Here is a 72089-nt window from a genome sequence, read left to right as displayed (position 1 = left end):
CGAGTACGTTTTATGACAGTTCTAGTAAGGTTCTAGAGTTATAGAACTCGATCGAGTTTGTGTCTTACTTGATCGAGTGACCCCTACTCGATCGAGTTGGTGTGGTTACTCGATCGAGTATGTTTTGCGCGGGTCATATTTGCTTTGAGTCGTAGGCTATGTGCTTATGTTTATCTCCCGTTTATAGCTCAAATATATGCCGCCAAAGAGATCAGCGTTTTACGTTAGGGCTCAGGAGATGAGTGTTGAGGAGATCGCCATGATGCTTGAGCATCAGGACGCACTTACTGAAACCCTCAAGAAGATGGGGAAAGATAAGGAGGCCAGGGTAGATTTTGCCAAGATGAGCATTACGATATCTCGCTTCGACTCCACTATCTATGTGGGCACAGGTGCGCTGATTTTGCTCGACAACTGGCATCGGTAGATGGACAATATCTTAGGAGTGGTACACTGTCCGGAAGAGTTCAAGGTGGAACATGTTGCGTTCTACCTGAGAGAGTCAGCTGGGGAATAGTGGGTCAAGGTAAAGGATAGCGCCTTTGTCATCTATAGGAAGTAGGGTAAGACTGCAATCCCGTGGTCTAAGTTCAAGAGGGCTATGAGGGTAGACCTATTGTGTGCTTCAACACTGTCTACAAAGTCTTGGCCAAAGTTTTATGCAACAGATTAAGTAAAATACTCCCTGCCATTGTGTGTGAAAGTCAAGGGGGGTTCATTAAGAATAGGAACATAGTGGAGAATGTTCTTATCTGCCAGGACTTAGTGAGATTATATAATAGGAAAGCAGCCTCCCATCGATGCTTAATCAAGATTGACCTCAGGAAGGCTTATGATTCAGTGGAGTGGAATTTTTTACATCAAATGCTTATTGCTCTTAAATTTCCCCAGAAGTTCATTGATCTCCATATGGCTTGTGTCACTAGTCCCTCTTATTCTTTATCTGACAATGGTAATAAATTTTGTTTCTTCAAAGGCAAGAGAGGTCTAAGGCAAGGTGATCCATTATCTCCACTTCTTTTTACCTTGTGTATGGAATACTTATCTCGTATTCTTGATGTGGTAGCCCAGCAAGCTGATTTTAGATTTCAACCTCTCTGTGGTCATATTAGGTTGAATCATTTGCTTTTTGCTGATGATTTGTTACTTTTTTGCAAAGGCAATGACTTATCCATTATGTGGCTTCTGAGGGCTTTTGCCACATTTTCTGATGCTTCTTGTCTTTGCTTGAATAGAGACAAATCTAATATCTACTTTAATGGGGTTGCCTCTGCTACTGTGGATGCCATTCTTCAAGTTTCTGGTTTTCAGAGGGGTTCTCTCCCATTTAAATACTTAGGAGTACCCATCTCCTCTAAGAGGTTAACTAAGAATGAAGGCCAAAAGCTCCTTGATAGGATTGTGGCTAGAATTAGAGGATGGGGGGCCAAATATTTGTCATATGCTGGTAGGTTGGTGCTGGTTAATGATGTCCTTACTAACCTGCATTCTTATTGGGCCACTATCTTTCTGATTCCTAGTGGGATTATGAACAGAATTAATGCTATTTATAGAAACTACCTTTGGAGAGGTAAGTCTGATTATCAAAGCCCCCCTAACATCAGCTGGGATACTTGTTGCTTACCAAAAGAAGAGGAAGGCCTTGGGATTAAGGATGCCAAAACTTGGAACAAGGCTTTACTTGGGAAGTACGTTTGGTGGCTTGCTAATAAAAAGGACCATCTTTGGGTTCGCTGGATCAATCATGTTTATATGAAAGGTAAAGATTGGACTAACTACAAGGCCCCTTCTGATTGTAGTTGGTCCTGGAAGAAGATCACTCATATTATGTCCCTTTTTAAGCAAGCCTATACTAACAATAGGTGGTTGCAGTCTTCTAAGGAGTACACTGTAGTTACAGGTTATGATTGGTTGAGAATGCATAAGCCAAAGGTTGACTGCCGTTTTATCTGCTGGAACTCCCTCAACTTACCTAAGAGTTCTTTTATTTTCTGGGTGTTCATGCATCAGAGGTGGGCTACTAGAGACAGATTGGCTAGAATGGGACTGGTTGTAGATCCTGTTTGCCCTATCTGTTGTCTTTTACCTGAAAGTCACTCTCATCTGGTATATGAGTGTAGCTATGCTAGAACTTGCTTTCGTCTGTTACAAGAAAAGCTTGGATTCACAGTCAATCCCCTGCATTTGGTTTCTTGGTTCTCTGCTAGCAGAGTGACAAAATTGCAGCGGAGGATTATAGGTGCCTGCTGTGTTGCATTGATTTACTGGATTTGGCGCATCAGAAATGAAACTAGGGTGGATGGTAGCATTTGGAGACCTGAGTTTGTGATTCTGAGGATTGTTGCTGATATCAAATCACGATTTTTGAAACACAATAGTCAGCCATTAAGGAGTAGAGATAGAGCGTGGATTCACAAATACTTTTAGCTTTGCTTTATCTTTTCCTTGATGTTTTTTTTTATAAGTGATACACTCTTGATGTAAATTCTCATTTTTTGATTATAATATACACTTAACCGTCCCCAAAAAAAAAAAAAAAAAAAAAAAAAAATTAAACATGTTTTTGGATTTTGATTTTTCATATTTGTAGGGATTTTTTTTATATTTTATGAAATTAAAGAACATGTTTTTGAAATTTTTGAAATATATTTTCATATCCTCACACTAGCATGGACATTGTCCTCAATGGACAAAGCGAAAGGAAAATAGATGTATGTGCAATGCATGAAGCAATTCGTAGTGCAAATCCATGAACTAATGCATGAACAATGATTGATGGCAGAAGCGAGGTGTTGTTCACTCCATCAAACACATTTTTATTTCTCAACAAACAACTAGTAAGTGGTTAAGTCGAGGTCGATCCACGGGACGGTGTGCTTTGGGTTCTAAGTCTATCTATCCCAATTTATTCTAGTGTCACAATCTATTTGGGTTTGTAGTTGTGTTTTAGACTAATGCAAGCAATCAAGTAAAACAAGCAATAAATTAAGAGATGTAATCAATTGATAACAAGTAATAAAGGATACTAGGATGTCATGGGTTCATAGGGGATTCATGGGAGTTTGATCATACAAACATGTTCTCAATTATATAGCAAGCACTTATTATTGTGATGGGATCGAGTTGGTGTATAAGCTTACAATCCCTAAGAAGGTTTGAGTCCCGGAGCCGAATTGATTAGATTGTACAACACCTACAAGTTGACTTATTCCTTCTTATTCAACTGTATGCATGGTCTAATGAGGCTCGATTTGGTGTATAAGCTTACAAGCCCCATTGAAAAGATAGGTGATGGGTAAAAAATGCAAGGATTCATAGGCTCGCATTTCATCAAACATAACATGCGCATAAGTTGAAATCACAACAACCAAGTGATTTAATTACGAAAACATATTAGATTATGCATAGATTAATCCCCATGTTTGTTTCCCCTAATTCCCCATTAATCCTAGCCAAAGAACTACTCACTCATTATCATGGGAAATATGTCATTACTGGTGTCAATCATCACAACAAGTATAAACATGATAGGAGAATGAGGAAATAAACAATAAAGTGTAAAGAGTAAAGTGATTATACCAAACTTAAGATGAATAAATGGAGAGGAAAAGAATAATAGAAGAGAACTTGATTGATTCATGAAGAGTTGTCAATTCTCTAATAATAACCCAATAATCTTCAATTACCCAATAATAATAAACTTGAACAATAATTAAGGAAAGATTAATGCGGAATGATTGAGATTAATCTATTCTAATCTACTCCTAATCTAATCTAAGAGGATTTTATTTTATGAGAACCTCTCCTCTTGATTATTACAAATGGAGTATATATAGTAGTACATCATTAGGTTAAGCAAGGGTGGATTAGTAAATAACAATGCTAAGTTTTAAATATGGAATTGCAAGTCCCAAGGGAGATGCGCATTTTAGACTGCTACTCATAACACGGTCCGCTCGGATCAGCTTGAAGCACGGTTGGTTCTGCCAAGGGATCCGCCCATCTTGATAGGGAGACGCTCGGATCAAAGGTCCTGGATCCGCTCATCTCGTGCTCGGGCCGCTCGGATCTGGACAAGGCAATCCGCCCTTCTTGTGCTTAGGACGTACGGATCTTCATACAGTTTTCCACCTCTTGCTTTAGAAACCTATGATCTACGTATACTCTTTATTCTTGCTTCATTGGTCATCGTTCTTGCCTCCTCTTCATACTAGTCCATCTAAGATCGTCAACAAGCTTCCAAATATGCACGGGAGACGGGAATTCCGCCTCATTATCTCCTTTCCTATAAGACATATGAAATGCACTAGGAAAGCAAAATAAGAAGGAATTGACGGATAAAATGGTCGTGAAATGCTATATTAGTATGCAAAATAGGTTCAATTAGGGGACTAAATGTGCGCAATTAAGAGTCACATCAAACATCCCCAAACCGAACTTTTACTCGTCCCGAGTAAAGAGGTGACTAGAACTAGACCTTTATTTAAACTATCCTAATAATATAACCGATATGAGACAATTAGCGGGTCTCACTCCGTTCCTTCAACTCACAATAAGACATATATGAGGTAAGATGTCTTCTTGCAAGGCAAGGTGGGGCTTGCCAAAATGGTGATACATCCAAGCATTAAGCACACAAAATAAGTAATGGATGCTTATAGAACAGAATAGCAACTTTCCTCATCTAAGTGGCGGAAATCATCTAAAGGGGAAGAAATTTAAGGGTACACACTCCATGATAGATATTATTTCTCCAAGTGATACGTGCATTTTATATAGTCTTTATAAGCTTTTTATGCACGTATTTCAATGCGATTCTCGTATTTTTATGCTACGAAATGCCCCGAATATTCTACTTTGGTTTGTTTTACTTTATTTGCAGGAATAGACCTGAAAGTAGCGGAATCAAGCCTTTTATTATCCTTTTTGCTTGCATTTGGAGGATAAGTGGATTTGGAGCGGAACTGTCTTGGGATGCGTGAAGGAGTCCTGGAAGCTAACCAAGTGAAGAACACGAGCTGGTGCAGTGGCAAATCCTCGATCGAATGGTATTATGATCGATCGAGTGGTTTTAAGAGAAAAAGATCTCGATCGAATGGATTTTCTGTTCGATCGAGATGTGCATATTTGGAGTTCCTCGATCGAGTGGTCTGTTTACTCGATCGAGAGGTTTTCCCATGAATTTGTTCGATCGAGCAGTTCTAAACTGTTCGATCGAGTAACTCGCTAATGGGCTCGAGCTTTTTAGTTTAATTTCGCATTCGATGTTTAATAATTGTCTTTCCTATAAATGGGAAAGACGACATGAGGTTTTATCATCACTTCATAATTTACTTTTCCCTTTCTTACTATTGAACACTGCTTTTCTTTATTTTACGGATCTTAATAAGTAATTCTCTCTTTACTCTTTTTAATTTGTGATGTGTATTATTTCTTTATTTTTCGCTCTTGCCTTATTTACTAGTATGTTTAGCTAATTCACCTGCTAGGATTTAGGGGATTCAATGAATTATTGTTAGTTGCTAATTAGGTTTACAGATCTTTTGTTGCTATCATGTCTTTGTTGTTAATCACTGCATTAACTGTAATTAGTGTTGGAATATGTGTCCTCCGACAATAATGCGATCACAACTGTCGATCATGATGATCACATGTTTAAGTCTCATTCTAAATAATACAATTCGGAAGTAATATTTTACTGTCAACTGGTCCACACATATCGGTAATGATTGGCTGACTAGAGTTTGACATTATTGTCGTGCGACGGTGGTGACCAGTTGATCCCCTTAGGTCATACCTAAAGGGTAACACTCTTAATTGATCATTTAATTGATCGTATGACGATACGGATTAATTAAATTACTTAAAATTGACGGACGATTTTGGAAGTAATATTTACGTGTCTCATTGTAATTTGATTAAATAAGATACGGTCTAAGTAATCGAATTGTTTTATTACTTAGATGAAATTATTGTTTAAGAAAACAATTGCATTTGAATGAATAAATTATTATAAATACAAGACGTTGTGATTTATAATTGGTAAAATATTTTGGTACAAGTAATTATGAATTACTAAGTCAATTTTTTATATGACGTATTTTTATTAATGCGTTGATTTTTAATATGTTAAAAATACATAACAATTTTACATGACATGTTACATGTGACAAATTGACAAAATAATGTGTAAAATGGATTTTCCATTTGACACTATATGGACCGAAATTAGGGGTGATATTAGGAAAATATTATGTTGATTAAGTAAGTGGTAAACATAATCATTTGCCTAAAACCTAGCCATGCAAACCTAGTGGTTATTGTGAAGAGCACTTTGATCATGCATTAGGCATCACCACCTCCCCCTTCTACCCGGTTTTGTGAGAGGAAAAACCATGGGTTTATCCTTCTAATTTTTACCTAATATGCACTACCAAAAAGATTAGTGTATGATTCATTCACACATCTAAAAATAAGAGTTTTTAGAAAGATAAATTCTTCCTCTTTCTCCCTTTCTCTTAACCAGAAATATTGAGAGAACAAAATTATATTTTGGTCAATTTTATACAAAATTAATATTTGTTCTAGTAATAATAATATTAATTTTATTAAGTTGTTACTTTGGGTATTAATTCTTGGGAGGGATTCTCTACTTGAATCCTTGTTCATCCATTTAAGGAAGCTCAAGAACAAGTGAGTAGGAGAACTCACTTGTGCCCAAATAATCCGAAATCTTCAATGTAAGATGATGATTTCTTCCTTATTCTTTTTTTATTGTTTGCATGCATAAGATCAATATTTAATTTTATGACTAAATTAAAACTAAAACATATATGAATATGTTAAGTAAAGAGATATAGATTTCTAACAAGCGGTATCAAGAGCCTAAGGTTGTTTGCATTCAAATCGGTTATAATTTTTCCGAGTTATACGATTAACATATAAAACTCATAAATTTGTGTTATTATGATATATCACGAAATAAATTATGCATGTTAAAGTTTCTGATCCTAAAATGTATTTAGGATATTTTGGTTAATTTATGGATTTTTATTGTTCATCCTATATAATAATGGCATTAAAAATGTGATTTTATTATTAAAATGTCATTTTTTAAATGTCATTTTTGGACTAAAATTAGCTAAACTTCGAATTTTCCAGTGGTTTTTGGATATGTTATCACATGTTTTATTTTTAGATTACCTGTAAATTTTCAGAATTTTTGGAGTTCTATTGCTCGAAAATGAATTTTTCATGATAAAAATCGAATTTAAATGAAAAATAGGTTAATATGATAAATATTTCGAATCTGGTCATATAAATTTAGTATGTTGTCACATGCAATTTTACAATTTGTGTGTAAAATAATAGGCTATTATAAAGTCTTTATGCATGATTTATGAATTTTTGATAAAAAATAGCATAAATAGTGACTTTAATTAGTGAATAATTGCTAAAACATACTTCATGACTAAGGAAAAACGTCACATATTGCATTTTATTACCTATTTCAGATCTAAAATTGAAAAGTTGATAAATATAATTTTTCTCATGTTTTTTATGATTATATTTGATAAATCCGATAAACCGCAACATTGTTTTTCCCGATAAATTCGAAATCTTTAACCTAAGTTTTTGAACATTATTAGTGTCATGGTATTTTTCCAGAATGTTCATGAGTTTAAATTTCAAATTTTGAGTTTGTTTGAAACTTTTGTGATTTATTTGAAGTTTATAGCATTTTATTGTAATTTTGAGTCCACTAATGAACAATTTTAAGAAATATAAGTTAATTATAGTGAATATGTTAGTGGAGACAAATTTTGAGTCCTAAGTTGGTTAGGGTAATTAACCTACGCATAAATATGATTTCATGTAATTTATTGTGATTTTAAAAGGTTGAATCACGCAAATCCGTAAAAACCGTTTAATATACGATATTGGCTCCTTAAAGGCGATTTAGCATAAAATTGGGCATGTTCATACATATTATAATGCTGCATTTTATTTATGATTGTCATAATTTTATTTTATGTAATTTTTTGAATTATGTAATTTTTACTTAGTATGGCCTTAGTTTTTAATTGGTATTACCCGAAATGTATGGGAATATCGATTCGGTTGTAATTTATTGTGATCTCGTATCACCGTTTTGTAATTTAATAGATTTATTTTATTTTAATTACAAATGTACAATAGGAAATTATGTAATTTGTTATGTAATTTATTTATTCCGGAGTTCCTTGAAGACGGTGTCACTCAAGAAGGCGATACATAAAGACGGTGTTACCTCGAGATGCGTGCCAAAACCGAAGTTCAAGGGACCAATGGAGTTGGTTTCCGAATATGTAATAGTCAATTAGATTTTCTATTTTAGGAAGGCCATACTAGGATTTATTTTATGCTTTACATTTTATTTATATGTTGCATGCATCGCTAAATCGCCATAACTAAAACATGCATCATCTTTTAATCGAGTTTATCGACCGTGTCAATTATAATTATCGTAGTTCACCGCTTTAGTTCACTTAAAACGTGATAGATAATAAATTGACATGACCTCTCGCTAAAATAATCAATTGAGACATAGCCTTACCAAAAAGTAGAAACCATGAAAACCTATTTCGCGAGGGAGTGCACTCGGCCCTACCGGGGTACAAACCTTGTTACCTAGAGGAAGTGGGAGATAAATGTCTATCCACCGAATTTATATTAATGAGGGGTATTTCGGCACACCGTGCCCTAAGTTGATATGAGTTTGGATCATGGACACATTTATTCGAAATTTGGGTTGAACTCAACGAAAGTATTCACGACGATTTCCGGATGTGTTTCGGGCTAGAGATAAATATTAATGTAATTTTATCGATCAAGAGTTCTAAAAGTAGAATCGATTAAGAGGTTAATCCACCAAGTTATGTTAATAAAGGGTATTTCGGCACACCGTGCCCTAAGTTGATTTGAATTTGGGTCTTGGAATCATTTATCAAGTTGGGTAGAGATCACTAGATAAATGCAATAAAACTTGTTTAAATTTAAATTGAATTTTACGAGTATTATTATTTTGAAAACGACATATGTTTTATTCCTTCTATATTTTGTTTTGTAGACCGCTCTTATTTCTCATAACAAATGGCAACTCCAAACACCAACGCCACACCTCTCACTAATACTTCATGGCTCCGATCCTTCATGGATCGTTGTAAACTTGAAAAGAATGGGTCAAATTTCTCCGATTGGGATGCCCAACTCAAATTAGCCGCCCAAGGTGACGACAAGCTTCGTTACCTTACCGAGGCCTCTCCACCCGAACCTAATACTAGGTCGACCGCCGCTACTAGGGAAGCATATGACGCTTACCACAAGGAGTCTTCCGCAATGAAAAATGTGTTGATTTTTGCGATGGAGGCGGATCTCCAAAGGACAGCCTTTAAGATGGGCACCGCTAATGAAATTTATTCCAAACTTGTGACAATGTTTTCACAAACTCGGCGGATCGTCTAATATGAGGCGGCCGCGGCATTCTTTGATCTCGACTTCAAAGAGGGCCAAAAGGTTAGCCCTCACGTGCTCAAATTGATGGAGCTAGTCGAGACCTTGAAAATTCAAAAGGTTGAACTCCCCAAGGAACTCATTGTAGATAGGATTCTACACTCCTTATCCAAAGTCAAAGCGTATGTTCAATTCTGGGTGAATTTTAACATGCAAGACAAGAACGTGTCTCTTGAAGAATTGCACAAGTTACTTGTGCAAGCCGAAAGAGACATGGGGTTAAATGTTAACCCATTAAGGATGTGCTTTACATAAGCACCAAAAGCAAGGGGAAGTTCAAGAAGAATGGGAAGAAGGGTAAAAAGCAAGCTCCCACTTTCACTAAAGCTAAGACTTATGAAGCTAGCACTTCCAAAATCAAGAAGGGTCCTCTTGATAAATGCCATTATTGTAATGGTGTTGGACATTGGAAAAGAAATCGTTCCAAATACCTTGGTGATATTAAAGCTGGAAAGATCACTCCAGTAGGTAAATGACTATCCTTTCTTTTATGTTTCTAATTCAACTATGGTATTGTGATACAAAGTTGTGATAATGTATCCCCTTTTTATTGTAAATAAGGCCTCCATCAAGCAAGGACAAAGGAAAAGAAAAGCAAGCTTGAGAAACCATCAAGAAGCTAGGAGTAGCTTCCATGAAGCTTGGCTTTTTATTGTATTATTTTAATTTATGTTTCGGATTTTAGAACCTTTTGATTTCCGTGTTCGACATGGAAATGTATTTTGGATAATGGTTGTATTTTGGATAATGGTGGCTTGGTTTGCAACCCAGGTCACCCGTTTTATCGTATTTTATCCTTGTTCTAAAATTCGTCTTTATCCGCTTGCTCATAGAAACATATGATCATTTAAAGTGATCTACTAAACAACTATAATGATGGGATTCATTATATGTCCACAAGCTTAAGGCTTGTGTATGATCAATAATAAAGTGATATTGAGTTGATGAACTCTCTTAAAGGAATGTCAATCACCAAGTACAATCGTCAAATTTAAAACAATTAGTCAACCTATGAGATAATCCTCCTTATACTTCAAAATCAATATTTGTGTCTTATAAGCTATCTTTGAATCTCTAGTGTATTCATTCTAATGATAGAGTGGGAGAAAATGAAGACACAAAGAACATAAAGCAAAATTTGTGTACTTGTGTAAATGAGATCTACGCAAGAATGAATGATTTGTATACCTATACAGATAGTATACTCTAATAGATAAGATCTATGGTCTCGAATAGATGATATCTACATGAGAAAAGAGACCAAGTGAAGTAATCAAAAGAATATGTTCTCAAGATAACTACACGAGGAGACCAAAAGAAAGTTTTGGAATGAGAATGACTAATTTAAAGTCTTAACAATAAGTTTTGACTAAGTTTATGAACAACATTTGACCAATAGTTTCAATATTGATATTTACTTAAGAGCCTATATGAATTAAAGTTGCATCCTAGAAAATAAATGAGATTTATGACTAGAAGTTGCAAAGATTGATATGCCGATATCCACAAGAGCTAAGTTAAGTATTAACCACGCTAATGTCATTACTTAACCTCATTATGAAAATGATATGGTTAAACCTCCTTCCGAAAACGGTATTTTGAGAAGGACGTATATTAGATATTATTCATATTTAAACAATGACATTACTACGCATCATTATAAAATGAATGAGTTAGAGATTAGAATCTCTTTCCATAAGGTTAAGATGAAATCTCTTCAAAATAGGTATTTCGAAAGGATATGATGGGAACATATATGGTTTTATATTAATAACTTAGCAAAGCAATATATATTTCAATTCTCGAAATGTTTCGATTGAGTAGTCAATTGCGAAACATGTGAAATTAAGTGGGAGTTGGAAATTATCATGTGAAGACATGGAATTTAGTGGGAGCAATCATCTTGTAAAAGTTTATAACTCATTACTTATCGAGAATGACGAGCTAATACTTTCTTTCACAAAGAAGTATTTGAGTTTTCAATTCTGGATGAAAATGGACTATGATGAATCCAATCACATCATGAGATGTTGGATAGGTATTGAGACATACACATCGAATCAATGAGAAACGTAGGTTATTCATGTCAATGAAAATGGAATTGCCATTAGCAGTCATAGTCGTTCATTGAACCTAGGAATGGTTGATCACATGATTATTAGTTACTAATGTTTTCGCCATTAGAATAATCATGCACATGTCCAATAATGAATCATATGTATAAGAGCATGATGAATCATTGGCAAGCCATAGAATAATCGTCATGAATTCTCGAGGAGAATCCGATGAACGATTTCAGTAATTGGACAAAACACTCTGTTATGTGTCAAGAGGTTGCACATATTAAAGTTCGAACACATTTAAGGATTTATGAAAATCCTAAGCTTTTCAAGCTAAAAGGAGAAATAAGTAGTTTGGAACGGTACTTAGTTGAAGTAAGAAATTACTCAAAACTAAAATTTCCTAATATGCTAGGACTTGTGAGAAGTGCTAGACTAATCATCTTGAAAATTGTTACAAGACTCTACAAAACATTTACCTAGTGCATTGTGAGTGGGTGGAGTACTTGATCAGTGCAAATTATATCATTCACCACAAATTCATTGGTTATGTGATAATCGACAGGGAAGTTCTTTCAAGATAAAGAACCCAAACTGAGGTTGGGAACCTATATGTGTACTTGGTGAGGTTCATGCTATGAGAGATAACATGAACGTAAAGGAAAATGCGATAAAAGAAGTTTGAACACATGGACACATGGTATGTTAAACTTCCATTTCAATCGTCTGGTGTTTACACACTTACGATATGCATCACAAGGTTGTAATATGGTATTGACTACCCGAATGTGATGTCGACATTTGTCGTTTGAGTTATTATTAACTCACCTTATACTTTGTTACATCCAAACGGGTTGTAGAGACAATTGAACCCCGTTAAAATGAACACGGATTAGCATTTTATTCACCCATAGTTACTTACATAAGGTGACGTCTCGAAGTGACTAGAGTGTGATGCGATTGATGGCAAGTTCAAGCGCCATGGAGTCATATGAGAATGACTAGTCGATCACATAGGCAGACTGTTAGGAACACGTTGTCGGGCCTTATGACCGCTATAGAGTTCTGGCAAATTTATATAGCCTGGTCGTGGCGAGAGCTACTATAGTATTCTAATGAGTTGATTCTTTTGACTAAAGCTTGTTCGCCTAAGATGGCACAGTTTCAGATTAACTTTGATTTATGTTACTACGACCTTCGTAAATGGGGTCAAATGGGCATATTTTGGGTTATGATGGCTGTGGCTAGTCGAAGGGAATGAGTGCGATAGGAATTGTCCACCCCTAGTCAGGGTTATAACAATATCTCAGGGCCACTCGAGGAGTAATGAACTGGAAATGCGTGGCCACGTTCGGAAGATATCTATGGTGATAAATCCGGTCAATCAGTTATTCTCCAGATGGAGGAAACCACTCTCGATATGATCACTTGCAAGTACGACCTGAAAGACACCATGCATTGAGTGGGAGATAGTAATAGGACAAGAGAATTGGTGACGCACACTTGTCGAGGACAAGTGGGAGATTGTTGGAATATGTGTCGTCCGAAAATAATGCGATCACAATTGTCGATCATGATGATTACATGTTTAAGTCTCATTCTAAAGAATACAATTGGGAAGTAATATTTTACTGTCAACTGGTCCACACATATCGGTAATGATTGGCTGATTAGAGTTTGACATTAATGTCGTGCGATGGTGGTGACCATTTGATCCCCTTAGGTCATACCTAAAGGGTAACATTCTTAATTGATCGTATGACGATTTTGGAAGTAATATTTACGTGTCTCATTGTAATTTGATTAAATAAGATACGGTCTAAGTAATCGAATTGTTTTATTATTTAGATGAAATTATTGTTTATGGAAACAATTACATTTGAATGAATATATTATTATAAATACAAGACGTTGTGATTTATAATTGGTAAATATTTTGGTACAAGTAATTATGAATTACTAAGTCAATTTTGTATATGACGTATTTTTATTAATGCGTTGATTTTTAATATGTTAAAAATACATAACAATTTTACATGACATGTTACATGTGACAAATTGACAAAATAATGTGTAAAATGGATTTTCCATTTTACACTATATGGACCGAAATTAGGGGTGATATTAGGAAAATAATATGTTGATTAAGTAAGTGGTAAACATAATCATTTGCCTAAAACCTAGCCATGCAAATCTAGAGGTTATTGTGAAGAGCACTTTGATCATGCATTAGGTATCACCACCTCCCCCTTCTACCCGGTTTTGTGAGAGGAAAAACCATGGGTTTTTCCTTCTAATTTTTACCTAATATGCACTACCAAAAACATTAGTGTATCATTCATTCACACATCTAAAAATAAGAGTTTTTAGAAAGATAAATTCTTCCTCTTTCTCCCTTTCTCTTAACCGAAATATTGAGAGAATAAAATTATATTTTGGTCAATTTTATACAAAATTAATATTGTTCTAGTAATAATAATTTAATTTTATTAAGTTGTTACTTTGAGTATTAATCCTTGGGAGGGATTCTCTACTTGAATCCTTGTTCATCCATTTAAGGAAACTCAAGAACAAGTGAGTAGGAGAACTCACTTGCGCCCAAATAATCCAAAATCTTAAATGTAGGATGATGATTTCTTCCTTATTCTTTTTTTATTGTTTGCATGCATAAGATCAATATTTAATTTTATGACTAAATTAAAACTAAAACATATATGAATATGTTAAGTAAAGAGATATAGATTTCTAACAAATAGCTGCTTTAGTCGACGCATTTAGCTAATTTATTTGGTAAGTCTTGACCTAGACCGGAAGGTTGGAAGGGGTGAGACATGCAGTGGACATTAGGATGCTTTAGTGAGAGTGGAAGCTAAGCTAATAGTGTTTTAGGGTGAATTGAGACCGGAAGGAGATATTCGCTGCCCCTGAGACCGATACAAGCACCCGATCTATGACCTTAGCTGCATATATCTGATATTCATTGATGATCGGACAATCCTAGTTCTCTCTCTCTCTCTCTTTTTAATCCCTCTTTTTCTTTTCTCTTACTTTAATCTCTTGAAGTTTAGTTTAAACAACTCAAACCCCCAAATTGTGACCGTAGACAGATTGAATTGACAAGTAGATAGTGACCGCCTCCTTGTGGAGATCGACCCTACTTATCACTAACTTCTGTTAGTAGTACTTAGGTATTTAATTTTGGTACTGAAACGACGGTATCAAATTTTGGTGCCGTTGCCGGGGAGGAACCTATTTTATTTACTTTTTTATTTTTATTTGTCTTTAGCCTCAAGGAATTTATTCCTTGAGGAAGTTCTCATTTTTTTCTCTAGTGTTGTTTTGATAGGCCCTACAACTCCTACCTAGACAGTTCTAGGTTAAAGATCATCAAAGGGAAGGGTTGAGTACCTTTGATCTTCCCCCTATGTTCCATCCTATGGCGCAACAGGTGGTTTGTTGTGAGAGATGTGGTGCTGTTGGGCACCATGCCATTATTTGTTTGACGGGGAACGACGAATTCTATGCGTTTAGGCAACGTGGACAAGCTAGTCAACCCTTTGAAATTGTGCCGCCACATTCGTTTCAAGAACGAGGCTATCAAAAGCCTCCATTCGTTTGGCCACCGCAACAACAAGATCCTCCTCTTGATAAAAAGAAAGAAAAGATTGCTGAACTGAAATCTTTGATTAAGACACTTGCACTCCAATTACAAGAAGATGATAGATATAAGGAAGCTCAATTCAATGATCTTGAGTCTCAAATAGCTCAGTTAGCTGCTGAGATGAACTTTAGGCACACAGAGAAGGTATACGTTACCTACACCGATAGTGGTCTTTCCCATGAAGGACCCGAGTTGCCAATTGGTACTGATTATTTGTATGACTCGGAGTACGAAGATCTATCTGAAAACGACGCATTACTTGAAGATTTCTGCACTGTACAACAACAAACACTCGATCGAACTTGATATAGTGTTTGATCGAGTGAAATATTTGAGGAAGTGTTCGAACGAACAGATTTATCCACTCGATCGAACTGTCTTTATGAGGAAGACCTCGATCGAGCAGATCATGATGTTCGATCGACTAATAGTCATGAGGAGAGTCTTGGATCGAGTACATTATTTGCTCGAACGAACATATTGACCACGGAGAGCATTGATATGTCATCTTCGTTCATTTTGGATGACGATTTTGATGAAGAAAATGGTTATGGTGAATCTCTCATTTAGAAAACGGGGCTGGATGCTTATGAAGCTACGATATATGGGACAGAACCCACCAAGGAAGGGAATGAGAAGGTAGATGAGTCAGTGGCTATTCCTAGCGCGAAAGAGGTAATATATTCTTTTGTCAATGATTCTGACGTTAGGAGCGACCAACCTGAGATAATTAACGATCATTTTATTATTATTGGTATAAATCGTATACTACCTCATATGACCTATGCTTTATATTTCAATACTCTACCCCCTCCCGGTTGGGCGAAAAAGTTAACAATTTTTCACCATACTTGTCATCAGAAATTCGTTAAGCTAAGACGGTACCTTAGATTTCTTTTAAATGCTCCTAAGCTTTCTTATTATCCACCGACGGTTAATTTGAGCTTTTATATTCCGCCCGTAGCTGGAGAGCAGAATTATTTTGTGGATAAATTTTGGAGCTGTCATAGAAAATTCGTTAGGCTTAAACGGATGCATATTTCAATTTCCTATAGTATTATTCTATTATGGTGCTACTTACATTTTTGCGTAGGAAATGCGCAGTTATTCGATCGGCTGCTGCGTGCTTTGAGCTGTTTTGACTGGGCTCAATTGGAAAGGCTGGCGGAAGAAAAGATGGTCGAGCTGGGACATGTCTGAAACTAGCGCTTTCCGGGAGGCAACCCGGAGTTTAAATTTTTAGTTGATTTAATTTTAAGTTTATATTGCGTATGTAATAATTGGTTTTTAAACCATAGACTGGAACAGTTAGCGTGTCTTGTTGGCTCCACGGGCTGTTTATTATATCTTTGCAGGAATCTAACGAGGATGGCTCGATCGAGTACTTTTTATACTCGATCGAACCCTTTTGCTGCTGATTTCACTCGATCGAACATCTGCTCCTTTCGATCGAGTGCCTGCAAAAGTCGATCTTTCGATCAAGAGCCCTACTTTCTCGATCAAACTGCTTAGGTGCCGAGGTCACTCGATCGATCATTGGGTCCTTTCGATCGAGTACTTCCGTTTTGATTCGCAGCCAGTGACGCTGTTCTGGAGCTGGCTGTGACCTCCCATGTTGCTGGCTGGTTTGGGGATGTCCCTACTTCGCGTATTCTTGTGAGTTTTCCGCATCTCCACTCTCTCCTTTTTAGTTTCCATTTCCTTTCCCTATTTTTGGGTACAATGAGGGCATTGTACGGTTTGGTTTGGGGAGGTTGTGCATCCATATCTGTGTCTGCATTTATGTTTTTATTGCATTTCTGTTATCATGTTTAATTTCTATATGCATTGTTGTTCATTTTCATAAAATTCAAAAATCTCATAAAAATTAAATTTTTTTATTAAATTCAAAAATATTCACATTTACTTTTGCATATAGGTTAAGTCAGAACGGTAGGTTTCAATGATGAAATTGCACCGCAATTGTCCTTTTGCTTAAGCCTTGCATAAATTAATATCTTTAGCATTGTCTTTTTGCATATCTACGAGTTTATGTTAAAATTTAGCTGAACGAATAGACTTGACCTGAAAATTTTGGCAAGCTACTTATAATTTCTAAGATTTAGAGTCGTATAAACTGGTGTCATTTGTGACCAGTTTCATGTAGGATTGTGAGTAGTTACTCCTTGCATAACATATTCACTAATTTGCACGTATATGAAATTCAATTGCTTTTTGCCTGCATACATTCGGGTTAGTGGTTGGTGTCACAAGCAGGGATGTGCTTACATTTCCCCTTTCTTTCATTTTTACCCATTTAACTCCACATTAGCCAAATTTGCCTCTTTGACCCTTAACTACATCCAAATTTAGCCTGTCTTGTCAAGCTAGTTAGTGTATGTTTTGCGGTATATAATTTATTGTGCCAAGTTTGGTTTATATTGCATTACTTGGAGTTGGTAATTTATGAAATAAAGAAGGAGGATGAGTAAAAAAAGAACTTGAAAAAGTAGAAAAAATAAATAACGAGAAAAAAAATAAACCGAGAAAAAAGAAGAAAAAAAAAGGTTTGATTGTTGACGGTTTCACTCCTATGCTTTATTTATATCTATTGAGGAGTTTTTGATTTGGTTAGTTAGTATTTGTGCCAATTCAAGGGCACTTGTGCTTAATTTTGAGATGATTAAGAATCGGATATTGTTTGGTTTGGTTTTATTAGGTTGCTAGCTTGGCTTATACCTCCACATTCCCAAAAACTTTTTGCCTTTTTTTTACCCATTGCCTCACTTTACCATATTTTTTGTAAGCCCTCGGCTGTGATAGACCTTGTTTGGTTGGAATGTATGTATGGTAGTTAGAATCGTCTATCATATTAGTTGCATGCATGTCTATGTCGGTCGTAGTTTACGTGAGCGACTATTTTCTTCTTCTCTTACACTCATATGCTTACCATTTGCTTCATAAGAGAAGAGTGACCCGTGAGAGTCCATCATTAAAGGTCATGCAAGGTTGACGGTTCTGCTTTATTATAAACATCTTACAACTCGTTTGCATTTGACAGTTTTTGCTATAAGTGTTAGTTTGCTGCATTAAATTTGTTTAAGTGGCCAATTTGTAGCTAGCTCTGAGTTTTCTTTTTTGTTCCATTTGTTTTGCATATAGTTTTTTTGGAGACAAGCAAAGGTTTGGTTTGGGGAGATGTGATACGTGCATTTTATATAGTCTTTATAAGACTTTTATGGACATATTTCTATGCGATTATCGTAGTTTTATGCTACGAAATGCCCCGAATATTCTACTATGGTTTGTTTTGCTTTATTTGCAGGAATGGACCTTAAAGTAGCGGAATCGACCCTTTTATTGTCCTTTTTGCTTGCATTTGGAGGATGAGTGGATTTGGAGCGGAGATTCTACTGTCTTGGGATGCGTGAAGGAATCTCGAAAGCTAACTAAGTGAAGAACACGAGCTGGTGCAGTGGCAAATCCTCGATCGAATGGTATTCTGATCGATCGAGTGGTTTTAAGAGAAAGAGATCTTGATCTAATGGATTTTCTGTTCGATCGAGATGTGCATATTTGGAGTTCCTCGATCGAGTGGTCTGTTTACTCGATCGAGAGGTTTTGCCATGAATGTGTTCGATCGAGCAGTTCTAAATTGTTTGATCGAGTAACTCGCAAATGGGCTCGGGTTTTTTAGTTTAATTTGGTATTCTAGGTTTAATAATTGTCTTTCCTATAAATAGGAAAGACGACATGAGGTTTTATCATCACTTCATAATTTACTTTTCCCTTTCTTACTGTTGAACACTGCTTTTCTCTCTTTTCCGGATCTTAATAAGTAATTCTCTCTTTACTCTATTTAATTTGCGATGTTTATTATTTCTTTATCCTTCACTCTTGCCTTATTTACTAGTATGTTTAGCTAATTCACCTGCTAGGATTTAGGGGATTCAATGAGTTATTGTTAGTTGCTAATTAGGTTTACAGATCTTTTGTTTCTATCATGTCTTTGTTGTTAATCACTGCAATTAACTGTAATTAGATGCTTGAGTCGACGCATTTAGCGAATTGATTTGGTAAGCCTTGACCTAGACCGGAAGGTTGGAAGGGGTGAGTCCTGCAGTGAACATTAGGATGCTTTAGTGAGGGCGGAAGTTAAGCTAATAGTGTTTTAGGGTGAATTGAGACCGGAAGGAGATATTCGCTGCCCCTTAGACTGATACAAGCAACCGATCTATGACCTTAGCTGCAATTGTGTGATATTCATTGATGATCCTACAACCCTAGTTCTCTCTCTTTTTTGTTAATCCCTCTTTTTCTTTTCTCTTACTTTAATCTCTTATAGTTTAGTTTAAACAACTCAAACCCCCAAATTGTGACCGTAGACAGATTGAATTGACAAGTAGATAGTGACCGCCTCCTTGTGGAGATCGACCCTAGTTACCGCTGACTTCTGTTAGTAGTACTTAGGTATTTATTTTTGGTACTAAAACGACAGTATCACCAAGCTACTAAGTCTAAAAGGATACCAACACTTCACCTCCAAGTTGTGTCAAACTAGGGTACTTTTATCCTTAATCGCTAAATGCTTTTGTCAAGAGAGTGCTCCCTATGGCGTTAGAAATACTGTAGGATCGCGGAATTCCCCCTCTTGCCTAGACAAGAAGAAGGATCGTCCCCTTTACACCATGCAACAAAAATGGGTTCAAATGGAAAAAGGGATCAATGTACTTTGTGTTTCACAATGGTAGTTTGTTTTTGATTTGTTTTTCCCCCCAATTTCTTGTGGTATTTGACTTTTTTAGAACAATTCTTGCCATTTCTTTAAATTTGGCATTTTGATACTTGGCAATTTCTTTCAATCTTTGCATTTTTGAATATTTTTCAAAGTAACCTCATTTTGTGGCTAGCAAGGGTACTTTTATTGAACCATAGGAGTCTATTTTTGCTCCTCTTTTCATTGATGCAATTTTTTGCAAACCTTTTTTACTTTTATTTTGGTACATGAACTCAATTTTGAGATTTTTGTGCCCATTCCCTTTTTGTTAACAAAATATGATGATAGAAGTGAAAGAACGGTTGCATGGTTTCAAAGGTCACCTTGGAATAAACGGTAGCCAAGGAGTTATCACTCCACAAAAGGTACTCTTGACTAGGCCGTAGTCCATGGGTCAAAAGATACTAGTATGACACATCCTAGGGTGTCTTGAGGGTATTCTAGGAAACAAAGTCTCAAGGAGAAAAATTATCTACAAGGGCCTTATATACACTTGTCAAGCTTCCCAAATAGGCATTTTAACAAAAAAAAATTTCTAACCATGCAACTACAGGCCATGATGCAACTAACATATTTACAACTATAATGCATATGCTTCTATCAACTATTATGCCATATTAACTAAATGCAACTCCTAACAAAACATAGATACACAAACCGCAACAACAAAATACACCACATCCTCCTTGACATGTAAGCCCATCCTCCTCATATGAATAATGAAAATAAATGGAAGGGAAATATAGATTAGAGCGATCATGCCAAGCTATCTTCACATTCCCTTGACAATGCCTCAAATGTAGTGTTGTATCTATGTGAGAAGAGAACAAAAACACAAGTATATACAATTCTATACTACTAAATTAAAGAACATGGTTTTGGTTTTTGAAATTTTTCAATTTTTTTATGTATTTTGGAATATAAATTCCCATTCCCCATTTTATTTTGGACATTGTCCTCAATGTACATGTAGGAGTAGGAATGAAAAAGAAATACATGTTTTTGGATTTTTGATTTTATGGAAATGAAGTACAAATGAAATGATATGATATGAATGAATGCATGCTCTAACTAAATGCAATTCTATATGACATATATAACAAATGAATGCAATCTAAACTATACTATATGATGCATGTTTTCTAGTAAACTATGGTCACCTATGATCAAACCTCCCCAAACCGGTTTAAGCACTATTTCTAGTGTAGAAATGAATAGGTTTGGTCATTCGTGAATGCGACTAACTATATGAAATATATCACAATGCAAACTAATCTACTTATGTTACAATGAAACTATACTATATCGAGTAACTAATGCAAATGCGATATGGAATATAATACAAATGCAACTAAATGCAAGATAATTGGAAGTGCAATACAACTATACATGAGGGAAAGGAAAAGAAAGAGTATCATACAATTGGAGGTGGTGTGGTAGACACCTCTTGCCATCTCAATCGTCATCATCATCATCATTGCGGTATCCACGTCCGCTAGAACCTCCTTGGTCATATCCCCCTCCTTGGCCAAAGAATCCTCTACCTTGGCCACCAAAGTTCCCTCCTTGGTTCCCTTGATTAGGGAATAAAAGGTGTGGTTGAGCCCAAGATGGGTAAGGGCCTCTAGGGTCGATGTACCCTTGTTGAGCCATGTTGTAGTAGGAGGGGTATTGAGCCAATTAGTTGTCAACCCTCCCATCGTATACTTCAAGATCGACATGTTGCATGAGCTTCATTAAATCATTCATGTTTGGAGCTCTTGGATCTTGGGGAGCAAATGGCACATGTTGTGTGGGGTAGGGTGGAATGGGCACATAGGATGGTGGTGAATTTCCCCGTTCCGGCAACTCACGAGGTTGATGAGGTTGACGAGGTGCTTCTTCGCTTTGTGGTGGGTTGGGGTGAATCTCAATGGGGAGAAGGTAGTTCGGTGTAGGTGAGTACCGAATCAACCGTGGCTCGGTAGGTGGTACGTTCCACCCCATGAGGACAAGTGAAGAGCATCCTTTTGTGAACCACTCCACACTTCCGGCTTGATTGTAAGTACACCACTGGTGGTGGTTGAAGATAGCATCTTCGTCAATCAAAGTGCTCCCTTGGAGCTTTTTATAGGCCCCATGAAGGTTAAACCCGGGGTAAAGTTCATTGGCCAATATTGTGATTAGGCCTCCCATCACAAAGGTCTTAATGTTAGAATTCCTTTGAGCATAATCAAAGAGCCTTGTAAGCATCTTAAGGGGCATGTTCAAATTGTAAGCCCTCGTCCCTTGAAAATTCAAGTAGGACTCTAAGAAGGCCAAGTCAAGAAGGGTGCACCTATCTTCTTCTAGCCTCCCATTGACGGTTCCGGCTATAAAGCGTTGGGTGATCCGAATCACCGGATGTTGGATGGCAAAGGTGTAGCATTGTTTGAAGGAATGGAGTTCCCTCCCAGAAATGGCTCTCCAAATGTGGTTAATGGTGAAATCAGAGGGCTTATCGGTGTTTTCCCTCGGCACTTCGATAAAAAAACGTTTGCAAATTGATCTAAGGTTAACCTATGGTCTTGATTACAAAGTCAGAACTCCAAACAAACATTTCTCCGTGTATTAGTGACAATGCGGAGACTACACAAAAACTCGAGGGTAAGACTTAGGTAGGTATCCTCATGAGCATAGAATAACTTCCCAAGACCCAAACCAACGAAGAACATTTCGGTTTGATACCTTATGCCTAAAACTTCTAAAACATCAGTATCAATAAATTGAGTAGGCTCGTAATGCTTACCTAGCAAATGTTCAAATCTTTGGCGGTGTTCATCGCTAGTGAAGATTACCTCGGGAAAGTGTTCGAGTTGTGTAACACCTTGTATCACCACATTTTGATGGCCCCTTGTCTCCCTTGGGGTGGATGAAGAAGTACCCTTGCGCCTTTTTGGTGCGGTATTGGCGGATTTCTTGCCCTTGCCTCTTAGGTTCATCATTTTTTATTGAAGTGTTAGGGTTTTGGGTTTGTTTTTGTGATGGGGATTGTTGTGAATGATGATGTGATATTTTTAGAATATAAGATAAGGAAAATGAGGGATGGTGGGGGTGTTTATAACAAGGAAACGGGTGGGAGACGAGCGGTCCAGGGCCAGGCTCGGGCGGATAATTCGAGAATCTAGACAAAAAGTTGTGCAAATCCGAGTGTCCTCATACCCGTCGTTGTGAGTACCAAAGATAAAATTTATAATCTCCTATTAAGACTAACCTAGGCTAGTGGTAACAGGGTCGAACCACAAGGAGGCAGTTGTAAATTTTAGTTGATTTATGTTCAGTCTGAGGTAACTATTGTGGGGGTTGAATTGAATTGGTCTACAGCTAAAGGTGAACAAAGATAATAAACTAAATAAACGATTTAAACAGATAAAAGAAGGGTACTAGGATGGTCGGTTCATTATAGCTTCGGCGGCAGCAAACTAAGTCGGTCTGAATCAAATACAGGTAAGGCGGGAAATAAAGAGGTCCTCTCGGTCCACTCTTAACAAATAGCATCTTTCGATCTCGCTATAGGTCCCTAATGTCACTAATACTAACTTTCGTCCTGAAAAGTGACTAACGGTCTAAACTATACTTATCACTCGATCTTAGCACAGTCTAGTCGATTTAATTGATGGTCTAATAACTTCCCCTATCTTTCGATCTAATGGGTCGGTCACAAAATAGGTATCTAACTGGTCGCATGCATTCGATTCGTTAAATACAAGATTAAATTCAATTAAAACGAAGGAAACCCTACGAGGTCAGTCGATCGACCGACTATGTCAGTCGATCGACCAACACGCGAGACAGTCCGTATCTAATTTGATGTCGCCTATGCCATAAATCGCCTACATCCTAGCACTATAGAATTAGCTACTCATGCTAAGGGTAAAAACAACAATAAAACTAATAACGATTACTGAATTCATGCTTAAAGTAGATAACAAATAGCGATAATACGATAATTGGCTTTAGGGGTACTAACTAGCAAATCTATACTAATAACGAAAGTAAAACAATAAACGGAAATTAGGGCAGAAAGAATACCGAGATTTCAGAGGAAAGATTAAGAACAAGAGCAGAAATCCAATGCTAAAACGATGTTCCAAACCCTAATTACTTGAATGAATAAAACTGAAAGTTACTGTATGAAATTGTGATAAAACTTGGATCTAAAACTGAGATAAAAGCTTCATTCTAAACTGAATGTTTCATGTTACGTTATATAGCAAATAACGTAACATCTTATTTCCTAAACCTAGCATCATGGGCTTGCGCTTTCTCGGTCTTCTAATTCTCGTCTAGAATAGAAATCTGGTCGATCGACTGACAAGGCTGGTCGATCGACTGCTCCTCAGCAAACAGTAGCTTCTGGAACCCGAACATTGGTCGATCGACTGAGGGTGATGGTCGATCGACCAATGGAGCTGCTACTTGACTTCTCAAAACACGTGGACTTGTCTTTTGGGCCTTGGATTGCGCACCAAGCTCGTTCCTTAAGCAATTCCTTTACGTCATTTGCAAAGCAGATTACTCGGGGACGGATTTAGCTTGATTTCCCGTTGAATTCTCCACATTTCTGCAATAATGTACAAAATACGGAAGTAGACGGAAATAGGGAGAAATGTAGCATAAACTACAAGAATGAGCTCTGAAATGCGTGTAAAAAGGGATGTAAAACATCATATAAAAGACACGCATCAAACTTCCCCAAACCAAACCCTTGCTTGTCCCCAAGCAAGAACTAGACTCGATCTAATGACCTAATGGAACGAGTTCAATCTCAGAGCGAAATGCAAACTGTTAAACCTAAACAAATTTAATGCAAAACCAACAATCAATTAGTAATGCGAATCATGCAAACGAATTATAAAGTCGTTAAAGATTGCTGAACCGTCAACTGTAAAGACTTATCAAATTGGACTCTCTCGGGTCGCTCAAATCACTCAAATAAGCACAGGTGAATAATGTATAAGATAGAAAGAAGTAATTTTGTAGTGACTCTCACCTAACTACGACCTATGAAAACATGCCAGCAATAAAATATGAAAATGACCTCTACGACCGTACATACGCATTCCAACCAAACAGATGACCAATGACACATGCCGAAGTATATATGGGATATATGAGGTATGGGTAAGAAGAGGCAAAATATTTTATGGTAAAGTGGAGGTACAGGTGATCAAGCTAGTACCAAAACGGAACCAAGTGGCAACATCCAGCTTCTTGCTCATAAACAAGCGAAACGGTGCTATAGCAAGCACAAAACTCACAATCTCCAAACTATCAAATCAATAAACTCCTCATAGGATATAAATGAAACATGGGAGCAAAAATCGCCAAAAGATAACGATTAAATTATGCGAATTGATTTCTTTTCTCTAATCTCAGTCGATCGACCATAGGTGGCAGTCGATCGACTCATTTGAACAGTACATAACCTCTTTTTTTTCATTTCTTTTCCGAATCATTTTTTTTCATTTTTTTTTCTTTTGTTTCTTTCTTTCCTTTTTTCATTTCGTTTCCCAGCCATCGTCTCAACAGAGCATATGCCACCAAAAATGAGTAACAATCCCGAAAACACAGACTACTAGCTTGACAAGGGACAGCTAAATGTAGGATGTAGTAATGGGACAAAAAGGGGTATTTTTGGCAGTGTGAAGCTTATGGGTAAAATGAGAAAAGGAAACCTCTACCACATGTGTCAACAAACCACAAACCGAATGCATACAGGTATTAAGTAGATCAAATTCATATTCATGCAAATTAAGGAAACATGTCTCATAAGGAGTACTACTCACATTTCTAAATAAACCGGTGATAGATGACACCAGTTATAAAGCTCTAAACCTCAGAAATATGATGTAGGTTGCCAATTTTCAAAGTCAAGTCTAAAGTTCAGCAAATAATTTAACGAAAACTCGTGGATATGCATATATGATTCTACTAATAACATGTCAATTAGCAAGGCTTAGGCAAAGCAGATGCAAATGCAGTGTCATCATGGAAATACTACCGTTCCGAATCAACCTATATGCTAAAGTAAACGTGCAAATATTTTTGTAAATTTTCAAATTTTTAAAATTTTTTTTGTGAATTTTTGTGTATATATAAAGAAATAAACAACAATGCAAGACTGAAATGTAAACGTGAATGCAAGCAGATGATATGCGGCGCAAAAACCCTTCCCCAAACCAAATCGCACAATGTCCCCATTGTGCAAAATCATATAGTGACGAAAAGAGAAATGAGAATTTGCGAGAAAATAATTAAGCAAGACACAAAGGAAAGATATGGAACTCACAAGACTTTAAGCGCAGCAAAGGAAACCTCCCCAAACCAGCGTGAGCTAGGAGGTTTCAGCAGCCAGCAGTGCTACCAATAAGAGTGCCTGAAAGACAGAAAATACCACGCATAAGACTGAGAAAACAATTTTGAAACGGTAAAATTGTGCACAAATAAGAGAACTTGAAGAAAGAAGTAATATGACGGAAAATAAAGCGGAGTAGAAAACTCCCTTAGGTCCGCATATCGACCAAACACAGCAGGGGAGAGGTCGTGAACGAATATAGCAGCAGCAGTGGTCGATCGACCACTGAGATCAGTCGATCGACCAGGTGGGCGTGAACAGTATCTCCTGTAAACCTGCAAATCAGTCGATCGACCATAAAGACCAGTCGATCGACTGAAAACACTGTTGCAACCTCCAATTTCTTCGTATTAGCTAAATAATTTGAGCTAACAAGCTCTAAATACCTGCAAGTACACAATAAAACGCGCCCAAAAATTGCGCAAAACCCGGAATAAAACCTAAAGTACTTAAAAATCCTAAGCAAATAAAATAAAAGCGAAGTTTTCGCGCACACAAAAAGCAATAAAATTGTCTTAACAAAGCAAATAAAAACGAAGTTTATAACGAGATCGATCAACTAATAGTTGATCAAGAAGGACCACAAAGATGGCCCACTTCGTCGGCCGCCTACTAGAGGTAGCCTCAATGGTGCTCATCTTATCGGTTGCACCCTTCTTAGCTTCAACAGTCGGAGAGCTCAATGGATCAACTTCGTCATCCCCCAAATCAAAGGCTTCCTTGGGTTCAACGGAATCCAAGTCAGACCGTCTCACCTTGGTTGGCTCATCTTCCACGTCCTCATCGGTCCCATAGCTTAGGCATCCAAGGCCTCCTCTTTGAATGATAGACTTCGTCGTGGCTGGAGTGACCTGCAGCTCATCCTTCCCCAAACCAGCTCCTGCATTATCTAAAACAGCAGATTCTTCCTCCATTTTGCTCCCAATCTGGGGCGGAGGGGTTAACACAGCAGTAGTAATAGGGACAGGCAATTCGGGAAGCACAAAGTACGATTTCTTTTCAGAAACCGTGTTACAAGTAACTGGCCACATGGGATCCTTCTTTTTAGCAGGTTGGGCAAAAATGATAGAATATTTCCCAACTTTGAAGGTCAAAGTTCCAGAGCCTACGTCAATAACTGCACCAGCAGTGTGCAGAAATGGCCTTCCTAGGATGATAGGTATATGGGCATCCTCAGGCATGTCAAGAACAACAAAGTCAACAGGGAAGAAAAACTTCCCTATTTGGACGGGTATGTCCTCTAGGACTCCTATAGGCTCGACCGCAGATCGGTCAGCCATCTGAACTGTCATGTCTGTGATAGCAAACCGGGTGAACTTGAGTTTCCTAGCTAAACTCAAGGGCATGACACTTATACTAGCCCCTAGGTCACATAATGCCTTCTCAATTGAGAAGGTACCTATTTTGCAAGGAACAGAAAAGCTACCCGGGTCCTCTAACTTATGGGGCGCAGTGTGAGACAGATAAGAACAAGACTCCATAGTAAGTGCGACAGTGTGCACTGTTTCAAGTGACCGCTTTTTGGACAACAGTTGTTTCATAAATTTAGTATAAGCGGGCACTTGGTTAACTAACTCAAGGAAGGGTACCTGAACATTCAGACTACGGATAACTTTCTCAAACTTACTGAAAGATACCTGTTCCTTGGTCGGCACGAGTCTCTCCGGATATGGGGCTGTGAGGAGTACCTTAGCCCTCTCCTCCAATTCACGCGCGCCGGCGTCCTTGGACTTAGGCTGGAAGTCCGTCACCTTCTCCTTGTTGAAGCTAGAACCCTCTTCAGATCGTCTCAAATGAGAACCATTAACCGTCATTGGGTCGAACTTTGGGGCCGGGACTGACCCATCAGCACTCGGGTCTGGTCCTAACACCTTCGAGACTGTGGTACCTCGAAATAAGTGGTCTCGTAGGTTATTTGGCATTAAAGGACGAAATTCTTCAGCATCAACAGCGATCTCAGTCGATCGACCACTCTCCTCAGTCGATCGACTGAGATGTACAGTTCCAGAAGCTCCTGTAACCCGTGCTTCAGTCGATCGACTAGGTATATCAGTCGATCGACTGAAATACCTGGCAGACGTCTTTTTCTTTGATTTGTTCGTTGAAGCTTTCTCTTGACTTGTTTCTGGCTCATCTTTTTCAACAGCGTTCTCGACCATGGCAGGACCATCAAGAGTGGACCCACTCCTCAAAGTGATGGCATTTAGGGTCTCTTTTTGTTCAGGTTGAGTGGGTAAGTGTCCGGGAGCTCGAGTGTTACTTTTACTGGCCAGTTGAGCAATTTGGCTCTCTAGTAACTTCATCCCGGCTTCTCTTGCTTGGGACTCCTTCAGCAACAGATTCTTAAGCTCAGAAAATTCAGAATTCTGCGATTGTTGCTGCTGCGGCACATAAGGAGGTTTCTGATATTGCTGTTGCTTTTGATGAGGTGGTATATAGGGTTGTTGCTGCGGTGGAGCTTGAGTTGGGTTTAGGATATTTTGGCTCCTCCAACTCAAGTTCGGATGGGTGTTCGGCTCATAGTAGGTGTTGGTATGCCTATAGTGTTGAAAGGCAGCACAAGATATAAAGGGACTAGGGCAGTTTTTCGAGACATGGCCCTCACCTCCACACCTTTCACAGACGAAAGGACTGTCTGACACAGCATTGACTTGGTACATCCCACCTTTAGAGACTCCTCCTAGCTCATACTTGTCAAATCTCACAGTGAGAGCCTCAAGTGCAGCAACAGAGGAGGATTCAGAAGCTCTCCTCTGGTTCCCTCTCGAATTCCCATACTCGGCCTTGTGGGTAGCTAGATCGTTAATGATCTTCCACCCCTTGGTTGCTCCCAAATTTTCAGCGAATCTTCCATTGGCTGCAGCATCCAAAATGGCCCTCTGATCGTCGTACAACCCATTGTAGAAATGGTTGCACAAGCTCCACTTTTCGAACCCATGGTGCGATATGGTTCGCACCAACTTCTTGAATCGGACCCATGCCTCGTGGAAATTCTCATCTGGCCCTTGTTTAAAGCCCGTGATTTGAGCTCTAATCGCAATCCTCCTTGAAGCAGAAAAGTACTTCTTGTAGAATGCCAGTGCCAATGTATTCCAATCAGTGATCCCTTGGATAGCTCGGTCCAGATCTCTATACCACTCCCTTGCAGCATCACGAAGGGAGAAGATGAACATGGTCTCCTTGATTTGATCCTGGGTCACGCCCGTGGTGGGGGTATGGAACAGCAGAGTCAATAAAGGTCACCTTGTGCTTGGTCGCATCTTCATTTGCAGCCCCAAACTGGTTTCTCTCGACCATAGTAATGTAGGCAGGCTTTGGTTCGAATTTCCCGGCATCTCCCGGTTATTCGAACCCTTGTATAAATTGTCGCATTTGTCGGCTCAGAATAACTAGCTATACTTGCCTCCTCGGCCATGACTGGAATTTCCGGAGAAGTAACTGTCTCGGCTGAAGAAGTGGAAACGGGCGAAGATGGTGGATTATCTTCGAACAGTTCGTTCTCGTAGTAGCTTGACAGAGTACTCAACTCTTCCTCTGTCGGTAATACTCTTTGTGTTCACCTCAACTCGCGCAGGGATCTTTCAAGCTCAGTGTTCAACGGTACTAATTCTCCACCCTGTGACCTGCGCATAAGAAGAAACTACAAAAAGAATATAAGAAAAGTTTAAGGAACAGATGTCCCTTAAACTAAGAAAGACTAAAAATAAAAACAACTAAAATCAGGACTAATGCCTCCCCGGCAACGGCGCCAAAATTTGATACCCGTCGTTGTGAGTACCAAAGATAAAATTTATAATCTCCTATGAAGACTAACCTAGGCTAGTGGTAACAGGGTCGAACCACAAGGAGGCAGTTGTAAATTTTAGTTGATTTATGTTCAGTCTGAGGTAACTATTGTGGGGGTTGAATTGAATTGGTCTACAGCTAAAGGTGAACAAAGATAATAAACTAAATAAACGATTTAAACAGATAAAAGAAGGGTACTAGGATGGTCGGTTCATTATAGCTTCGGCGGCAGCAAACTAAGTCGGTCTGAATCAAATACAGGTAAGGCGGGAAATAAAGAGGTCCTCTCGGTCCACTCTTAACAAATAGCATCTTTCGATCTCCCTATAGGTCCCTAATGTCACTAATACTAACTTTCGTCCTGAAAAGTGACTAACGGTCTAAACTATACTTATCTCTCGATCTTAGCACAGTCTAGTCGATTTAATTGATGGTCTAATAACTTCCCCTATCTTTCGATCTAATGGGTCGGTCACAAAATAGGTATCTAACTGGTCGCATGCATTCGATTCGTTAAATACAAGATTAAATTCAATTAAAACGAAGGAAACCCTACGAGGTCAGTCGATCGACCGACTATGTCAGTCGATCGACCAACACGCGAGACAGTCCGTGTCTAATTTGATGTCGCCTATGCCATAAATCGCCTACATCCTAGCACTATAGAATTAGCTACTCATGCTAAGGGTAAAAACAACAATAAAACTAATAACGATTACTGAATTCATGCTTAAAGTAGATAACAAATAGCGATAATACGATAATTGGCTTTAGGGGTACTAACTAGCAAATCTATACTAATAACGAAAGTAAAACAATAAACGGAAATTAGGGCAGAAAGAATACCGAGATTTCAGAGGAAAGATAAAGAACAAGAGCAGAAATCCAATGCTAAAACGATGTTCCAAACCCTAATTACTTGAATGAATAAACCGAAAGTTCTTCGTATGAAATTGTGATAAAACTTGGATCTAAAAAATCGAGATAAAAGCTTCATTCTAAATCTGAATGTTTCATGTTACGTTATATAGCAAATAACGTAACATCTTATTTCCTAAACCTAGCATCATGGGCTTGCGCTTTCTCGGTCTTCTAATTCTCGTCTGGAATAGAAATCTGGTCGATCGACTGACAAGGCTGGTCGATCGACTGCTCCTCAGCAAACAGTAGCTTCTGGAACCCGAACATTGGTCGATCGACTGAGGGTGATGGTCGATCGACCAATGGAGCTGCTACTTGACTTCTCAAAACACGTGGACTTGTCTTTTGGGCCTTGGATTGCGCACCAAGCTCGTTCCTTAAGCAATTCCTTTACGTCATTTGCAAAGCAGATTACTCGGGGACGGATTTAGCTTGATTTCCCGTTGAATTCTCCACATTTCTGCAATAATGTACAAAATACGGAAGTAGACGGAAATAGGGAGAAATGTAGCATAAACTACAAGAATGAGCTCTGAAATGCGTGTAAAAAGGGATGTAAAACATCATATAAAAGACACGCATCACGTCCCGTGTGTGATCCGGGCGTCTTGAAGTTGTAGTCCGAGCGTCTTATGGTGGAGACGCACAGATTCTTAGTCAGTGAGCTTTCGTGTTTTATCACTCAGTTGGGGACAAGCGGATTGTGGAGCAGATGAGCGTCTCTAATGGGACAAGCGGATTGTTGATAATCCGAGTGGATTCACATCCAATGCAAAAAGTTTCTTTGGACGTTGCCCAGGACGAGCGTCAGAAGGCCAGTCCGAGCGGATCCTTGTCAGGACGAGCGTCTTCTTTTCAATCCGGTCGGATTTTTAGACAGTGCTGATTTGTGCTCGTAGCAAGGCTCAAGATGAGCGTCTCACTACCAGGACGAGCGTCTCACTATCGTTCTTCGTCAATTCCTCGTTTATTTCATTTAAATTATTTCCCTTGCACCCTTTTGTAATTCCTTCTTATCGTTTTCTGAAAATATGCTCAATGAATGGGTAAGCAACCCTCTCTCACTACTCTCATGTAAGAAAATGCAAGAAAAATAAAGGTATATACAATATTATACAATACAAATGGTGGTTTTAGATAGGACTCCACCAAACTAATTTGAATTGTCGAAATTCTTTGTCCATAGAGCTCAAGGCTCTTAGAAGAAGGTCAAAGGCTTGTGAGCAAGCCCCAAATAAGCATAAGTACAGTTTGCTCCAATTCAAAATAAAGCTTGGCCAAGGAAGCTTGTCATTCATTCTTTCTTTTACCTTGCCCTTGGCACTTGAATATTTGCAATGCTTCAAACTAACATGCCCATGATTCTTAGCTTGTCAACACAAGGTATGAAGTATGGCTCATTTTCATCCGGAGATTTCCACTTACCACCTCCTTTTCTAATTTTGGTGATGACGATAGCACTTGGATTTGTCAATTCTTCCAAAGTAGAAGGAGAATTCTCATAACTTTGATGACTGGATACTTTAGGAGTTGAAATTGTGGGTGCCAAACCTCCATAAGTAAGTTCATTTGAAAGTTTGTTCTTGAGCTTTTCTACCAAGTACTCTTTATATGATGATTTGACTTTTTGGAGAAGGTCCACCATATCATCTCCAACAATTATAGGTTCCATGGTGGGTGTGAAATGGTCTTCATAGGGAGAGGAATTCATTTTCTTCATGATATTATATCTCAAATTTCTCAAGGATGGGCTCCTCAAGTAAGGTGATTTCACAAGTCCATTCTTCTTCCCTATTCCAAAGGTCCTTGCAAGAGACATATTCTTCATGAGCTTCTTTCACGATCTTGTCATCATGGCTATCCTCATATGAATCATAAATGGGGGCTTCATCTTTCTTCAATAGTTCATCCTCCACCATCCCAATATTCAGATCAAAGGACACACCTTCATACTCACAAAGGCTAAGAGTATTTGGCGTACTTAACCTAATATCTTCTTCATCAAACACAACAATTTCATACTCACAAGAGCTCAATGAGATTGGCTCTTCCCACTTCTCATCTTCCACATCAAAGGTTACTCCTTCAAACTCGCATTTATGATCAATGTCTAGAGAATGGTGAGGAGTAGTTAATTGGGATTCCTTCATTTGGGCAATTTGAATTGTCAACGCCTCACCTTGGGTAACAATGCCTTGAAGAACGTTGTCCCTATTTTGGGTCTCCTCTAGCACTTGTTTGAAGAAGTTTTGTTGACCCCCATCATTTTGAGGACCATACTTTGAATGTCAAATTCGTGCTCAATTTATTTTTGTGGGTGTGTGTGAAAGTGGTTGTATTGTGGCATTTGAAATTCATTGTGAAGTGGGTATTTGGATGGGTGGTTGTGGTGGATATTGGATGTGGCGATTTTGGTGGGAGAAGTTGGGGTAGTAGTTAGGATTTTCATTGTATGAGTTGTAAGGTAGGTTTTTGTTGACTTGCTCTTCAAACTCCCCATACCCATTGTAGTCATACTCAAAAAAGCTGCCACATACTCCATGTGTGAAGTCTTGAGCCATCATAGCTAAGAAAAGGAAACAAGTACAAGCATGGAAACTACAAAAAAATGGTAAGAACAAACCTTGAGGAACAAGTTCCTCAAGGTTAAATCATAATTAATATAGACAAACAAGTAAGAACTTAATCACATAACACCATCCCCGGCAACGGCGCCATTTTGATGGCAGAAGCGAGTCATTGTTCACTCCATCAAACACATTTATATTTCTCAACAAACAACTAGTTAGTGGTTAAGTAGAGGTCGATCCAAGGGACGGTGTGCTTTGGGTTCTAAGTCTATCTATCTCAATTTATGCTAGTGTCACAATCGATTTGGGTTTTTAGTTGTGTTCTAGACTAATGCAAGCAATAAAGTAAAACAAGCAATGAATTAAGAGATGTAATCAATTGATAACAAGTAATAAAGGATATAAGGATGTCATGGGTTCATATGGGATTCATGGGAGTTTGATCATACAAACATGTTCTCAATTATATAGCAAGCACTTATTATTGTGATGGGATCGAGTTGCTGTATAAGCTTACAATCCCTAAGAAGGTTTGGGTCCCGGAGCCGAATCGATTAGATTGTACAACACTTACAAGTCGACTTAATCCTTCTTATTCAACTATATGCATGGTCTAATGAGGCTCGAGTTGGTGTATAAGCTTACAAGCCCCATTGAAAAGATAGGTGATGGGTAAAAAATTCAAGGATTCATAGGCTCTCATTTCATCAAACATAACATGTGCATAAGTTGAAATCACAACAAGCAAGCGATTTAATTACGAAAACATATTAGATTATGCATAGATTAATCCCCATGTTTGTTTGCCCTGATTCCCCATTAATCCTAGCCAAAGAACTACTCACTCATTATCATGGGAAACATGTCATTAATGGTGTCAATCATCACAACAAGTATAAATATGATAAGAGAATGAGGAAATAAACAATAAAGAGTGAAGAGTAAAGTGATTATACCAAACTTAAGATGAATAAATGGAGAGGAAAACAATAATAGAAGAGAACTTGATTGATTCATGAAGAGTTGTCAATTCTCCAATAATAACCCAATAATCTTCAATTACCCAATAATAATAAACTTGAACAATAACTAAGGAAAGATTAATGTGGAATGATTGAGATTAATCTATTCTAATCTACTCCTAATCTAATATAAGAGGATTTTCTCTTATGGGAACCTCTCCTCTTGATTATTACAAATGGAGTATATATAGTAGTACATCATTAGGTTAAGCAAGGGTTGATTAGTAAATAACAATGCTAAGTTTTAAATATGGAATTGCAAGTCCCAAGGGAGATGCGCATTTTAGACTGCTACTCATAACACGGTCCGCTCGGATCAGCTTGAAGCACGGTTGGTTCTGCCAAGGGATCCGCCCATCTTGATAGGGAGACGCTCGGATCAAAGGTCCTAGATTCGCTCGTCTCGTGCTCGGGTCGCTCGGATCTGGACAAGGCAATCCGCCCATCTTGTGCTTAGGACGCACAGATCTTCATACAGTTTTCTACCTCTTGCTTTAGAAACCTATGATCTACGTATACTCTTTATTCTTTCTTCATTGGTCATCTAAGATCATCAACAAGCTTCCAAATATGCACGGGAGACGTGAATTTCGCCTCATTATCTCATTTCCTTTAAGACATATGAAATGCACTAGGAAAGCAAAATAGGAAGGAATTGACGGATAAATTGGCCATGAAATGCTATATTAGTATGCAAAATAAGTTCAATTAGGGGACTAAATGTGCGAAATTAAGAGTCACATCAATGATATATATTACAAGTGATGCAAACTAAGCTAAACTAAGTGATGCATGCTTTCTATTGTTCGGAGAGCTAATTTGAATTAACTTAGGTTGCTTGTGACTAAACTTCCACAAACCGATTAAGGCTAAGGAAGTTTGGCCACAAGGCTGTGCATGCTATGCAATTGTCATTTTGGAGTTTCCTTGAGAAAGCAAACATTTGTCTTCACCTTGATGTTGCTAAGATGGAAAAAGTCCTTTGATGGTGCTAGGACAACAATCAAGCAAAATCCAAAACAACACTAGAAATGTAATATGAACTACAAGTTATGTTAAACGTGGGAGAAAAGGTAGAAAATGAGCATACAAGTACCATAGCATGGATGCTAAGTGAGTCTTCATCCACCAAGTGCTTGTTATCCTTTCCCCTCAATTATCGTCATCATTCATCCCATCATCATCCGATTCCTCATCTTCATTATCACCACTTGAGGTGGCCATATATTCACTCTCATAATCCCCTTCATTACACTCGATCTCATCATCATCACCACTCATATTGATAGCTTCATCATTCACCTCATCACTCCCATTTCCTTCTTTGCATACTACCTCTTCATCTTTGGAGGTGCACAAATCTGTGAAAAATACTTTTCGGTCCAACCAATCCGAAAATGGCACGTTAGGGTCAAGCAACCCTTGCCTAGCCATGTTGTAAAGAGGTGGGTATTGGGCATAATAACTATCAGCCCAATCTTTGTACATCTCTTCATGGATATTCTTCATTAAACCCGAGACAATGTCTTTCCCTTCCACGAAATTGGAATCATCATGTACATAAGCTTGTATGGAAAAGGATAAGCAGGAATTACAAAGGTTGAGGGAGGAGCTTGAGAACTTGATGGCAAATATGACTCGTTTTCTTGAGTTGTTGCATTTGTGGTATAAATTGAAAGAATATAGTTTTCCATTCGCTTTGCAAGACGTGGGAATCCATTATCCGATAACGTGAGAGAAGGAGAATCCTTCATCAACCATCCCACGGTCTTATTATCATCATTCTTCTTCACGCAATAGAAATGTTGAGCAAGCATTGACACATTAATGCGAGATTCCCTTTGATAGGCTTGTAAGTGCCATCATGATTGAAGTTGGGGTCAAAGTGTTTTGCTAGCTTGGTCACCAAACCACCATTGACTATGAAGTTCATCGTGTCCTTACCTGATTCTAAGTCCATCCAACGGTCTATCAATAATTAAATAATGTTGTAATCGGATTTGTAAAAGCTTTGGACATTGAGACGGGATTCAAGGTAAGCCATATCAAGTTCGGTTAACTTACAATCCTCTTTTCTTGCTATCAAAATATTAGCCACTAAACGGTGCCAAATTCTGATGCTCGGGTGATGAACATACAAGGCCGCACAAGCCTTGAAAGTAGTAAATTCTCTTTCCGAAATGGCATTCCATAAAGGTTTGGCATCAAGCTTCTGTGGCTTCTTGGTTGATCGGGAAGGCATTTCTATTCCAAATACTCTAGAAAAAGCATGAATTTCTATTCTACGGGATGTGTTAGCAAGGCAAATTTCCAAGAACTTTCGATCCTCTTGTCTAACTATCTTCAATGAACTAATGAACTCATGAGTCAAGCCTTATATGTCTCTTCATGCATGTCGAAAAAGGTGCTTAGACTCATAGACTCGAAGAAAGATCATGTATCCTTCAAAATACCAAGGTTGTCTAATGTATGACGGCATAGGAATTTGGTAGGTAGAACATTTTTACTAGCAAGAGAAGCAAAGGATTTCATATGTTCTTCATTAATAAAGATTACCTCCGGAAATCTTTCAAGGGGCTCGATTATTGGGATTTCGGGAGCCGAAACCCTCTCAAGTTGCCTCTCTGCCATAGTTGATACCACAATTGCCTTGGATGCCAATGTTCTTTGCCTTTTTGTGAGATTGGACTCACTTGGTGCCTTGGTGTTTTCTTTTGTCCTAGCCATCCGAAGAAAATGCCTTGAATTTCTTCAAACTTTGACAAGATAGTATCAATTAGCCTTTAGTATGCTTGACAAGTCTTCTTCAATCACCAATTCAAGCTAAAATCAAACCCAATTGGAATTTTTGCCGAATTTCGAAATTCTCAAACCCTAAGTTTGGGTGAGTTAATTTTTGGGCGATTTAAGTAGTTTGAAGGCTAAAAATTGATATTGCAGTTGTTTAAATGTGTCAAAGATGAATTAGAAACAAATTTGGGGTGATTTGATTGAGTAATGAGTTATTTGTGTTATGGAAGATGGGTGTTTTTGTTTGAGAAGGAGGTATTGTGTTTTGAAATTGGGGAAGAAATGAATTGGAGAAGGGGAATCCCGTGTATAAGGCTCGTGGGGACTGAGGAGCTTGCCCGGATAGTGCTTGGCTCGGGCGGGTTCTTGGGCAGTCTCTGAATTTGTTCTACCAGCCCGCCCGGGTTGTCTCCTTGCCCGCCCGGGTTAAGCATCTGCTCGCCCGGGTTCTCCACCTGCTCAGACCGGTTGGCCTCTGCTCGCCCGTCTTGCTCCTTAGCTCGGGCGGGTTTCCAAGCAGCATCTGTTTTTGCTTGTCTTCAATATTAAAATCACCCTACTTGCCTTTGAGAAGCTCAGATCTCCTTTCCAATGCTTTAATTTCTTCATTAAGTGTGGGGCAATAGTAATGTAAGTGATCAAGCATCCCCACACTAATTTTTCTCCATCTAAACACTTAAAAACACAGTTAGCAAACCCTCCCTTACCTTCTCTCGTGTTAAGTATCACTAATCATGCAAATGAACTAAATGCAATGAAACAACGCTTATTAAAAGGGAAAGTTAGAGGGCACTACAAATGAGCACTTAGGCGCCGGCTAAATTCGTGGTGTAAGTGCTAAATTTCTGTGGCTAAATCATTTTATCACGGGAATACCTTCCGTGGCGCAAGTGGCCGTGGCAAAGAGATAGTCACGGGATAAACAAGAACGTAGCTATGATTGAATTTTTAGCCACGGATTCTCTCGTGGCTAATAACTCCCGTGGCGAAAAAAATTTCCTGTGGCGAAAAATTAATTCCAGTGGCAAACATTATATATGAATATTAAATAAATAAAACATAAAATATTTATTTTTTCCATAATGAATAATTTATCATATTTGGAACCATCACAAGCTAGGTATTTGTTTCGCTAGTTAACTCGATTCATTTGAACGTTATTTGGTTTCACCAGTCATGCACTTGTGCACATCGGAGAGGCTTCCTAGGAGGTCACCCATCCCAACAATAGTCTTAGCTGAGCACGCTTAACTGTAGAGTTCTTTTGATGTGCTACCGAAATTGAAAGTTAACTTTGTTGATATAATTAACACTTTGAATCCTTTTTAAGTTTTTTTTCTTTCAAAATTTACTTTGAATACTATTTAATTACACAAATGTTACATGATTTAACAATTTTTTTGTGGGAAAAACAATATTTTGGCCAAAACAATCATGTTTTCGATGTTAATCTCCCGACTAACGATTTTGACGTCATTTTTTGCCGAACTCAACAAAACCATTTTCCAAAAAAGTGAACTTAAATGTGTTTTCCTAACATTTTTTTCTCTAGTTTATCGACATTCTTATTTTCATTTCTCTTGTACTCATTTTTTCATATGTTTTTCTACGCAAATTCTATTGTATAACCGCGTACACTGCGATATGAAAAAAGTGACCATTCTTTGGTAAAATAATGACCACTTTTTATAACTAAAGGTTTTTTCCCCAAAGTGGTCACTATTACCCAAAAAGTAGTCACTTTTTACTCAAAAAACACAAAAAAGACTGTCGTACAACAGAATCGCTTATTTTCATAAACTGATTTCTCTTTGTTATAATTTATCGTTTCTTTTCTCAAACGTTTCACATTATTTGTACATGTGACTTTAAATTATTATAATTTCTATTTTATTTTCTCTCTAGTGCGCTCATTTTCAATGAAAAAAACTCTCCAGTTTGGATTTTTATATCGATAATTTTTTTCAATATGTTTTTTTTCTTAATTGATTTTTGGGAAATAATTTTTTTACTTTCATTTTTTAGCGCACTTATTTTACTTAAATCAATTTTTTTTAATATAATTACCGTTTCTTTCCCACCCCTAAAAATCTTTTCCCAAATTTTTTTTTCTCACCACGTTAAATTTTATATAAAATTTAAATTTTTCTATAAATATCTTATAAATAAAGTTGTAAATCAAATTTTGAATGAAACAGTTTGACAATGTATTAATTTTAGATTTCTCTAAGATAGATGATAAATAACTTATTTATTTAATTTGATATGTTATGTCTTTAGATATGATACGATCATTTAAGATTGTTATTCAAGATTATGAAGTTGTAATTTAAAAAGGAAAAGAGATTAAAAGAAATTCACGACTTTAATACGCAGAATTATATATTAAAATAAATTTCTTAAATTATCATGTTTGTTAGTTCGTGGCTATAAAAATATTTGCCACAGAACAGTTCGTGGCAAAATAAAATTTTGCCACGGGTGAGACATAGTTCATTGCTAAAATGATTATTTGCCACAGGTGTAGCCTAATTCGTGGCGCAAGTGCATTTTTGCCACGAGAAAATTTTTTCCGTGACATAAATTTTTTTCCAAAATAATGAATAAATTTTTCCCCTAGCTAAGCAGAATTTAGCCACGAATTATAAATTACCGTGGTATAATTCGTGGCGCAAGTGACAATTTGTTGTAGTGGGGTTAGAATATGTACAATTGGTGGTTTAGGGAGGACTCCACCAAACTCCTCTCCTGTTTGCTTGTCAAGGGGGCAAATTGAGGACATTGTTGATGTTGCTTAACGCCCGATGGATGTAACACCCGCGAATTTCCTATGTTGACATTTTAAGATTTATTAAACTGTTTGATCACTTTACTTTATCTTTTCGAATTATTCAATTTAATTAATTTTATTTCAAATACGATTTTAATTAAAGTAATATATAAAAGCTCATTTATATAAAAATACGTATTTTAGTCGGACAATAATAATAGTGACAGTGATAATATTAGTTTCCGTCTTAAGTTAATATAGACTCGAGACATTATTCCGACTAGCTTAGACCGTCACATTTCCTTCTAGCAAAGATCGTCGCATTTCTCTTATAAAGCTATTTCAATTCGGACCAACCCGATTCCGACAACACACTCTCTTACACTCTACTTTTTAATAATTCTATTATTATTATTATTATTATTATTATTATTATTATTATTATTATTATTATTATTATTATTATTATTATTATTATTATTATTATTATTATTATTATTATTATTATTATTATTATTATTATTATTATTATTATTATTATTATTATTATTATTATTCTTATTATTATTATTATTATTATTATTATTATTCACCGTCCCCACACCCCCATTCACTTTCCCTTCCTCTTTTCGAAATCAGCTGCAACCACAACATCATACAACAACACCTTTAAATCGTCATTTAATCCTGAGCTTCAAACCTCGATTTCTCCCCGATTTCTCAACCAAATTCGATAAATTTTACTCCATTCTCTTCCTCTTTCCGCCCTCCATCGTTCTAGGTAAGAAAGGTCTCGGCTTTCCCCAATTTTCGTGACTGTCGTCCCTCCTTAGGGTACGGGTTTTCACTAAGCTTTCTTATTTCGCGTGTGTAGATGCAAGATTGGACAACCCAGAACAGTTTGCGACGGAATCGTGTTCATTCAAGGGCAAAAAGGTAACGGTGATAGGTTACTCGACAAAATGTCGAAATTCCATCTTATATGTCGATTTATGTGTTCTTGTTGATAAAGTTTGATCCTTTATGTTTTTCTCATTTGTCTGATAATTTCCGTCTCAAAATAATGTTTGAACTAGGTTGTTTTTATGCGCTCTTCATTTAGACTAGTTTGGAACGATGTTTATGTTTTTCGGGTGCTGAAACTGAGTAGTCTTAGGATGGTATTGTGCAGTAAATTGGGACTGTTTTTGAGTCCGCTTTGCAGGTACTTCGGGATATTTTTTTGGGACTGTTAAAATGTGTTGAGCAGGCTGTTTTAGGACTGTTTTAGTTGGGACAGTTTGTTGTGTATTTCGGGGCTGTTTTTAGTCGGAAAGTGGACTATTTTTGGGTCACTTTGTGCGGGTCGTTCATGGTTGTTCATGGGCGGTGTTGAGGCTGTTTTGGGATGCTTTACTCGGAGTTTTGGGATTGTTTTGACGCGACCGAGCAGACTGTTTTTATAATTTACAAATTAGAAAACTTAGGTGGAATATATCATAGTTGTCTGAACCTTGTTCTTCAACGGCTTGATTCGCCCCTTTTGTTTAAGTCTTCTTTAATACACTGTAAAAGCGGAGGGTCGGTGAAAATATTCGCTTATGGGTACAAATTGATATAGGCTTGTCTTTAACATCATACTGTAAATGCTAAACTATAGGGGCATTAAGGGCATATGATTCTGCATATATTACTCAAATGGATTAGAGGATTGGGCAGTATACTATCCTTGATAATATTTGAACGATCTCACAAGCCTATCGATATGCTAGACCATTATGTATACTATTATGAATGGTGAGGCATGATATATATATATATATATATATATATATATATATATATATATATATATATATATATATATATATATATATATATATATATATATATATTTTGTTAACACACCTTAATGTAGGCCCAAACGCAACTTTGACTCATACTTATGGATAATCATTTGTCCTTGTATTATCCAACAACCTGGGTCCAATTGGTCTAGGTTTTTATATAATAAAAAGGATGACAATTCAGTGATGGTACACGGATGACTTTTTGTGTAAATTTTACAGTAGGGAGTATCACTTTTTAACTAGCTTTACAAATGGTTATCCTAGTATATAAAAGAAACCATTTAGAATGAATCTTAACTCGGTTATCATATAAGACAAAAGCTTCAAATGCTGTTTTATGGGCTGACGAGGGACTGTTTTTATGGGTTATTGTTGTTGGATTGTTGGCCTAGCAGCGGCCTGGCCGTGGCCTGCTGTTGGCCTGGCCGTGGCCTGCTGTAGCCTGGCCGTGGCCTGCTGTAGCCTGGCAGCAGCCTAGCAGTAGCTGGCAGTGGCCTGGCCGTGGCCTAGGCAGTGGCCTAGCTAAGTCGCGAGTTTGAGGCCATGTGTAGTTGGTTGTTAGGCCGAGTTTGAGGATGCCATAATAACTTTTGAGACGTGTCTATAAATCGTTGGGCGCTAGTTTGGTTTATTTAAAATATGATTAAATAAACGTCTCGTATTTTATATAACGTAATTTGTTAAATATCGTTCATTTATATATTTTCTCACATTAATCATAAATGTGGAATTTATTATTTGTTCAAGTCAAAATTTGATGAAATGTCTCAATATGAATTCTTAATCCGTTCATTCTCATTTATTTATTGTATCTCAAATATGAGTGAATTATTCTACTTGTTTAATTAAATTGAGTCATTTATAATTGAATGCTTGTTTTGCTTATTATACATGGTTCATTTCCATTTGTTTTCATTTTTATTCAAATGACAAATATTGAAGAAATGGGTTACTTATTCATGTTCATGAATATAATTTGGCATGAAATGTCTCACTCGGATTATCATCGGTTTATTTCATGTAGTAGTCTCTTTCCAAGTTGATTCGTATCGCTTAGTTGAGTCGTATTCTTGATAATGCCTTTATGCTATACCGTACTGCTTGACTTATCTTTACGCCTCTTTCGGACTGTCCTGCCGATTGTGGGTTTAGCTCATATCTTCTGCCTCTTTCGGATTGTCCTGCCGATTGTGGGTTCTCGATTTCCGATCTGTCTTCGAGTCTTGGATGCGGACTGTTCTGCCGCATGTCGAATCGGGGACCGTTCTGCCCCGAGAGTCTGGCCAGATTTAGAATAGGACTGAGTCTCGGGAGTACCATTGTCGTCCTACCAGGGGAATTATATATTTATATATGAGTAGTAAAGGTCTTGCTTGGTTATAGATATTGGTATTTGTCTTTCAAAGTAAGAGTTATGCCTTGTGTTGTTTGTCTTGGTCCTATCGGATACTAGGGGTGAGCTGTAAGCCCTCTAGTTGCGATATGATCGTCGGGATTGATGTTCCCATCCGTTCTTATGGTGAGATGCAAGCCATAAGTATGAATGTGACATTAGTAGCCACGTCCCGTGCAATGCTTGCTAAGTGGTTTTCCAAATAATGGCTACGGTTTCTATCCTTGTAATTTGCATTGGTTGATCCCTTACTTAACTGTTTCACATGATTTGGATCCTAGTCTCATATCTATGATCGTAATTCCTCGAAATGCGTGCCTTTGCATAAATGACCGTATTCTTATCTTTCATATTTATTAATTATTTCACATGAATAATGAGTCTCCATTATGCTAATATTGATCTATCATATTCCAACTCATTTAATTGACATGTTTAAATATATAAACTTGATGTTCATATCTTTTGTAAGTATATTACATGATTTATCTAATTGAGTTCTTTTTTGTGTTCATTTTGACATTTTGTGGCTGGGAGAACCTTGAGTTACTCCCAACTGACTGTGGCGTTCATGTTTACATGAATGACAGGTATTTGTGGTGCATTCATAGGGTGAAGACATGTGTGAGCTAGCGAGCACTTCGGCCTAGTAGTTAGTTTATTAGGATTGTGTAGACTCACCTTTTTTTTGTATTGTCATTCGAGGGATATATTTTCCCTCACCTTGACTATCACGTTTGTATAAATTAAACTTTAATTCCGCATTCTTTATTTATGTTTTGGATTTTAATGAACCCGCGCTTTAATTTTTAAAAGTTTCAAAAATTTCCTAATTTACGCTTGAATTTATAAGTTATATTTTCCGCTTTATCGCGGGGTGTCACAATGGAAGTAATCAAAACCTTGTTCACATTTGTTGAATAAACCCAAGAAGAATTAGGTGGATCATCATCATTAGCTAGAAATCCCTTTTCATAAGCACATGCATTGGGATCAACATAGCCATTTTCATAATCGAATGTCATTGCATTTCCATCATAGTGATTGAATATCCCATCAAACTCGTCATGCCAAAGACCATTGACATCTTTGGTTTCACCATTTATATCCTTGATTACATTGCTATCAATAGGAACACTGGTTCTGGTGGTGATTGGGTGAAAGGCTTAAAGTGCTCAAGTATCTTCTCTAGTCATCGCATTCTTTGTTCCATGGCTGCTGATCAGCAATATCTTTCTGCCTGAGAACCCGCTCGGGCTCTGGTGGTGCTCGTCTGGGTTGCTTGTCAACCCGTTCGGGTTTTGGCTCTGCCCGCCCGGGCTCCTCTGCTGTCTTCTTCCTTCTTTAAATGCTTCCCCAAAATCCATGGGGATGGCCCAATGTCCATAAGGGCTGACTCTAATAGCCTTAAAATCTTGCTTTCTTGAACTACGACCTTCTAGTTTCCCTCTCCTCTTCATGCTTGGTCAATAGTATCATCAATTTAGCTCTTAAATGCTCCATAATTGCATGATTTCCGCCTAATTTGCTTCGTTTCCTACAAACGAGCTAAGATATTATACAAAATCAACTAGGAAGCCAAAGACGCCAAAATGACCCTAAAATGCACGAAAAAGCATGCGAAACGGGGTTCAATGAAGGGTTAAAAGTGCACTTTTTATGACTGCATCACCCCCAAATCTAGGGTTAGTCTAAACAGAATATGAAGAAAGGTAAAGGTTTGACTTACCATGAAAATAGGTGAAAGGTGGAGAGAGGGTAGTGGCTCCACATCTTCAAGCTTGGGTTCCATGGGAGAAAGTTAGAGAGAGTTTTAGAGAGAGGGGAGAGTGTTTGAGGTTGAAGAGAGAGAGAGAGAGAGTGAGAGAGAGAGAGAGAGAGAGAGAGAGAAGGGGAAATGATTTAGGGTTTGATTGAATGAGGAATCACGAGTTTGTGAAATCCCTAAAAAAATCTCCTTTTCGAAATAAGTAAATAATATGGAGTAGCCAGTAGGTTTTTTTAAAAACATACAAAAACAAGTTAAACGGAAAAGGCTCCTTTTGATCCCTGGTATGGGGACTGATCCGTCACTCCGGCCTAAACCAAAGATTGCAGATTCGGGGGTAAAGGTACAGTCAGGGAAGGTGTTAGGCACCTGAGCCGCCCATCCAACTGACGCTACTCAGGCCTATTTGTATTTTGACTTTGAATGAATTTTGACTTTGTCATAAATTAACCGCTCTGATACGTATATATGAAAAACTGGGATGATTTATTTGTATGGTTTGATTTAAAACTGAGATAATATATTTAAGACAGTGTATGAGAGTATATTTTCCAGTCTAGTATGAAATCTCGGTGTGATTTGTGTAGGTCATATTATGTGTGTTTTCGTCTTGGACGTATGGATAATGGTATATATGCCGGTATAGATTTGTAGTTGGGTCCAATTGGGAGTGTCAATTTAGTGCCCAATATTACAACTGGAACTCGTTGTATTACTATGGATAGGAATTCCGAACACGTAAGAATTTTAGGTGCTATTGTGATTTCTAATGCATGCAAAGTCTCCACCCATGTAATATTATCCTTGACAATTTGTTATTCATCTTAGGGGTTGTTTGGTTACCCACTAAACAATGCAGGAACTTAAATTCATGTGAATTGCAAAATGGGTATGTTGTTTGGTTACCCCAATTCACATGAATTGGAAGTTCCCATGAATTTTAATTCTTCCACAATGGAGGAAGTTGTTTACCTAAGCCCCCCTAGATAAGTTAGAATGTCTACATGAATTGCACATTCTCCATAGCAACAAAACATTTTTTTGCAATTCACATCAATTCCAAATTCACGTGTTTTATGACTTTCTAGGCAATATAAATTCCTATATGTAACCAAACGACCCCTTAGTTTTCATCGGTGACTAGGATAGGTGGAGGTGGACTACGTACAACAGCTTTCCTTATATTTTTTATCTCCACTTGGGATGCTAAATAATTATGAGATTCACTTAAAAATATGGACTAGATGTGCAATATGGGATAACAAGGTGGGTTATATATAAAATGGACTATCAAGGTATACACCATACGAGAACACAAGGGCTTAGATGGATGAGTGGTTTTTGGAAGATAAGCGTAAAGAGCCGATAATTATAACATTGTCAATTTTTATTTAGTTATTTAAGTTTAGCCTCATTATCGGGTACCCGTAAGGCTAGGCAGACGACATTGAGGTGTCTACAGAAGCCCCCACTTTGACCGAGTCTGAGTAAGACGAAGGTCAAAGTAGTCCGGTCCGGACAGATAAAGGATAAGAAATGTACATGGGCCTCTTACATTACCTGTCTGGAGTAGCTGGAAACTGGGAATGGCTTAGCAAAACTTTGTTTTACTAATCTGGAATGAAGGTGGTAAAACTTTGTTTCACTAATCTTGAAATTGGGATGGCAAAACATTGTTTCGCTGGTCTGGAATCTAGTAAAGCAAAACTTTGTTTTGCTGGTCTGGATCTGGAATAGCCAAACTTTTAGCTAGTCTCGATCCTGGTGTCTGAGAACTAGTATAGCGAAACTTTATTTCTCTTAAGAGTGAACCTGCAAAATCTGATTTTACAAGCTCGAATGGGTATTAGGGCCCGCCGACCAAAGGATTTCAAAATTTTATTTGAAAAAGGATTAGAACGTAAAATCTGATTTTACAAACTAGAATGCAAAATTTTATTTCGCAAAAAGGCAAGTTCTAAAAATTTTATTTTAAGAACTCAGATGCATGTCAGGGCCTGTCGACCAAGGTATTCAAAATTTTATTTTGAAAAAGGATGGATAAGATTGTAAAATTTTATTTTACAAACTTAGATGCGTGTTAGAGCCCGCCGACCGATAAGTTTGAAAATTACAAAATTTTATTTCGCAAAAAAAGGCAAGTTCAGAAAATTTTATTTAAAGAACACAAATGCATGTCAGGGCCTGCCGACCAATTGATTTGAAAATTGCAAAATTTTATTTCGTAAAAAGGCATGTTCAGAAAATTTTATTTTAAAAACTCAAATGCATATCAAGGCCTGCCGACCAAGTTGATTTGAAAATCGCAAAATTTTATTTCACGAAATGGGCTGGAAAATTGCAAAATCGCAAAATTTTATTTCACAAAATTTTATTTCACGAAATGGGCTGGATACTCCCTTGCTTATCTTTGATTTCGATGTCAAACTCGCTCAACAAGAGAACCCACCTCATTAACCTTACCTTGGTGTCCTTCTTGTCCACGAGTTGCCTTATGTATTTGTTATCGGTATAAATAATGACTTTAGCACCCAAAATATAAGCCCGAAATTTTTCAATGGCATACACCACCGCCAAGAATTCCTTCTCCGTGGTGGTGTAGTTTCGTTGAGCATCATTTAATAGCGAAGAAGCATATTGAATCACATGAGCTACCTTCCCCTCCCTTTGGCCTAAAACCGCGCCAAGGGCATAATCACTAGCATCTGTCATGATTTCAAAGGGAATGTCCCATTTTAGAGCTTGAATTATTGGGGCCGTCACAAGCCTTTCTTTCAAAAAATCAAATGCCACCTTACAAGCATCATCAAAAACAAACTCCACATCCTTATGCAAGAGCTTGCACAAGGGGTAAGCAATCTTGGAAAAGTAATTAATAAATCTTCGGTAAAAACCTGCGTGTCCCAAGAACGACCTCACGCCTCGTGTATCAGATGGATACGGCAAGGTTTTAATCACATCCACCTTAGCCGTATCCACCTCAATCCCTCTTCAAGACACTATATGTCCTAACACGATCCCGCTACTCACCATTAAGTGACACTTTTCAGAATTTAAAATGAGGTGAGAGTCTATGCATCGTGATAGGACCATAGCGAGGTGGTCTAGACACGAGTCAAATGAGTCCCCATGGATAGTGAAGTCATCCATGAAGACTTCCAAATTACGCTCCACATAGTCCGAAAAGATGCTCATCATGCACCGTTGGAATGTGCCGGGGGCATTGCACAATCTAAAGGGCATGCGGCGGTAAGCATAAGTACCAAATGGGCAAGTAAATGTTGTTTTGGATTGATCCTCCGGGTGTATGGGAATTTGAAAATACCCGGAGTAACCATCCAAAAACCATAGAATTCTTTTCCCCCTAACCTCTCTAGCATTTGATCTAGAAAGGGTAAGGGGAAGTGATCTGTAAATATCACGGCATTGAGGCGGCAATAATCGATGCCAACTCCCCACCCGGTTTGAATCCGAGTGGGAATTAAAGCTCCCTTTTTACCTTCGATTACTGTCACCCCACCCTTTTTTGGTACACATTGAGTAGGGTTTACCAATTGAGAATCGCTAATGGGATATATGATTCCCATTTGGAGTAGTTTGATTATCTCTTCTTTCACTACTTCCATTATTTGCGGGTTCAATCTCCTTTGGGGTTGCCTAACCGGTTTTGCTTCTCCCTCCAACCGGATCTTGTGCATGTATATGCTTGGGCTTATCCCCTTAAGATCTGCAATGCTCCACCCAAAAGCTCCCTTGTATTTTTGAAATACATCCACTAATCTCTTCTCTTGGTCATCCTCAAGTTGGTTTGAGATTATGAGGGGTAGGGTGTTGTTTTTACCAAGAAAAATATACTTCAAGTGGTCGGGAAGTGGTTTTAGATTGGGTGTGGGTGGTTTTATAATGGAGGGTAGTGGCCTTTCAAGGGAAGCCTCTAGGGGAAGGAATTTGGCCTGGTAGGCATAAGGAGAGGAAGAAAAACAAGCCTCTACGGAGTTGGAAGTTGCGCAGGCTGCGCCGGTGAACTGCGTAGGCTGCGCAATTTTGCGCAGGCTGTGCACTTGCTCGGCATTTGCTCCGTAATTTCTTTTATTTCTTCTTCCTCCTTAGCTTCCTCATGGAACATCATATGAAATTCGGAAAGATGGCGGTTTGGGTCATCTCCCGCATGTCAATGGAACTTTGGAAGGTTGTGGATGAAATAGCCTTTTAATTCAAAATTGGCATTAGCCCCCATGGGCGGGTAGGCTATGCATAAAGGTTGAGTGTCATAATTCCTTGCCCGGAGCTCCCTAATAGTCCTTGTATCATTAGCCATTTGTGGATATTCTACTTCTATTGGATCAACGGAGAGGGGTTTGAAGTCTTCCTCTTCAACTTGTCCCCCCCTTGGAGGTCGTTGATACCAAGGGTTGGTGAATAACCAAGAATATGCTCTAAATGCGTCTTCTTCAATTGGAGTGAACTCACCACCTTGTTGGGAAATATGAATAAACCTTTACACTAAACAAGATGGATTAGAACTACCACTTACTTCTAACAATAAGAAGGAGATAAAAACAACTAAACATAAATTCAAAACTCAAGCTTTTAGCTATGTTGCCCCTCCCCGGCAACGGCGCCAAAATTTGGTAAGGCGATAACTAGGTGTCGTATTAACTAATTATTCTACCAAATTAAATATTTATAAACCAAACTTGACTCTACACTATGCAATTAAGAATAGTAGTAAAGGGAAGTAAGGGTTGAACCCAAGAGAAGGGATTAAGACTAAAGCTTGAATTAAACTAATGACAATGAACAAAACACAAGACTAGGCACAAACTATGAATATTTACAATGGACAACAATTGAAAATACATAAGAGGAGAACTGGCATGGAGGAAACAAGTAACAATATGAAAAAGATATGATCTTGCTTATGAAACAACGTAACAAACACTTGGTATGCAAACAACAATAATATGAGAGGAAACTTGGTATAATTCTACAAGTTCCACCTTTTCTCAAAGCATGACTCTTTTCTCTCTAAATTCATTTACCCAACAAAAAACCTTAAGCAAATGATTACCACTATCTAAGACAATAATGATAATCCTACTTAAATTACAAATTCTAACATTAAACCATGTATGAATTGTAGCTAAGAGCATCAAGAGTAAAACCAAGAGGAAAGTAAATGGAATATCACAAGAGTATGTCTAAGCCAACAAACCCAACGACATATTCAATTTCTACTCACGAAGGTTGATACTTTAAACCAAGATAACAACAATATGAGTTGCTTCAACAAGATATCACTAAAGTAAGAAACTTTGCAACATTCAAGCACTAGATGAGTGTTATAGAGGCAAGGGTAATTACTTCTCACAACAAAACAATCATCATGACATTCAAACATAGAAATTGAAATAAATGAAAGAGTAGAGATTAGAGAGTCAATTACAAGGATAAAGATGAAAGCTTGAAATGGATTACACCAAGTAGTGAAACATTAGCCTTCCATAGTCTTCATAAAACCCAAATAACAAAGAAAGATTACAATTTTTGTAGAAAAGTCTTCTAAAATGTTACAAGATTCAAAACCTAATTATTAGAGTGAATGAGATTATATGAGATTGTATGCTGTCCTTGAGGTCTTCAAATCTTGGGTATATATATGGCTTCACGGAAACCTAAAAAGATCCTCACTTAAGAAGCCCAAATGCGAATTAGAGAGCCCCGTAAAACAGAGCTGTGCAGGCTGCGCCAAAGTTGCTCTTGCATGCGCAATCGGGCGCAGCTGTGCTGCTCATTTGTGCAGGCTGCGCTTATGCTCGCATTTGGAATTCTTAATTCCTTTGCTTCTTGACCTCTCTTCAAATTATCTCAACTCTTCTCATCTTCACTCTTTACTTCTCTTAGCTAGATATTTGGCCATATGTGAGGTTCTTGCGCCATGTCTTTACCATGGAAAATTTCTCCTCGACCCTCGGGTTCCGTGCATCAAACTCAAGTATAAAACCGAGGTAAAATGAACAAGTTACCAAATCGTAACCAATTATCAATTATTAGGATAAACATACCTAAAGACCCATATTAAAAGACATGAGGGTGATAAAATCACCCTCTTAGACCGACACAAACCACTACTATCAGATGCCAAATGTAGAGAGCTTTAATACTGAGTAAACAACAAAAAAAGGCTATTTACGGATGAATAGTAATAAAATTTTGCATCAAATAACTACTGCTTCATAATAAAAATAAATACAACCGGTTAGTGCAGTAAGGATCATCTGTCCCACTTTTGTGTCCCATTGTGTGTACCACTTCAATCACCTTTTGACACATCACTTGTTGCAAAATAAAATATTGCAATAATCATATTAATTTGTTGATGTGTTAGAAGGTGATTGGAGTGGCACAAACATTGGGACACCAAGTGGGACAGAGGATCCCCACTCTGGTTAGTGAGCCACTTTCCTTGATATAGTATGTAATAAACCATACGAATAGAATCAACAGACAAAGAAATATACAGAATAAAAAGAGGATGCAGACCATGCCGCTACAAGAATTAACATACCATCCTTTCAAGAAGGAGAGACAACCATCCTCATGATGATTACGATAATGATCACAGTGGTACGCCTGGGTAGGAGGATAAGACTATGGCGGTTGAGGCGGAGGGTACCCATTGTTGAAGTAACCCTGATAACCACCTGCTCTCTGCTGGTGGTGGTATTTTGGTGGTCCATACCCATGAGGAGGCGGTGGAGGGTATCCCTGGTATCCGGGTGGCGGCAGTGGCGGTGGTGCTCCTAGTAGGTATCCTGGTGATGGTGGTGCTGTAGGTGGTGGGTATTGGGTCCCATACCCTAATCATCAATATCACAATCACAAACATATCATGATATTAGGTTCACTGATCAATTTTCAACTCAGAGGTCCACAATTGACATGGGTTTAGGGTTTCATACAATATACTTCCTCCGTCTCAATCATTTGTTTAACTTTTTATTTCCTCGTGACAGTATTTTAATCAAAGATAAAAAAATAATTCGCTGTATCGACAAATGAATAATAATCATTAACCTTAAAAGTTATCAACTTTCAATCAATACTATATAGGAAAATTGAATTGGTATCAGTCAATACCAAGTTCTGAACTGTCATTCAATTTTAAAATACCCAGTTCAAATTCATCACAAATTCACAACTATAAATATAAAAATCAAACAATTTGCGAAATCCTAATGAAATTATTAACAAAAGCTATAAACTCACAAATCCAGGTGAAAAAAAATTGGAGATATGATAAAGAAAGTGAGGGTTAATTACCAGGAGGAGGATATGAATCATGAGAAAATCCTTGGTAGCTCATATCTAAAGTTCTAATTGATTTTTACTTAATCTTTATTGTGAATTGAAATTATATGAAATTTTTGTTTTGAAAATTATGTTTTGGAGTTTTGTTGAAGTTGAGGGCATCAACAATAGAGGTTTGTCAACAAAGGTTTGTGTACTTTTTAGAGGTTTGTTGACAAACCTCTCTATTGTTGGGAATGGGGGTTGAGATTCATAGATGAGAATGGTTATAATTTGGTATACAAGTTTGAGTTTTTGGTTGTGAGTGATAGTGGACCCCATGTAGTATACTTTTATGAGGTTTGTCTATATTTAAGAGATTTGTCTATTCTTGTATTGAGGTTTGTTGTTAGAGAGGTTTGTGTGTTGAGTGATGTGGCATTAGACAAACCTCATTTGGGGTTTGTCTATTGCTAATTCCATGAGGTTTAGGGGGATGAGCATCTTGTATTCAAAACACAATGATTTTGGATTTTCTGAACTCATTGGTTTTTGCTGGCAAATGATTGCCGCCCTATAAATTTTGTACTCCGTAAATATTTTTTTGGGTGAGGACCTAAAATATCATAATTCCTCCCATCCAAACCAAAGGTAACACTTGCTTTATCACACTTGCCGAAACACGTTTTGCAACGTGAATATCTTTAGTTCACGTTATTAAAAATTATAAAAATTTGATATTCTTATAGCATTCATGATGATAAATTAAACAAGATCCCACATGACTATATTTTATCGTCTTATAGATTAAGAATAATATCAAAGATTCGCTATGGCCATGAATAGTGCCAAAAAGCAAGTGTTACCTTTGGTTTGGATGGGAGGGAGTACAATGTAGCTTTAAGGACCTTAATTTTTATTGGTTGGCTTTTAAGGACCTCAAAATTATTTCTTGACTAAAATACCCTTGTGTATTGACATATACTCTATACTATTTGAAAAGCCCGTGCGATGCACAGGGCTCCCATTAGGATCATCTGTATAAGTATATTCTATAGTTGATAAACAAAAGTTCAATTATGTTTAAATCATTGATAAATAAAAGTTCGTGGTTGGTTTAGTTGATCATCAATGAACTATTAGTTCTTTTAACATAGAAGTTTTGTCATTTAGTAGTTATCATTTCAGTTATAAAACAGCAAGTAACATTGTAAGAGTATGTAGTTAGTTTTTTCATTATTGTTATTGGCATCACTGGTTTTTAATTATATACAAAACGTTATCTCCGTAAACATAGTGCAGCTTACCAAATGAACCCATAATAAATGAACCGCCCTTAATAACCGAGACAGACCTCTATGAGTTTTGCAAATTATTTTAACCTATCGCAACTACGTAAAACTAAATGGTGTTACGTAAAGCAACATGTATCATAATTATCTATATTTAGTGTGTTTAGAGAAAATGTTAGATCTCTTATAACATAAATTTCCCTTGACTATCTACAATTAAGAGTGTTTTGGTCTATATACTTATCGTAAAATCAAATCCATACTGAATTCCAATAAAATTAGTAGTCTCTAAACAACAGTACAAAAATATATGTGATTCTATTACATAGAATGCATGAGACTTCCATTAGGATCATCTTTTACAATATGCATTTTGAATGTTCTAAGAATTTGTTGAACAGTATATTGCAAACGTTGGTTTAATTTACATTGTCATGGTTTGGTAGTAGAATTCTATTAAGTTGATAAAAAAAAGCCTAATTATGTTGAAAATCGAAACACACAAAACTATTGGGTTGATTTAGTTGATTATTGATGGATCATCGGTCCATTTAACATAAAAGCTACACTTTTTTGTTTACGTTAATTATAGAGTAAATTATCAATTACACCCACGCTTAATCCACTTTTTTAAACTTACTCCCACGTCAATTTTTTTAAATATTTTACACCCAAAATAATTGCTCAGTTTACATTTTGCACCCAATATCGGATTTAGGCCATATTTATAATACCTCGTAGTTTCTAAGGCGTTCACTCGACCGAGTAGACCAAGTGGACCGAGTATAACCAATATTAGACTTAGTGGAGTTGTGGTAATGCCCATCTATAGAAGGGTCGTCTTAAAACTGTCATAACTTGAGATCTAGACATGATATTGATGTGATTTTAATTGGAGGTGATAGCTAGTTCTCTTCGATTCCAACGGTAGGTCACATGCCCAAAATGACCAAGAAACGAGTGAGATATGACTGTTTTACGAAAACTGGTCATTGCTGAGAACTGCGTCGCACTCGACCGACTGGACCGGCACTCGACCGAGTGGTGCTGAATCAGAACACGGGATAAGAAAATCTTATCCCCTTATCCTCATTCATTATATCTTCCTTATCTCTCCAAACTCTCTCCCTTCTCTCTAAAACCCTCACAAACACCATATTAGAGGATTCAAGCTTGGATTAGAGGATTGCTCACCTTATCCTTCATCCTTTCACCTTATAAGTTGAGATCTACCCCTTTTTCTAGAATTATGAACCCTAATTTTTGGGGGTTTTTAATTTGGTTCATTAATTAGTAATTATTGTTAATATATGGGAAATTAGTGGGTAATAATAAGGGGTTTAGTGTTGTATTATAGTATAGGGTTATTTATGATAGTTAATATGTGATTTATGTAGGCTGAGACGGTTTTATGAGATGGATAATTAGTGATTTCGACTAGCTTATGGATTATGCTAAGAGGTAGGTTAATCATACTCGGTTTCAATATTGTGGTTGTTACATGTTTTGTGGTTAATATTGTAATAAATCTCACCTAATTAGAGTAATTGCATTATAACATGTTTAGTCACTAATCATGTCATAAAGGGGATAAGCATGATGGTTATTGTGTATCACAATGTAATGATGGTTAAGACGATGTGATGAGTCGGTATTTGGCATATAAAGTATCTTCTTGCATTTGTTATAATTATCTTGTGTATTGGAGGTTGGAGACGATATGGGGGATTACTTGTTGTTAGGAAAAGTAAGGCGGTTGGAAGACCGTCTTACGCTTGAGTCGCCTCATGGCTTGAGTTACGGAGTGAATCATGTGGTTGAGACACGCCGTCAGGCAGGGGATCCGGTTGGCTTTCGGACCCGGTACCTCTAGGCGTGTCCCGGTACCTGTTTGTTGTTGTTTGTATGTTTGGGCGTGTCTCGGTACTAGTGTGGTTGTCGGTATGTCTGGGCGTGTCCCGGTACCGTGGTGGTGGTTGTTTGTTAGCATGTCATTCATATCATAGTCATGTTGCATCACTACTACAGATACAGGCTATAACAACGGTAAAAAACCGTTGTTATATAAAAAAGCGGACGTTGTTATAGTGTCCGTTGTAAAAGGTTTTAATAACGGTTGGTTTTCTTAAGGAACCCGTTGTTAAAACTATTAACAACGGTTTTAAGTATAAAAACCCGTTGTGGAAAGTGTGACTCAATTTTGGTGGGAAAGTTATAACAACGGTTGTAATATACAAAACCGTTGTTATAACTAAAGACAACAGGTTATTTCTCAATAACCGTTGTTGTTTGTTTTTAAAAAATAAAAATAAAATTAAATATTACTAGATGCATGCATAATTACGGCCCGTTATAATTCCGATGCATGCATTATTACTGCCATCCCTGTGCATATGAATGGACAATATGGAATGAGAAGGGTTATAATAAGATTTGAAGCAGCAGAGAGAGATATGATGATGATTATGGCACAACTTCCTAAACATATATTAATTAAAAAACAACTCAAAACACAAAATACTTATTATAAATACATGCATTATCTCAACCACCATTCCATTATCTCACTATCTTCAAACCCTAACTGCTAAAACAAACTCCAAACCCTAATTAGTCTTTCCAACAAACTCCAAACTTCATCAACAAAATGAATGATATCATCCTTAAGACTCTTACTATGATCGAGAACAACAACAGTTTCATCCGCCGGTTGCTCCACATTGAGGACAGTTTCAGGAGCTACCTTGTGGATGCTCGATCCGCACTCAAGGACGCCAAAAAAGATGGCTTGACAGAGCAGCAGTTGTTGCAGCTATATGACGATATAGCAACTACTGAACGGAACCTCCAAATAGCTAAGGAGGAGAGGACGAATATCATAGAAGAGAATAAGACTCTCTATGAAAATATAAGAATTGCATTTTTATTAATGTAATTCTTTTTTTAATTTATGTATTTATATATATATATATATATATATATATATATTAATTAAGTTTATCATGCATTTCTCTCTATCATCTTGTTTCTTCTTTGTTTTATTTTATTTAATTTGTTTTACTAGCTAATTAAGCGAATAATACTTAGAGAAATAACATAATGATCTATAAAAACACATACATGCAAAAGAAATAATTAGAAAAAGAAAATAATGACGATGAAAGACGATGAAACCAACAGTGAGGGCGAGATTTACCTGATAATTAGAGAAAGTAAGAGACGATGAAACCAACAGTGATGGCGAGATGATAAAGCGACGATGAGAAAGAGAGAAAGTGACGATGAGAAAGTGTGTGTTTGTGTTTGTGTTTGTGTTTGTGTTTGTGTTTGTGTTTGTGTTTGTGTTTGTGTTTGTGTTTATGTTTGTGTTTGTGTTTGTGTTTGTGTTTGTGTTTGTGTTTGTGTTTGTGTTTGTGTTTGTTTGTGTTTGTGTTTGTGTTTGTGTTTGTGTTAAGGTTTGTGTTTTGTGGCTGTAGCTGATCTGTGTTTGTGTGGTTTATAGTTTGGAAAGTATTGACAACGGTTGTTAAACAAAAACCGTTGTTAAAACTTTTAACAACGGTTGTAAAACAAAAACCGTTGTTAAAAAGTTTTAACAACGGGTTTAAAAAATAACCGTTGTGATTAATTTTCACTAATTTTGCGCCAATTTTGCGCCAAATTATTAACAACAGTTGTGCATGTTTGACCCATTGTTAAAACTTAACAACGGTTATATAACCATAACCGTTAAAATTAATTTTAGTAAAATTCGCGACATACGTTCTACAACGTCTATGGTGATTTTCGTGAATAAGCGTTGTTAAAGGGGCGTTGTAGTTGCCTGGATTTGTAGTAGTGCATATTCACACACTCATGTCATGTCACACTATATTTATTGAAACCAACGTGTTATGTGTCTGTGTAATTGTCACCTATTTCCGGGGTGGCCTGTGTCGATCCATATGATATTTCCGATCATATGGGGAGTAGGTTAAGTACAAGTTGTTTGGATAGCACGCGGGAGACGGGACGAGCTTGATGAGTCACGAGACGACTATAGTTGACTAGAAGAGTATAGGTTTCACGAGTTTTACTTTTATTCATTTGTTTACGTTTATGTAATTCATTAAACATTATATTTATAAAATGTTCTTTGATTGGAGTTTTGAAACACTACCTTTGGAAACCGAGATGGTAATGCCTTCAATTATCTTGGCTGGATAATTGGAGTGTTACAATTGGTATCAAAGCGACGATTTTGGAACCTAAACTAATAAACTAAAAAGAATCTAGGAGCGTCAAATAAAATGAACCCGACTTGAGTTCAATAGGAGGTCAGTTTTGGGTGAGTAGGATCCCTCACCTCAAAACTAGATCCTATTATTTCGGTTGGTCACTACGTGGGTGGTTATCGGGAAACGCGAAGTGACATGTTGCATGATGGTATGCGTGATATGAATTTTGCTTGGTATCTTCCATGATTTATTTACTGGAATGGAATGTTGCTTGATTACATGTAGTTGTGATCACAGTTTAGTTACTTGCCTTATATATGGGTCCATTCGATGCAAAATGATATGTGAAATGTGGCGTGATTACGTGTTTATTATATCTAGTCGATAGGTTTTGCATGATATCGTTATTTATGATGTGGTGCATCTATCGTGTGAAAATTGGATGTAAGTATTCATATGTGTAATGTGTTTTGATGAATGGTTACTACATGTTAGAATATGATTAGTAATGAGTGTTAGTAGATTAGTCGTTAGTATAAATATAATGTTTGTGAGTCGAGTATTGCAAACGATAGAGGGGCATCAAACCGAGTGCGAGCTAGTACTCGGTCGAGTACCAGTCACTCGACCGAGTGAACCCTAGCACTTGACCGAGTGGACCATTTTTCAGAAATTTGTTGAAGTGAGTCACTCGATCGAGTGGAGTAGGCACTCGACCGAGTGGACATGCACACGACCGAGTGGACTCAGAACTTGGCCGAGTGCCACTCTTCGGGTTCTGAATTTCGATAAAAAATTGGTTATTGCCTTATTTTATCTCTTTGTTCCTTCAATTAAAGTCATTTTCTTTCAAACTTCACTGTTGATTGTTTTTTGCTCGAATTTAAGTTTTTACCCTATTTTAGTCCCTTAAATTGAATGATTTCAACATGTATGTGACGTTTTCTTTCCTCTTATTTTCACAACTTGATTTTGTTTAAACCTGTGCTAATCCCTTCAAATTTTGCCAATTAATGGCATTGTTTGTTTGATTAATGATAGTAATCACCTTTTTCGTCATTTATGATGTCAAATATGAAGTTTTCATGTTGAATTTTACCAAAAATTTTTTTATGAATTCGAAAGTATATGTTCTTGAGTCGATAATTTGATTTTGCATTTATTGCTTGGTTAATGTTTTAGCAAGGACCAAAGTTTGGTTGTTATTGCTAATTTTGTCGTACATTTAAAATTTTGTCTTGAAAATTTTTAAACTTTAAGGTTCATTCTTAAACTTTGATTTGTTTGCGTTTGAAACTTAGTTTAAATTAACCAAGGAAGTTACTATCCTTGGTAGTAACGGCATGTATCATCTTGAATCAAGATTTCATTTTGAAACGTTGCGCAAATCTTGAAATTTATCTCAAAATGAACAATTTGGATCCCTGCCTTCAAATGTGACCTAATTATTTCTTGGTGCTTAGTCTTTGTTGATGTAATATTGTGTTGGTCTAAATGTTGTACGATGATGCTAGGTATGATATTCCAATTTCAAAATCTTGTTTCAAAGTTTTTCGGATTTAATTGAGTAATAAGACTCCAATCTCGTTAATAATAGGATGCATTGCCTTAATTCGAGAATCTCATCTTAAAATTTTGCCAATTTTTTTTTATATCATAGGGTATATGATTAAATTTTACATTTTCTTATTTAAATAAGGTTTCCTTGCTTCATAGTATTACAATTTTGTTGATAATGTGTTGTTTTGTTTATGTATGGGTCAATGCTTAGCTTACCTTGCGGATTGTACGATTTTGATGAGTGAGGACGTATAGACTTGTGATTGAGGGGATGTGAGACGGGAGTGAATCGGCGAGCTCATTAGGATAAGGAGCAAAATGCTAATAATGTGCGATGAGTGAGTGTGGCATCTTGAGGGTTATGAATGGGAAACAAGTGTTTTATTGGATTTGAGGTAAAATTGAGTAGGTGATGTGGATTTGAGTCAAGTAGAGAGGTACATGTATAATGTAAGTCATGGAATGAATACTATTAGTTTAAACCTTCAACGATGGTTAAGTAGTATTGTAAGTATTGTGGGAATAAGTACATTGAATTCAAGGAGTGATGAAAACTAAAAGATGGTGACAAGAAGTTATGAAATAGGAATATAAGAGAGAATTAGATTGAATTTGTGGTGATAAAGGAGAATTGAGGGTGCAATATATCTAGAAAAGGTATTATGAGAAATGAATGGCGAAACTATTTGAAAGTTAGTGTACATGTGTGATATGCTAAATGATGATCATATTAGTATTTCGACGTCGGTTTTTCGGGGGATGATATTTTCTGTGACAAGAGATGAGGTTACCCTGTAAAGTTGAGTTTTTTTTTTTTTTTTTTCCGGGAATGTATTTCGTGAGATAAAGTTGTAGATGTAGCATCACCAAGTTGATTATGGGTATAAGTTTGAGAGCGAAATATGTGATGCATGTGGATAAAATGGTGTTGTTAAGCCAGTTGATCATTGATGTTATATAAGGTAACCGTTTAATTTAAGTATATATGCACGACGAGTGAGAGTAGTTGGTGACATTTTGGCCTAGCAGTGATAGTATAGATGTTGTTTGTAAAGTTGTCTCCCAATCGTCGTGTGAAGCGCCCATAGTGTACATCGTGATCTCGTTGTAGTGTCCATTTGAGGAGGTAGAATGATGGCCTTAGGGCCAAGAGTTCGTCTATTAGCATTTGTGTGATGAAATAGGAAAGCTTGGAAGCAAGTTTGAGAGTAAATACCTTCTGCCCAGGTGACACTCGACCGACTGCATCACGCACTCGACCGAGTGGCCGCCTCCTCGGCCGAGTGGCCGCCTGTACTCGACCGAGTGGTCTGCTTTGACCCTTATTTTGTTCATACTTGACCCAAATATTGGGTGTATACCCTTATATCGCGGTTTATGTTAGTTGACTTGTGTTGGATGAACATGTGTGCCTTACATGGGTGATATTTTGCGAATTATTTACGTGTGACCATATTGGGTAGTTTTGCTATTTAAGAGTGACATTCAAATGAAAGTTGTTAATTGACATGTATAATTGGATGACAAGAATGATGTGATAACCTTGTTTAATGCATGTTAATTGAGATGATTTTATTTTGCTGTGTACAAGTAAGATGAAAATGCAAGTTATGTGTCGCCTAATGGTCATCATTACATGATAGTGATTGTGGTCTTCCGTATAAGCGGAAGTATTAATGAGGAATGGGAATAGATATGGAAACACATGTGTGATCATATAGTGGATTTTACACGGTATATGCGTGACATGATATCCGAAAATGGGAATGTGAAACATGGTTGAGTCACATTATAAGAATTTTGCATTATTTGATTGTTTCATGGAGTCTGTATAGTTGGTGTTTTGATGTGCATACATGTTTATGTATTAGTATTGACATGATATAGATACGTAGTAATAATCGAGTTATACCCCGTGATAAATATGTGTTCATATAACCGACATGAGTTAGAAGTTATCTATGAGATTAGAGTTTCGAACCGTAGGTTAGACTGGGCGCTTGACCTTTGGGAGGCTCGTAGGATTACCCGTAGAGAGACTTCTAGAGAGGCTTCTATAGTGGGATTATAGTAATGGCATAAGACGATATGATATTTGATTACGGATTTGTAATGAGTAAGAGAGAGAGTGTTAAACCTAGAACATAGTCACTTTTAGAAATTGGTAATGAGCGTATGAGAACACATTATGAGCTTGATAGTCGAACTTTGGGGCGAAGTTCTCTTTTAGGGGGAGTGGATATAATAATTTTAAAATTAAGGAAAGAGTGTGGGAATCGATGTTGGATTAGTGTGTGAATCGATGTGGGATTAGTGGATTAGTAGCGTTGGTACTATGGACCTTGATAGGTAGCACTAAGGGTGTTGCAGTAGTTAGAGTCACTTCTAAGGTTGTCCATGTCTGTTGAGTGGATGCTACGAGTTTATGGGACGTCTTTCGGGATAGTGTTATCTTGGCTTTGTGAAAGGAGAATAAGGACCGAGATTGTGATGGGATATAGAGTATAGAGTTAGTAGTACATTGTTAGAGTCGGGTGTGAACTTCAGGGACGAAATTCTTTTTAAGGAGGGAATATTGTAATATCTCGTAGTTTCTAAGGCTTTCACTCGACCGAGTAGACCAAGTGGACCGAGTATAACCTATATTAGACTTAGTGGAGTTGTGATAATGCCCGTCTATAGAAGGGTTATCTTAAAACTGTCATAACTTGAGATCTAGACATGATATTGATGTAATTCCAATTATAGGTGATAGCTTGTTCTCTTACAATTCCAACAGTAGGTCATACGCCCAAAATAACCAAGAAACGGGTGAGATATGACTGTTTTACTAAAACTGGTCATTGCTGAGAACTGCGTCGCACTCGACCGAGTAAGTTTCACTCGACCGAGTGGACCGGTACTCGACCGAGTGAGTTATACTCGAGCGAGTGGACTCGCCACTCGAGCGAGTGGTGCTGAATCAGTACACGAGATAAGGAAATCTTATCCCCTTATCCTCATTCATTCTATCTTCCGTATCTCTCCAAACTCTCTCCCTTCCCTCTAAAACCCTCACAAACACCATATTAGGGGATTCAAGCTTGGATTAGAGGATTGCTCACCTTCTCCTTCATCTTTTCACCTTGTAAGTTGAGATCTATCCCTTTTTCTAGTCTTATGAACCCTAATTTTTGGCGGTTTTTAATTGGGTTGATGAATTAGTAATTATTGTTAATATATAGATAATTAGTGGGTAATAATAAATGGTTTTCTGTTGTATTATAGTATAGGGTGATTTATGATAGTTAACATGTGATTTATGTAGGATGAGACGGTTTTATGAGATAGATACTTGGTGATTTTGACTAGCTTATGGATTATGCTAAGAGGTAGGTTAATCCTACTCGGTTTCAATATTGTGGATGTTACATGTTTTGTGGTTAATGTTGTAATTAATCTCACCTAATTAGAGTAATTCCATTATAATATGTTTAGTCACTAATCATCTCTTAAAGGGGATAAGCATGATGGTTATTTTGTATCACAATGTAATGATGGTTAAGACGATGTGATGAGTCGGTATTTGGCATATAAAGTGTCGTCTTGCATTTGTTATAATTATCTTGTGTATTGGAGGTTGGTGATGATATGGTGGATTATTTGTTGTTATGGAGATGTAAGGCGGTTGGGAGACCGTCTTACGCTTGAATCGCCTCATGGCTTGAGTTACGGAGGGACTCGTGTGGTTGAGTCACGACGTCTCGCAGGAGATCCGGTTGGTTTCCGGACTCGATACGTCTGGACGTGTCCCGTTACCTGTTTGTGGTTGTTGGTATGTCTGGGCGTGTCCCAGTACCAGTGTGGTTTTTGGTATATTTGGGCGTGTCCCGGTACCATGGTGGTGGTTGTTTGTTAGCATGTCATTCATATCATAGTCATGTTGCATATTCACACACTCATGTCGTTTCACACTTTATATTTACTCAAACTGACGTGTTGTTTGTCTGTGAAATTGTCACCTATTTTCGGGGTGGCCTGTGTCGATCCATATGATATTTCCGATTATATGGAAAGCAGGTTATGTACAGGTTTTTTGGATAGCACGCGGGAGACAGGACGAGCTTGATGAGTCACGAGACGAGTATAGTTGGCTAGAAGAGTATAGTTGTCATGAGTTGTCATGAGTTGTATTTTATTCATTTGTTTACGTTTATGTAATTCATTAAATATTATATTTATAAAATTGTCTTTGATTGGAGTTTTGAAACACTACCTCGGGTAACCAAGATTGTAATGCCTTCAATTATCTTGGCCGGATAATTGGGGTGTTACAATATTTCCGTCAATTTTCAATTTTTTTCGGCAAAACAATAATTTCATGACTATTTTGTCCTTCCCTCTTCTATTATTAAGCATAGAGTAAATTTATTTGCCCTTCTTTATCCTCATTTAGTCATTCCCTCTTCTCTCTCATTTTCCCCAAATTTATTTGAAGAACTCATCCTTAAGGTAAGTGAACCCCATTGTTTTATTTTTGTTTATTGTGTTCAATTTAATTAAGTTGCATGAACACGACATTATCAAAGTAGCAGAAATCAAAAATAAACTATAAACAAATTAGAAAGAGGAAATAGAAGGACAACTTACATAAATTACTAAAGTGATAGTGGTGATGGATGAACAATCTGTCAATGATTAAGAAATTAAGACGGAAATTTGGGGGAATTTTTGGGGGGAATTTTTGGGATAAATTAGGTTAAACAAGTGAAAAGAGAGGAATTAAATGAAGAGTCAAAAGCTAAACTGAAACTTATAATCACGGGGGCAAATTCGTCATTTCATAATAATTTTCACCTGAAAATGCCATTGGGTGCAAAATATACCCTGAGCTATTAATTTGGGTGTAGTTTAAAAAAAATTTAACGTAGGAGTAAGTTTAAAAAAGTGGATTAAGTGTGGGTGTAATTGATAATTTACTCAAAAATTATATAGTTACCTATTTTTATTGTTGTATGCACCACCGATTTTAGTCAATTTAAAACGTCATTCCCAAAAATGTGGTTTAATTCCTTAAAATGAACACGTGATAACTGAGACTGACTTTTATAAGATTCACAATCTAGATTAACTTACAACATCTACCAATATATTCCATTTTGTAAGCATACGACAGTGTAAATGTTGAATGGTGGTACGCAAAATAATAGGTATCTCAATTATATATGTAAACTGTTTGAAGGATTTTTGTTAGATCTCTGAACAATAAATTTATTTTTGACTATCTAGCATTAAGACTGGTTGTTCCCTATGAACTTCATGCGAAATATATAATACGACATTTGTAGATGTGGGATATATTTTTGAGTGATTTAATGATCAACTTTTCAAAGTCTGACCTCCAAAAAGCAAATGAAGAGTTTTGTGTGGATTGGAGGGAGTAGGATATTAGGATGCTACCGTTAAACTCGATTAGTTTTAAATTAATTTTATTAAAATTATAACTCATTTTTGTTTATTTGAAACTTTGTCTATCAACAAAATCAAGTATCATTATCTTACATTATTATTCTCCTCTTTATTTATAATAACAAAATGAAGAAATTTCAGAAAAGAGTTTCAGTTTTAAGAAAATGGCTTCAAATTACTAATTATATATGTACAATCGTTTCACTTCTTAACCAATGTATATGCAATTAGTTGTTTTTTTATTTAACCTAATTTGTTACACTTAACAGTACCTGGTATTCAACTAAACCCATATCGATATCTAATAGTTAACCATTAACAACAAGAAAGAATTTTTTTTCAAAACTCGGGTTACCAAAGTGGGAAGTAGCAAAATCTCAGGACACCAAAGTGAAATTATGCTAACCTCATGGAACTAAAGTGGAATTAACCCAAACCTCGGGGCACAAAAATGGAAATTTTCCCAAAAAAAAAAAAAGATGAAAAGCTACTGCAAAAGTTATTGCACTTTTAAATATACAATCAGTGCATGACATAGTAATAACCAGCCATACGCACACCGCGTTAAATAATTAAGTGAATAAAAACAAATAGATGAATTGGAATTTAGAAAGTAAAAATTGATGTAACCGAATAATTTTGTATATTTGGCAGTTCAATACATTTTTAACATCTATTATGGATTTGATATGAATTTGAAACGAGATTGAAGAAAAAATTCGGTGATATAATAGCAGATTATATTTAGTTCGCACAATTTTTCTATATATTTATCGTATGCTGATTCATTCATAAAATCATAGTTAGCTGGTTCTTGTATTATTAGTCCCGTATAAAGTTGTAATTCTTGACTTTGTTCAATTGAATTTAAATTTTTGGCTTGACAAAATCGATATGACTTATTTAATATTTCTAAATGGTAGCTCAATTTTTTTTAATCTTATGTGAATATTATTGGTAATATAATCATAATCAGAATTAGAAATATTTTATGCCACCGTTGAAGTTGTTTATTTCTAATATTGTCATTATAAAAATTTTTCTCCTTTACCGCCATTGTAAAAGACAAATGCTAAGTAAATGTCATTCCTTACTTCTTTTCCTATTATGACATGTTACTTTTTTTCTGGAGTATTTCTTTTTAAAATAAAAATCAGGTTTTTTCTTATGGTTTTTGGAAGATAATTAGGGGTTTGGTTATAATTAACAACTCGAATATTTTGTAAATATTTTAAATATTCAAAAAAGTTTTAAAATAAAATTATCTTTATTACTACACGGGTTTCACTAAGTAGTTAAAGTTGAACAACTTAGATTTTTGAGAATATTTTATATTTGTAAAAATTAGGATCTCTTTTGTTTTTTCCTCACAAAGAGTAATTGTATGTTTATAAAATATGAAATTTTAACACTTTTATAGGTTTACTAGTCGTTGCTCCGCGCCCTACCGGGCGCGGAACCCCAATTTGGTTAGTAGTTTACAGAGCGTCGTTGTGAGGCATTAAAATAAAAACAATAATTGCACCTTGTGAAAACGATTGTAGAACATAGCAATTATTATACTACATGTAAGACAAGTGTGTAAAACAAGGACATTTACGTAAAATACCACGGCTTTAGAATAAACATAAACCGAAAACCCATGGTCAGTAAGGTAGACCTGTTTTCTCTAAAAACTAAAGTACACTGTGCAAACCAAACTACAACATGATATGCTTAAAAAGTTATTCTTGGAGTTTCGTATGGTAGGCCATTACAACAGCTTGAGTGCAGGGCGCACAAGGAGAGACGGACAGCAGTGTAGGCGCATACAACCATAAGCGTTTGGCCTTCATGCTTGGCTTCATGGAAAACCCGAGCATAGTTGATCGACATTATGGATTAAACACACAAGCTGTAAACTCTCCTGCATTACCACCAGAAAATCATCAGATCTAAGGGAAGATAGAAGCATTATATCAATGCCCTGAAAATATCCGATATGAAGCTTTAAATGGACCAGGGATTCACAAATGGACATGAAACATTTTTTATCTTTTGAGGTACGTGTAACAAAAATCACAAAAATATTTACCAAGAAAACGGCATCAGAAAAAGGCATCAAATGGACTCAAATGGTCCCCTCCCTCCCTCTATCTAACCAATGTCATACTCTTTATCCATGTTGATATTAGTGTGACAAAGGATACCATCTCAACTCCCTCTCAGCTGATACAAAAACCAAATAGAAATAAGAGGCAAAAGCAATAAGGATAGGACTATCTTGTTAAATTATTCAGTATCAAGATATTCAGATGAATGACATCCTATACACCAACTTACTACCTTAATTAAACTCATCGATTAATATTTCCCTTGCGCCAGCTTAATAAGTGAAACTCCGACTAAATATATAAACTTCAAGATATGTTATAAGTCTAACCTTACACAGTCTATAAATCTAATAATAAGTCAACCGAGTATAGACATGGGCATCAAGAACATGAGACTTACACTCTTTAAAAAAAGAATCTGAAATTTTCATGAACAAATTGAACCACCCATATCAAAATAAACAAAACTCAGTTCGCAATCTCATCAAGTTGGCTTTCAATTGCTCAACAATGCAAAGGAACCATTTGAGAGTTTAAGAGTAACAAAGAACGATAAAATATAGTAACATAGTCACATGGTCCTAATGCACAATATTTCTGGAAATCGTTAATAAATAAAGCAGCTCTAGAGCAAACAAGTAGTATGAAATTCCACAAGAAGTTTCACATTAAGAAGGTTGGGGAAAGAGAACAAAAGGCCAAATTCTATTACTTTGTGAAGAGATGAGCATGAGCTGAACTGATGCAAATGGTTGTATGCACCTACACTGAAAGGTGGTTCATTTCAGTTTATCCAGCTCCATTCAATTCAGTTCAGTTCTATAAGGCTAACAAGTTTCATTTCAGTTCAGGAGCAACAAGAAAACCACCACCATGTTCATAAAAACTTTGCAAAATTTTATGTGAAATAGAATGAAAACATGACCTTCCATGAAATTATCCATGTTAAGTGGTTGTTTTAGAGTACTACACTATTCTATGAGCTCGCGAAACACTATTGGAGTGTTAATAAAGCCGACTTGAAAGAAGCGACCGAACCACCTTACTCAACGTGTAAATTAGGTAAAAAATGACCGAAATTTTTTGGCTGAATTAGCACCTCCTATATTACAGCGTAAATCTAAAGCAAAATTGATGACTTCCGCATATTGTAGGGTAAGGGTAACCAGTGTACATAGCACTACCTAGTTACATCGTCTATGTTAGTAACAAATATATAGAGACTGACGATGGATAAATGCATTTCACAACGCAACTACTTTTAGCTGAAGGGCGTATAGGTCTAAGAAAAGATACCACCTGAGAAAAATCATACAGTTTCTAACTTTACTAGAAAGGGCACTGCCTATCAAGTCGAGCCCAAACAAGTCAAACAAACTAACAAGCCGAACAAACTCTTATAAATTAAAGTTAAACAATCAATGACTAATTAGGGGAAACGTTAAATGTCATGTGGCCTATGCCCAGCTATGCGGGCTTTGATCACCCAAATTTTTTCAGAGCTTAAAAAATCATTTTCGAATTTCACTTCAAAAAAAGCAACCAATGAACAAGAATATGTGTAGAAGGGAAATATCACATGCACCAAATTCAACCCTTATTTTACTAGCCACGGCATCAAGCGACAAATTACCATGACAACTTAAGTCATAGATGGGAATTAACCAAGCCATTACACCATAGCTGAACATTTATGCAAATCACCACCACACCGGAAACTCGCCCAAAGCAAGGCCTACAAAATACACAGAAAACATCCCTTTAAAGTTCAAATCTCACACAATTATTAGCCCCCCAACTCGCGCTTCTTCAAAAGCTAAGCCCTAAAAAGGCGCTAAACCCAAACATCAAAGCAGCCAACATTTTACACAATAAAAATTCGGCAACGTAAATCACCAATCTACATGTACATGAGGCGTATGCAGTGAGGAATAAGTTCCAAGTTGGATGGTCAAACCTAAACCAACAACCCAAGAAACATAGAACAATCCTGTAATGTCATGTGAGCTGGATCGACTCCATTTGACAATAACATCAACTACTGAACATTACCACTACAAGCTAATCTCACCATCCACCCTACTTGTCAAACATTCCAGCATTCTAACTCCACCAATTGGTGCGTCTAACCTACTCTCCCATTAAGGCAACTTTGAAATTACAATCTTATCCAAACGATGCAATAGTGATTGAAAATAAATGCACAAAACAGTCCAAAAAATACAAAATACATAGACAACAATAAAATCAGGCCAAATACACTTGGGAGCGGATTAAATAAATGTGAGTGTAAAAAATAAACAGAGAACTGTAGCTTTTGTAATGTAAAACCATACTTGCAGCGGACTCGTTCAATTTTTGTTGAATGAGTTTGCTAAACTAAAACCACAAAGCTTCAAGCCAAAACACAATTAGTAACATACACTGACAACATAATTTGTAAGTACCAAAAGTCAGAATTAAGAGCGAGAGCTGGATAGTGTACCTGAAGTATGAACAGTCCCTACCGAAGAAGCCAAATATGCGAATACCTGAAGTCCTAGTAAGGTTAACACTAACCAACCTTTTCAATTGAACATTAATTATGCAAACTGAAAGCACAAGGATAGAAACTCACGGATACATGCAACAAGATCAAACAAGGTGGTGTAGTGCAAAAGATCAACATGGCAGCTACCAGTGGCGATAGGAAGCCACCAAAAAGCCACCAATAGGTGTAGGTGGAATGGTTGACTTGGCATCTACCGTCGCCGATTGTTGACATAGCCGCCAACTGAAATTCTAGTGGGGGGCTAAAGTGCAAGCAAGTTGATGCCTAAATCTCCATCCCCCGTGCATTAAACAAGATTAATTGTCACAACCTACTACGTAAGAGAGTAATGGCTCATAAAAGGATTGGTTTGGCCGCACATACGTGATCATTTAAATAGTTTTTCATACTCTCTAGGCATGATGAACTTGCCTCAAATAAGTAGTACACAAGGGTTAGGGTGGTCTCACATGTAAGATGTTTCATACAAGATCCACTGGTAAAAGTGATAGGTTTATCGCGTACCTATGCAAAGATAATTTCCCTAGACACAAATTAATGTAGTAATAGGGGTCGAACACAAGGAAACGGGAATTACGTCGTGAATTGCTATGGGTAGATTTTTATCAAGGTCGATTACAATTTGGGTTTGGTTTGTTTGGTTGATGATTAATAAAAATTCAATGTAAATAATATGATAAAAGGTAGTCTAAAGGGTTCGGGTCACTCATGCAAAGTTAAACATTTGAACATGATAAACTTGATACTAATAATTTTGTCAATTGCTTAGGTTTAAAGATACCCACCTTACGGCATTAGTATCAACCATAGACCGGGTCCCAGAAAAACTCTCGTCCATGACGAGGTCGTCCTACCACACATGCTTCGTCTAATTCAATTCCGTGCCTCTTGACTTTAGAACGAATGAACAAATGTAATCTACGACTACGGTCGATAATCAAAGATTAAGCGTAACAAAGCAAACATGTGATGGAAACAATTAAACAATATTATTATGAACTTATTTAATCATGTTATATATTTGATTTTGCATGGCTCCCCTAGCCTTTACACTAGAAAATTTAGCTACTCATACTAAAATGTGAACTGCAAACTAAATTATAAGAAATATTAAGCATAGTTATATGATTTATATTAATTAGATGATATAACATGTGAAAAGAACAATGCTAATGTAAAATGAGATACTTGATTATAATAACTATGTGATAACTGAAACAATAATGTAAATTGTAAACTTGGAATTGGAAATACCTTATAAAGGAGAACTCATATGGAAGAGCAATTAACCAAAAGCTTGAATATCAAATGCTTGAACAATAGTTTGTAGTACAAAATGTTGAAAGATTAACTATGGAATGCTTAACAACTTATAAATTAAAATGAAAACTAATGAGAGAAAATATAATGCTTGAGGCTTATTGTAAGTAAACTTGGACGTAAAATTGGATGCCTAAAACCTTGGAATACCTCTCCTATTTATAGGAGAGGAAGAGCATAACTTAAGAATTCAATGAGCATATGGCCCCGATCGGGGTTGGGCGGCCCCGATTGGGGTCGTGTGTTCCTCGGTTAATCACCTTAATTCTTGATTAATTACGTGAGGAATCTCTATGCTCGTGTTTTAATGCTCCTTAATCACCCGGTAATGCTCTAAATTCCTAGCATCCTAAGCTCTTTTGGCATCCAATGCTTGCACCTTAATATGGACCTTCATTTTGGGCTTGACTTTACATTTGGCTTCAATTGTAATTCCTTACTTCAATCCGCTAATCTTCATGCAAAACCCAAGCAACCTTCACACACTTAGTCCAATATTTGGCCTTGTTTAGCTTAGTGAACTTGGTGTAAAAAATCATAGGAAAAAGTCTCTAAATGCTTAGATTCCTACAAAACCGTAACAAACACAACAATACACCTAGAACACAAAATTAGCTCAAAAATATACTAATTAAAGTATGAAAAATAATAGAAACCAAGCTAAAATGAGGGGTAAAAGTATATATAACATGAACATACCAAACTCACCCAAGCTAAACCCTTGCTTGTCCTCAAGCAAGAAATCAAATCCCATCAATTGCTATATCCTAAACAAGCTAAGCATAATGATTTAAAAACCCGAAACAACATGGGCAAGGAATAAAGCAAGACATGGATGAGATTTACACAACGGCGTAGCATAGAAAACTTTGAATGAACCTCTAAGCTCTTGCATGATCTTTTGACTTATGGACTCTCACGGGACACTCAAACTCTTTTATATGTGAAAGGACAATTTTTGTGAATGAACACTCAACTATCCTCAACATATGACAATGTGCCCGCAATCTAATATGGTAAACATGTCAAAATTAGCAAGCAAAGACAATCAAATGTAAGCATGA

Source organism: Silene latifolia, chromosome Y (assembly GCF_048544455.1).
Source record: "Silene latifolia isolate original U9 population chromosome Y, ASM4854445v1, whole genome shotgun sequence".
In the NCBI taxonomy this organism is placed as follows: Eukaryota; Viridiplantae; Streptophyta; class Magnoliopsida; order Caryophyllales; family Caryophyllaceae; genus Silene; species Silene latifolia.
This window is presented reverse-complemented; position numbering follows the sequence as displayed.